This window comes from Mytilus trossulus, chromosome 12 (genome assembly GCF_036588685.1).
Source record: "Mytilus trossulus isolate FHL-02 chromosome 12, PNRI_Mtr1.1.1.hap1, whole genome shotgun sequence".
In the NCBI taxonomy this organism is placed as follows: Eukaryota; Metazoa; Mollusca; class Bivalvia; order Mytilida; family Mytilidae; genus Mytilus; species Mytilus trossulus.
Window position 1 is genome coordinate 44,073,380 of NC_086384.1, and position 64,363 is coordinate 44,137,742.

The window sequence follows — 64,363 nt, forward strand, 5'->3', positions numbered from 1 at the left end:
AATTTGGACCCTTTTGGTCCCTAATTACTAACCTGTTGGGACCAAAACTCCCAAAATAAATTCTAAACTTCCTTTATGGTCATAAACCTTGTGTTAAAATTTCATAGATTTCTATTTACTTATACTAAAGTTATGGTGCGAAAACCAAGAAAAATGCTTAATTGGCCCCTTTTTGGTCCCTAATTCCTAAACTTTTGGGACCAAAACTCCAAAAATCAATCCCAACCTTTCTTTTGTGTTCTTGAACATTGTGTTTGAATTTTATAAATTTCTATTCACTTATACTGAAGTAATTGTGTGTAAACCAAGAAAAATGTCTAAATGGGCCCTTTTTTGGCCCCTAATTCCTAAACTATAGGGACCAAAACTCTTAAAATCAATCCCAACCTTCTTTTTGAGGTAAATAACCGTGTGTTTAAATTTCATAGATTTCTATTAACTTACAATAAAGTAAAAGTGCGAAAACCATTGTTTTTTCGGACGACGAAACGCAATTAACTTTTCAAATATCTACTTGTATGCAACATTTGAAAAAATCAACTTACCCCCTCCCCCCTATTTCCAAGCACGCCCCCCCCCAACCCTAATGTTTTATGACATTACATTTATTGAACAATCTGAAGACAAAATCCCAGAAAAGACTGTGAGTGAAGCAAAGAATGAAGTCATATTCCAATTTGAACCCTTTATTTATCTATTTTTTTCACATAAATTTCTATTTATGCAGTTTTTTAGTGGATGTTGCTATGGATAATATGTCTGTTCGTGGTAACTATTGAACTCAACAACACTTAACGATTGTAGTTTAAAGTTTGCATTAGCTTTTATGTATTTTTCTTATCAGTTATGAAAAATTCAGGACATTTAAGCTCTTAAACTGCAATATTCTGCAAATGAAAACTCCGTTTCCAAGGAAAAAATCGGTTGCTATGGTGATAAAACTAAAAAAAATCCCACACATTTTTCTATTAAATTTGGTAAAGCAGTATCCAAACTTCATAACTACAGTGCTAACTATTCTGTACACATTTGCACTTTTCTGAAAAACACCAGAGAAAATGGGGTAATTCAGCAAAAATCCCAATTTCAGAAAAGTTGAAAAAATGCATTTTTTCACCAAGTTTTACAAAAAAAATACAAATTTGGTTGACATGCAATTTTCACTAAAATGAAGCTTAAAGCAAGTTCTATCAATGTTACATATGAAAATTAATGAAAAATGCATTGTTCTATTCATAATCAGGCTCTGAAATGTGGTGATTTACTTGATTTTTGAAAGATTTTACAACGCTTAACAACCAAAAAATTGTGTGTCCGTTACCATGGCAACCACTCATAATTTCCCACTCAAAATTATTTTTTGAGCATTTTTCATATATAGCTTCTACTAGGCCAATTATAGATAAAATCTGAAACCCCCCATGTATCACATGTATATGGCACACTGTCTGGTTCTTATAAAGAGCTGTACTTAATGTTTGAGCAATATGAATTACAAAATTACGCATAAAGCAGATGTTAACACTGAAAAGTAGATGGTGACATTATGTTATTCTACATTCTTATTTCTGTTCATGACATTGTTTTTTTTCTATTTTGAATTATAAGTATAACTTTTGACATTGCACATTCGAATTAAAAAAAAAATGAGGGAGAGAAAATTTCTAATTTTCAGCTTGTCATTAATTATCATCAGCTTTACATAAATAAAGGCAACAGTAGTATACCGCTGTTCAAAACTCACAAATCCATGGACAAAAAACAAAATCGGGGTAACAAACCAAAACCGAGTGAACTGTGTTCATTTTGACACTTCCCACTTCCAGTTTATATATATAACTGTGTTAATAAGAGTCTACCTTCTCGTCTCCCTTCAAACAAATCGTTCAATCTTGAAAATTCTACATTCAGCTTTACTTATTTGCATAACCCGCTGAATTTATTTGCCCCTGTCTTTCGTCAGGAATTTGATGTTCAGTGGTTGTCGTTTGTTTATGTGGTTAATAAGTGTTTCTCTTGTCTCTTTTTTTATATATAAAAATTAGACAGTTTGTGCTCCTGTTTGAATGATTTTTTCACAAGTCTTTTTTGGGGCAGTTTATAGCTTGCTGTTCGGTGTGAACCAATGGCTCCGTGTTGAAGACCGTACTTTGACCTTTAATGGTGTACCGTTACAAATTGTGACTTGGTTAGAGAGTTGTCCCATTGGCACTCATGCCGCATCTTCTTATTTCATTGTTCGATAATGATCAGGATTTTGTTTTGTTTTTTTGCTGTCGTGAACATTTAAAAGGTTTATCATTTTCAACAATAGGTTTAGGTTTATAGATTTATATTGTTTGATCTAACCTCGCAAATATATTGAGTGTTTGTGTATATTTTTATGATATGAATATCCACATGATCCAATAGATTATTTTTCCTGTTGGTGACATATGAATGTGTTCGTATATCAATAAAGGCACCAGTAGTATTCCGCTGTTCGAAAGTCATAATTCGATTGAGAGAAAACCAAATTCGGGTTACAAACTTAAACTGAGGGAAACGCATAAAATATAAGAGGATAACAACGAATCAACAGAAACAAAACATTGATATGTAAAACACGCAGAAACGAACTATAAAATATCAATGGCCATTTTCCTGACTTGGTACAGGACATTTTAAGAAAAAAATGGTGGGTTGAGCCTGGTTTTGTGGCATGCAAAACCTCCCGCTTAAAAATATTTTAAATTTAAATGTCCATATAAAACTCATCTAGAGATCATATCTGGAACCAGTATGTCAACATCAAATTATCTATGAAAATTATATATCTCCCCAAAAGAGGAACAGCTGTATTCATAAAGTGCATCCTTTAATGTTACATTGATTAGAACATTTTTGTTGCTTTGCATGTAATATAAAGTAAAAAAGATTTTAAAAAAAATCTTTTGTGTTTTTGTTATGCATGCCCTGATATTATTTCATGGATAGATATCAATGTCATACTTTTGCTCTTATGAGAGATTATGACATATTAAAAGTGGAATATTCCAAAGCACATGATTGCGAATCGGAGCCTGACCTATTCCGGTCTTTAGATAAAAAAAAAATGGCACACTATTTAAATATATATTTAATTATGTGTTTTGGAATGTATCTTCTTTTTATCTGTTATATTTTTTTTGTCCGCTGGGTTCAACTCACGACTCACGAAAGTCCAATTGGAGCTATGATGTGCTGGGCCCTGTTAATGTTAGTTTTCTGTTATATGAAAAGGGTTGCAAAAAATCGAATCTATTCTACATTTGAAAATTCCTGTACCAAGTCAGGAATATGACAGTTCTTGTCCTTTCGTTTTTTATGTGTTTTGTCATTTGATTTTGCCATGTGATTATGGACTTTCCGATTCGATTTTCCTCTGAGTTCAGTATTTTTGTGATTTTACTTTTTGCAGCTAATAGTTCTTAGAGATTGCGTACTACTTTTGTTTACCTATATATTTTACACGTAAGTTTGATATTATTTAAATTTGAATGTTTCTGTTAATTTGCTTTATTTGTATCTTATCTACTATTTGCAATCCGCATGAAGGCAAGCATATTGCTAAAGTTTAGTGTTGGCGTTTGTATAAACATACGTTAAGTTTGACGTCAATGTCTGCATTTGTAATTAATATTCTATTGGGGTGGTGGCTTAACGTCATTACAAAAATAGCATGGGTTTTTGTGCTTATTTAACATCATCTAGTTATTATATGAAGAATGAGAAGTGAGTGTAACTTTACGAAATATTTGCTTGTGTTGAAATTTGATGTTCTCTGTTGCATGTTTTGTTTAATTTATGACATGAGCGTCACTGATGAGTCTTATGTAGACGAAACGCGCGTCTGGCGTACTAAATTATAATCTTGGTACCTTTGATAACTATTATGACAATCTTGATACTGGTATTGTAAAATTGTATGTATAAACTCGAATATCTTATTGTTGAAGGCCGTATGGTTACCTATAGTTGTTGATTGCTTTGTCATATGGTCTCTTGTGGAGAGTTGTCTCACTGGCAATCATACTATATCTTCTTTTTTTATATCATGTTGCTAACCATATATTTTATATTTTCTAGGGTGGTTAAATTATATCTTATTGGTGCTTTCCTCAATCTATTATTCAATCAGAACAATTTATCAACACATTTATAGATATACATTTTAGAGGCTTTGTACGGGATACTCTTATGTGCATTACTCTCAACTTGTAGTACAATGAGCGTCTGGCGCAAATACAAAATTTCAATCATGCTATCTTTCAATAGCTCATTCATATCAAAATTTAGTTAAAAGATTGTTGTTTTTATATCGGAACGAAAATTGGAATTTCTTAATGTAAAAGAGGGACAAAAGATACCCCAGGGACCGTCAAACTCGTAGATCAAAAATAAACTGACAACCACATGACTAAAAAATAAAAAGACAAACGAGCAAATAATAGTACACAGGACACAACATAGAAAACTTATGCCTAAGCAACACGAACCCCACCAAAAACTGGGATGATCTCAGGTGCTCCGTCGTGTTGCTCAAAACGAAATCAGTCTTTACCAATGCAGTAGTGTTCAGACATTTCATTTGTAGTCAATATACACATGTGTAGTCATTATGCGAGTTTTAGATTTGTTATGCAGAGCTTTGGTGATTAACTGAAACCAACACTTTGACTATGACTGAAACAAATCGCAAACAAGATGTCTCGAAAAACGATGCAAATTCGTTAACATTCTGATAATTTCCAACGCTTTAAATGAAATACTTAACACGATGAAATTGTTTGAAACTATTCAAGGTAGGGACATTGTTTTCAACCGGTTATTTTAAGTTATATAATTAGCTGAGTATAGCCAGTTTTAATTACCTCTAAAGCATGAAATCCGGTTAGATCTTCAAAAATGGAACAACCAATATTTTTGGGGAATTAGACTCTAGATGCTGAAAATATCATTTTTTATATGAAAATGGTATGAGTTTTGCTTAATAATCTGAAAAGTATTACTTTTTCCTAACTTTGTCTCAACACTTTTAATTATTTAAAATTATTCCGGTGTTCCCTGAATTTGTGCCTTTACAGTCTGAACACAGTCTACATATAAACTAATCACATTCCAAAAAAAATAACAATCAATGGATTGGTCGCAACTGTAATATTCTTAACGCCTTCTGATATTGTCTTCCATCTTCAAAAGTCTTGTGAACTGTCTATATGAATTCTATAGTCTACAGATGGATTTGCGTTAATTCTTATTCTTTTTTTTAATCACAATAATACAATATCAAATGAAAACTAGTGAAATGGTAAAAATATGGAACTTGCATTTGTAAATAAAAGTTTACAATAAAAAAAAGCATCATTGACACTGCTTGCTATACTGTAGTGCAGTCAAATCTTTTTTGTATTGAATTTTCAATTACTAACTGTAAATAATATGCTCGTTTTGTTTCTATCTATTTCTGTGTGATTTTTCCAAAAACATATCTTTTTTGATATGATGCCTCTAAGTTTTTCACTCATAATTACATATATAATAAAATTAGAAGCACAGCCAATTACCATGCATATTTTTAAAACCTCCATTAAAAGTTTCAAATGTTCAAGGCTTATATTAAAATTTCCCCAGACGATGTTCAATAGATAGTTCATAGGTTCAGAGTAAGGAGTAGATCCAAGAATTAAAAAGGGTAGAATATTGAACAACAGAGGGAAAATACTATCGCCACAATACTCGTGTCTGCCTTCAAAATCTATGTAAATGTCAAAGATATCACCGTCATTTACTTCATTGCAATAAAGGGTAGTAAGAAATCTCCGAAATCTTTCACTAGAGCTGTCTTTCCTTGGTGCTTCAATCAACTGTCCCGCGTTGCTGATCAAATCTTCATACCTATTCTTGATCTTGTCTTCAATTTCTTGATTAATATTCCACATATAACCTGACCATTCCGCAGAGTATCCCACATACTCTTCAATTTCTTCCTGAATTTTAGAGCTGTTAGTTACTTGGAAACATGAAATTATCTCCCTTTTTATGTTCCATTCGGAAATGAATTCATCCTCGATTCTTTGATAACATGCCAACATTTCATATTCTATTTCTTTACCAACCTTATAGGATGCTATGTTATCATTGCTTGTATCATACATGAATGTTTTAAAAAGAGTTCCATAAATAACAAGTCTAGGTAGTTCTGACAATAGAAATATACTCATTACAGACAGAATTAACATGCAAGACTTCTTTTCACTGTTAGATATTTTGGCATGACCTCTGACATGCTTCCGGCTGCACAAAATAAATACAATGTAACAAGCAGATGAAATCATCACTGCGATAGCTAGTGTAAGCAAAATGGCGAACAAGATTGGATAAATGGTAAGAACATATCTTTCAATTGTTTTTGATGGTTTTGTCACAAAACATGTATCTTCAGTGTCGGATATTATACTTACTACAAACATTCTTGGGATATTTAAAGCCATCGCAAATAAAAAACAGGAACAACAAGTAATGACTGACTTACGATTTGTTATGTTTATTTTAGTCCATATTGGCAATGATAAAGCTAGTATTTTCTGTATTCCAAGTGAAGTTGTCAATAGAACAGATACGAGGTGAAAATTATCAGCTAAGTGGCTCAAACAGTAGTGCACAACGCAATACGGATATTTCAGGTCTACAAGATTCTGTGTTTCTTCAATTGAAATTTCCATTTCATATCCATGAGTATAAGAATAGGTAGTTACTACACTAGGGGAACCAGGTTCGCCGATGTTTTCGTAAAACAAATTAAAAATCGGTTCCATACCGTATGTACATAATGCGGTTATACCATCTGCAACAGCCAAACCTTGCATTAAAATTGTTGACGGTGTTCTTATTTTCTTATCAAACAAAGTCACAAAGACTAAAATGTTCATTACAGTTGAAATGTAACATAAACTTGGTCCGGCTACGATATTTAACCCAAATGGAACTCTTGCATACAAAGTGAATAACATGGTTAAAGACTCCCTCTAAACTAAAAACATAATATTTTCAATAAAATCGATATTTCCAATCAGTTCTTAAATATTGCGTGTCCGTGCAGTTTTTGTTTTCTTTTAATCTTCATGTTTGCTGTTTCGTTCATTTATAATACCTAAAACCATTAACCAAATTAAAAATGAAACACACATGATATTCGCTAAAGCATTTGACTTCATTTTCGTAAATAATTCAAAGCTTTTGATCTGAACTGGACAATTATTGCTCTCCCAGACGTACGAGGAAGTGGTGACTATTGATGTTTGTTTAGTGATTCCTTTGTTTACAATATTTCAGAAATTTTGACGTGCTGTTAATATGAAAATAATGTTGCTTTTTCATTTCTTTTTTGTCACGTTTTTTGTATTGATTAGTTAAAAATGTAAATCATTTAATTTAGAATGATGATAAATGCAGGCAACTGTTATATACCGCTGTTCAACAGTTATAATTCGATAACGCAAAATTGAATCTGGGTAACAAACTAAAACCGGGTTGGAAATAATTAACTATAAAAGGAAGACAACGGAACAACAGAAACACTGAACTACAGAAACACTGAACTTCAACAAAAGTAAACCCTAACGTACATAGAAAACGATGTCTGATAACAACTTTTCTGAAATGGTACAAAACAGTTTAGGAAAACTAGAGGGTTAACCATAGATGACACACACCTAGTCATACTATTTTAATTTGCCTTATGTCAGTATTCCAGACATGTCTTAGATAAATTAAAATCAGATGAATGGAGAGAAAGAAGATACTAAGGGACATACAACCCTAGATCAAGATTTCGAACATCAGAAAAAAAACATCATTACAAGTAATGATACCAGCCTTACCATTCAGAACCTCAAGCAGGAACTCCATTAAATGGGTATAAGAACCGAAATAGCACTATAATTCTTAAAAAAAAAAAGCCAAATCAATCTAAACTCGACTTGATTGAATTAGTTCTACTTCATGACAATTTTTTATTTCATTATTCATGTATGTGTGTCTGTTTGATATTTTGTAATTGTTTGTTATATTTCATTGTATTTCATGAGGGCCTCAGGGAAGATTAGCTTTATAGCTAACTGCGTAACCCTCTTTAAATAAAGAATTATTATTATTATTATTATTAGTTACTTGCAAATAGTTATCAAAAGTACCAGGATTATAATTTTATACGCCAGACGCGCGTTTCGTCTACATAAGACTCATCAGTGACGCTCAGATCAAAATAGTTAAAAAGCCAAACGTTAAGCTGGCATCCTTCGTAATGCTTATTGGAAGTAAAAATTCTGTCATTGAACTCATTCGGTGATATCCTATTTAGGCGATGATGTGATAATTGAAATAAGTGAAGTATTCCCTGGTCATCTGAGAAACAGATATAATGGTTTTACACTAGTAATTTTGGGGCCCTTTATAGCTTGTTGTTCGGTGTGAGCCAAGGCTCCGTGTTGAAGGCCGTACTTTAATCTATAATGGTTTACTTTTTAAATTGTTATTTGGATGGAGAGTTGTCTCATTGGCACTCACGCCACATCTTCCTATATATATGTATATATATAAAGGTCAAACAAATAATGACGGCGTCCGTAGAATGTTTGAAGTGATAAGTTACAACCGTACAACATCATAACCATTTGTTCAATAGATTCCTTCTAAGCATCAACTCTTCATCACAGAAAACAAAATAAAAAATGCAAACCCTGGAATATTGTTGGGAATGTGGAATCCGTATGAAGACGCTGCTGGAATGCTGCTTGACATTAATAAAAGTTTTAATATAGGATCAATTTTAGTCAGTTCAAAACACTATCCTATAGTATTAGTTAGGGCTCACAATTACTTAGAACAAAACTCAAATTGAGTTTAAATGCAGAAATACAAAACATTAATTCCGGTCTTGCATTAAATCATGAGTTATCGAATAGATGTGTATTCACAGTTATAAGAAGAGTTATTGATTAATGATTTATATTTAATCCACCGTGAATTTCACTTCTTTCTTTTATTTACTATAACTGTACATTTGACTGTATTTTATTAACACAATCGTCATGTCAAAATAAAGAATTGAAAACCTTTACTTGAATTACAAAGAACATAATTATTGCAGTAAATTTTAAATAAACACTATGTTCCACTTCCATTCGATACAGTCATAAATGGTTTGATATTAAAATGTCAGCTCTAAAGCGATATTACATCGCGAATTATGTCATTGTTCATCGTTTGAGCATTTCGATCTAGAAGTTGGGGATTTGGAAAAACACGGGGCTTCGTTATCTGAAATTGTTTTCCATCTTTCCAAACAGCAATAGGTATAATAACCTTCTTAATTCGTCTGATTTGAGATCTACCATCTTCCAGGTCATGGTCAACATCTATAATTTTCAAAACTGTGATGTCAGCTGATTTACCAGAAGTTAGACTTCCAATGACATTTTGCCATTTAATTGCACGTGCTGGCGTTAAGGTGGCTGCTTTTATTATTTCTGTTATAGGCATGCCAATGTGTAAAAACTTAGACATAATTGTTGGGAGATCATATACTGGACCTTCATGGTTTCCTGTGTGTAAATCACTCCCAATTATATCTGGCCAAAATCCTGATTTCGCACAAATTTCGGCAACAGGCCAACTAAAAGCTTTTTGACCATGACCGACGTCAAAAAGAACTCCTCTTTGTTTTGCTGCGATTACATCTGGATAAATGGATTTCGTGGAGGCATCTATAATAGTACTTTTGTGTCCAATAAATGTGTGCGTATAGATGTCACCAGGACGCAGATCACGCGGGCAGCACATTATGGATGAAGTTTCTGAATCAAATAAATAATAATGCAATTAACTATGGCATAATGAATGCACAACCAGAACATATTGCAGTTTGTATTGGTCGTACTGAATTTGATTTGATAAGTCTAGAAGGTATATAGTTACGATACTGTTATTAATGATTGCATATGTTGGCGTTAATATTGTTCACTTATAAGGTCTTTGCATCGGAACTAAACACAGTTTTTTTAAATAGTTGTTGGCATGACACGGTTTTTGTTCTTCTCATATACATGTATGTTATGATGGTATAATACTAAACCTCTAACCGGAAGGATGGTGTCTAATATTCATATGATGAAGACATAATCTTTGAATAAGTTTAATTGAAATCTGGAGCTGGCATGTCAGTTAAATGCTAGTAGTCTGTTGTTATTTATGTATTATTGTCATTTTGTTTTTTGTTTTCTTTGGTTACATCTTCTGCATCAGACTCGGACTTTTCTTGAACTGAATTTCAATATGCGTAATGTTATGCGTTTACTTTTCTACATTGGCTAGATGTATAGGGGAGGGTTAAGATCTCATAACCATGCTTAAGCCCGCCGCATTTTTGCGCTTGTCCCACGTCAGGAGCCTTTTGTCTTTGTTAGTCCTGTAATATTTTTAATTATAGTTTCTTGTGTACAATTTGGAGTTTAGTATGACGTTCATTATCACTGAACTAGTATTTTTATTTGTGTGGGGGCCAGTTGAAGGACGCTTCTGGGTGTGGGTTTTTCTCTCGCTGCATTGGAGACCTGTTGGTGACCTTCTGCTGTTGTTTGTTCTATGGTCGGGTTGTTGTCTCTTTGACACATTCCCCATTTCCATTCCCAATTCTATTTGAATTTGTCTTAACAGTATTGATGAGCACTTTAATATTTGAATGTGGACTACAATAACATTAAAAGAGGGACGAAAGATACCAAAGGGACAGTCAAACTCGTAAATCTTAAACAAACTGACAACGCCATGGCTAAAATGAAAAAGACAAACAGAAAAACAATAGTACACATGATACAACATAGAAAACTAAAGAATAAACAACACAAACCCCATAAAAAACTAGGGGTGATCTCAGGTGCTCCGGAAGGAACATTAAATATCGACGATATAAATGTGAATATTCTTAACTGTATAAATTTACCATGAGTGTGATGCTTTAAGACTTCTTGTCTGGATATATATTAACCGTTTTGCGAAGTTTGATTTTTAACTTAAGCCAAACAAAATTGTATGTGTGGTTCCAGTTACACTACCTACCCTAAATATATGTCTTAATAACAGCATACCCTTAAGATTATATTATCTTTTTTCACTGTTAAATATAAAAAAAAAAGATGTGGTATTATTGCAAATGAGACAACTATCCAGAAAAGACCAAAATGACACAAAGTCAGAGTGTGTTTCCCTTTGACTCAAAACATAAAAAAAAATAAAAAATATAAAAAAAAAATTCTAACTATCTACCGTATTATTTTTTTTAATGTAATTGCAACCACACATATTATTTTCTTTGACTTTATAGATTAACTGAAATATACCATCTGACTGTGTTGGTATTGTCGATATGGTATGGTGAACCATGAGTGGAAGTCTAACTCGTGTTGATGCTTCCAACGATCTCCTGAAACATATGTCATGATGAAGATATAATTTTAAATACCGAATAAAATGTCATTACATAGCAATCAATGAGTGTGTTACAGTCAAATGTTAATCATGTATACAGAATATAATGATTTGTTAGGAATGACATTCATGTTTACAAAACCAGACAACACTCCAATAAAGAAATCATAATTGAATAAAAGAAAACAGATCGAATTTAAAAAAAAAAATGGAAATGTTGGACGGATTGTCAAGTGTATTGGCGTTCTGTTCAGTTTTCGTGAGTTCAACTTCATTGGCTTTCGATACAGATCCTTATCGCGATTTGTAGGTTTAAGTTCAGTTTTAACCTTTAAAATAATGATATATTTCAATTTTGATGTTGTAGGATTTCAGATATGAAATTCACGCTTCAAGTTTTAAATCTACATCACAGAATTACCTGAATGCCTCTTCTTCATTTTGTCCACCATTAGATATAGTTTCAGAAAGTCGCACTTTTACACCAACTATCATGTCTCTGTTAGTTTCAATACATTTTACGCATGCGTCAACGTTAACTTGATTTAAAGAGTCGATTTCTCCGCCTGAAACTAAAAGAAGTCATATGGTTACTTGTATTTTGTCGACTACATAGTTAGACTAACAAGTAAAATCACAAAAAAACTAAACTCCGAGAACAATTCGAGATAAAAAATTCCCTAAACAAAATCACAAAAATCAAAGGCTAAAACACATCAAACAAATGGATTACAACTGTCATATTCCTGACTTAGTACAGGAATTTTCTTATTTTAAAAAATCAACAAAGTTAACCCGTGTCCTTGCTACATGCATGATAAACTATTACTTGCTAAATATTTCAAACAATGAACTCAACTATTACCTCCAGCAGCACACCCAGAAGAAGCTAAACCATGCTGAACTATGTGAAGAAAACATAACACTCGTGTGTGGCTTTTTTCTGCTATGAATTTTCTCAAACCAGGAAAAGTCGATTCTCCTAGAAAATAGACAAGGTTACGATAACGTATAACCTACAAATGGTTCTTTTAATGTAAAAAAAATATGTTATTTTGATAAGCTTTGACCTTTATCCAAAGACTGGATTTTTTTTAAAATATCTTTATTATCTAATAGTACGTTTTTGTCAGTTAAAACTATTTGAAATGATTCCAAGATTGATTTTACTGTCATTATCCAATCACCTTTGTGGTATTTAAATACCTATTGCCTGACCAGTATAAAAAGTGGTCAACACAATTTGGCCATTTAAATTGTACTATAGGTATTGTGAGAGCTCATCAACAGGTGGTCATTTAACTATCTAGTAAAAAATCTTCACTATTCCTAAAAGGTAAAATTTAAATAACTGATAACTAGCTTGCTTTCCTCATGTATCATGACCAATGTTCTGAATAGACTATTATATTTAGGTATGGGACATTTTAAGTCATTTTTAGTGTCTCTAACCAGTGAAGATGGAAATTTCAATCAGTGAATTTAGTTTATAAAAAAGTAGATATATGTTTGCCTCATGGTGGTTTTAATGTGGAATGTATTTTAAGTTTCTGATTCATGATATGGAATTAAAGTGTTTGTGAAATGGATTGTTTTGGATAGCCCATCTAATTGTTAACAATTCTATGAGATGAATTATGTGTGGCTTGGTGTTTTTTAATGGGATATATTTTCATGTTATATTACGATTCCTGAAATGGAATGGTTAATTGCTGCTAAGTTTCATTTAATATTCTGGATCTACTTCAATTGGAATATCTGTTAAAATTTTATTTTTGATATATCAAAAAAAAGTACAAATGCCTAAGTGAATAGAAATTTAAGCGCTATTTTCTTCATGATGAAAGTGGGATTTACCAGCAATGATTTATTTGTGATTGTAAGCAAAATAAATAAATTTACAATAAATAGAACAAACTGTGTATAAATGAAAATGTTCCATATCTAAATAGAATAGTCTGTTCAGGATATTGGTCATAAGGAAAGCATGCTAGCTATCATTCATTTAAATTAGCTTTGTCAAAAACAAACCAGGTAAATCTACAGGTAGTTAAATGACCGGTTGAAAATAGCTCTCACAATACCTATTTTACAATTTAAATTGACAAATTGTATTGACAATTTATAAACTGGTCAGGCAATAGATAATTTGCTACCACAAAGGTTATTGAATAAGCACAGAAAAAGAGCCAGATATTGTTTATATCGTTTAATAAATTTTGCATTGTTTTTTTCATATTTGCTTAATCGATATTTAAATTATCTAATTTCTGACTCCAAATCGTTTAATTTTGAGAATGCCTGTTCCCCAGTGAAGATAAATCAAGGAAAGAGTTCAATACGCCTCAAACGTTTCTTTATAGTTGATCATCAGTCATATGGGTCCGGTCCAGTCTTACTTCGATATGAGTTAATAATATATATCTATTGGTTGAAAGGGAAGATGAAAAACACATACCAGAACTTCCTGCATCTACAACCGTAGTCACTCCTCTTGACAGACATGATTTATCCGGGTTAATCCCGAGAGGAGTCGCATGTTCGTAGCAATGGACGTGACAGTCGATTAATCCAGGGGTTATTAAACAATCCGTTGCGTCAAATTCGTTTATGGCTTGTATATTATTAAGATCTGCTCCCACAGCTTGAATTACACCGTTCGAAACTGCTACGCTTCCAGTAAAGTCTAATCCATTGGCCGGATCAATAATTCGTCCATTTCTAATCAAAATATCAGCATGTGTCATTTTGATTGATAAAATTTTTACTGTGTTGGCTTCGTATTTCAAAACGTTATCTATTCTTCAATATTTACAATGGTCACATATAGGTCAGATTGATATATTGTGCCTTATTTTTCGAGTTATACAGATAACAACATGTCAGCAGGTTTTAATGGTGAACATGAAATATTCAAAATGAAGGTTTTAATGTACAAGACGCAATTTCCGATATAAGACTGATGAATACGAAACTCAAATAAGAATGTGGAGCTATTTGTTTTATTATATCAAATTTCCATTTACTAAACCTTCCATTACAATTTTGCGCGATTTCATGTTGTTTTATATGATTGGTTTCTTAAAAGATATTCATATAAACATTATTGTTTTTTTTTCAAAAAAGCTTTTTAATTTGGTACACAACGCGCATCGTTCATCTACTTAATGCTCACCAGTGCTCGAATTACAACAAGTAGAGACAATATCAATGATGAGGTTGACGTATATTGAAAAACAAAACTTTAATAAAGCTGTTCTACGTCTGGGGTTGGGGACGTTTTGGTTTCAAATAATAAAAATATTGAATGACCAGTAAGTTTCATTTTTCGTATTTGATATTAATATTGTGTCGATGTTACTTATAATTCGTAAGTAAAAGATACCTGGTGTTTTTATATGAGGTAATTTGAACATAAGCAGTACATTCAGGTCACGAAGCATTTAACAGATGACGAATTAAGATTTTCGTCAATTTATGTGTGTATGTCGCAACATGTATAAATATGAAACGTGTCTTGTTGATATTATAATTTCCTTCCTAAATATTTGAAGTAGTCTTTTTTGTGAAGTACAACTCTTGAACCATACATTTTATTAATTTTGCGATAAACGGTCTTTAATTCAATTTGAAAATAAGGTCATGAACAGGGATCGATTTAGGGTTCTACGTTCCTTACGTCGTAACTACAACCCCTTCCCTTTCATAAATGTGACCTACTGATTTAGACTATTTAACGGATTTGATAACACATAAGCAACACGACGGGTGCTACTTGTGGAGCATGATCTGCTTATCCTTCCGGAGCACCTGATATCACCCCCAGTTTTGGGTGGGGTTCGTGTTGTTTATTCTTTGGTTTTCTATGTTGTGTCATGTGTACTATTGTTTGTCTGTTTGTCTTTATTTCATTTTTAGCCATGGCGTTTTCAGTTTGTTTCAGATTTATGAGTTTGACTGTCCATTCGGTATCTTTCGTCCCTCTTTTCTAACTTTGCATGTAATTGCTTTTCGACTGTAACCGTAGAGATAAAAAAAAAAGAACATATAAATGTTTAAAAGGTAATAGTTAAAGACTTCATCAACATGAGTTCGAATCTGATGACATGGCAAGTCTAGATAGATGCATGATTGGTATAAGTTTCGTGCTAGTTCATGATAGATCAAAGTCTTTGTAATGGGTCGGTAGACAGTTGATATTGAAAGAAGTCCACCAGAAACGACCCTGTGAAAACCCAAACGGATTTATTCCACGTATGTAATTGACAAAAGAAATCATATATCTTTGAAAGCAATGTAACAAAACCTGTTATGTAACACCGAAAGTGATATTGTATAAACTGGACTTGATCAATTATAATCCTGGTACCTTTGATAACTATATATCCCAATTTCACAAGTTTCGCCTCTATTAGTTGTCTGTTGAATGTTGATACATTGCCATTATTTCGTGAGGTTGTCGAGGGATTTTAAAGTAGCATGGTGCTATATAATCATCAAGTGTAAATGAATCTTGTTCGATGAAATAAAAAGAACAAAGTAATGAATCAGTTTTGAAATTGGCGATTCCATATGAGAAATCAACTTTATTTGTAATGACATAGGCAACACGACGGGTGCCGCATGTGGAGCAGGATCTGCTTTCCCTTCCGAAGCACCTGAGATCACCCCTAGTTTTTGGTGGGGTTCGTGTTGTTTATTCTTTAGTTTTCTATGTTGTGTCATGTGTACTATTGTTTTTCTGTTTGTCTTTTTCATTTTTAGCCATGGCGTTGTCAGTTTGTTTGAGATTTATGAGTTTGGCTGTCCCTTTGGTATCTTTCGTCCCTCTTTTAAGTAGCGTCTTCTAAATTTCATATTAACATTACTTTCATTCGAGATATTTCAATTCCTATTAGTATGGTATGGATTTAAAGACCATGAGTTTATCTATAGAAGTAAACAATCGCACTTATAAAAAAAATATCATGTATACTGAATATAGATAAAAGCAAATGAGATAGAAACCCAACGAACAACGACACATCAGGTAACAGACAGAGCTTTGATGAGGGAAGGGGAGAATACCCGCTATGGAAACAACTGCTATTTAATGTTCAGAGTACATGCACAATCGAAAAATCTATGTGTTGAACTAGTGATTCTACTATTTAGCATTACAGACATTCAAGCTGTATGAAAAGTTATAAACAATAGTAAATTTTACATGTGCGAACATAGAGTATTACTTTTAACATACAAACTTTACAGCCGATTTTGTTAGATCACAATAGTAAACTAGACCGATAAAATGACGGAGACACGGCAAATCAGAAACGGTATTTTGATAGTTGCATTTATTTAAATTGCGTATAAAGACGATGTACAGTAATTAAGATGTTGTTTTAAATTGTATATATGTTTTGTGATGTGTTTTATTTTATAGTTTTAATAAATATATGACGAGAAGAACTCTAAAGTGCGATGGGGAAGCTAAAGTACGATGGTCATGCTAAAGTCCGATGGTCTACGCTAAAGTCCGATGCTTCCATACGCTAAAGTGCTATTGTCTGCGAAAGTATAGACGTACGAAATGTAGTTGGATTTTGACGTTCACAGTCGTTTATAATACAAACCAAAAATAAACATGCCGGAAAATGAAATTAATATTGGAAGCAAACATATGCATAATAATGTTTACGTTATCGTTAAAACGTTGTATATTTTATTGAAGAGTATAAACGTCGGTAAAATAAACTAAAAGGTACACTTTTTCAAGCGTAAATCATAAATTGTCCATTAAAACATCAGTGTGTACATTGTAGTAAAATATAACATGTATTAATACTCGCTACAAAAAAGGGGAAAGCTCGAACAACAACCCCTTTTTCTCGCATTTAAATTAAAGCTAGTACAGATAAATTTTATTTATTCCGACAATGACCCTAATTTTGTATTTATAACTGACATCTTTAAGGGGATGTATTTACATAAAAAGGCTGTGTAAACGGCAAGCTACATCAATTATCCAAAACTGCCCTTGTACTGAACATGCATGAAATATTTGCAACTGGACGTGAAACAACCAACAATCAATCCAATACAACCGAATCGTTAAAAATGCATTTTAAGGAAATATAGTATTGTGTGACACCTAAATAACATTTTGAGCAATTATTACTAGGTCAGTCTTCTAAATTTAAAAAAAGTTACATATGACTACCGTTAGAGTAAAAGCAAAGCTATCGCATTATATGTAATATCATAGCAAACTAGATTTTGAAAAAGACTTGTTTTTAACATTAGTGCCCTTGAACCTTTCTCTTTTGCTCCAACGCACTTAGCGTGCAATACCATAGCACTTTAGCAAACAAACAACCATCGTATTTTTAAGGAATAATAAAAATGTAAAAGGAATTAATATAAAGTTAGATGGGAAAAGTCATAGTATCAAGATTTCACAATTAGCAGACGACACAACACTATTTTGCAAGGATAAACACGATGTGGTAGGTGCAATGAACGAAATAGAAATTTTTGGTTCTTTTTCATGTTTACTACTAAATAGAAATAAAACAGAGGGATTATGGATTGGGAAATGGAAATCTTGTAAAGATAAAATTGTCGGGATTAAGTAGGGAGATAAACCTATTAAAGCTTTAGGGGTGTTTTTCGGACATGACAAAGAAGAATGCATAAATTTAAACTGGAATGGTAAAATAGAAAAAATGAATAAATTATTTATGATATGGAAAAAACGAAATCTTTCAATTTTAGGAAAAATCCTTATTATAAAGACTTTAATATTGCCTTTGTTTACTTTTTTGGGAAGCTTCTGTCTAACTCCCGAAAATTATCTAGAGGAAATAGAAAACAGTAGCTATAAATATATTTGGGATCGGAAACCAGACAAGGTTAAAAGAAACATGATGATTGGTCCATATGAGAAGGGGGGTCTTAAAATGGTAGACCTTAAAAGTTATTTTGTGGCTTTAAAAGCATCATGGGTAAACAGATTGGTAAATGGTAAACTTGAGACTTGGGAGCTTATACCATTTAAATACTTAAATGTCTCAAACAATATTTTGTCAATCTTTAATATGAATTTCAGTGATATTAAATCTTTAAAATACCTTAAAGATATTCCTGCGTTTTTATTTACATAAATGATGTCTTAGATGATAAAATGTCATTATCGGAAAGCTACATTCTAAACAAATTAAAGTTCAAAATAAACTGGATCGCCGAATTTCAAAAATTAAAAAAATCTATACCAACAGAATGGATTCAAGTTGTTCAAAAAGAGAATTCTGTCAAAACTACAATTAATATTCAGAGAAATAAAATCATATGGAAAAATAATTTAATTGAGACTACATTATTAACAAATAAAATGTTATACAACTCTTTGATAAATATAAAACTAGAGTCGTCAATAGGGATAAACAGATGGCTTAGAATCCTACCAAAACAAGAAACTCTTAATTTGAATTCATTGTACAAATTTATTTTTGAATATATGACTGAAAATAAATTAAAAATATTTAGATGGAAATGATTACATTATATTGTTCCAACTAAAAAATTGTTATTGCAGTGGAAAGTAACTAAGACAGATAGGTGTAATTTTTGTAAGCAAGAAGAAGATTATGCTCACTATTTTCTGAACTGTAGATATTTTAATAAATTTTGGCAAAAACTCTATGAACTCTTTAAAAGAAGTAAAATAGATTTTGATATTAAATTGCAACATCTGGTATTTGGATATAAAATCACAGATAGTAATTATTATTTTTGAATTATTTACTAACAGTATTAAGATTTTCTATATATAAGTCATACTATGTATCCGAGCAGAGAACAAAAACTGTTGATGTCTTTAGTATTTTAGAAAATGAATTTAATAAAAGAATAGATGCATATAAACCAAGATGTCCAATGTTATTGTCAATTAGAAAGAATTTTTAGCATTGATAAATCTCTGCATAAGACAACTTATACAACCATTATATTATCTTTTATAAGTTAATAAGTTGGGTCAGCTGTTTATTTCCCTGGATAATCAGTGGAGTGTAACAGGGTAAATCAAGAGAAGCTTGGACTCTTGGTGAAAATTGTAACAAGCAAGATTAGATGAATAAATATTATTATGTTGTTAAAAAAAACAAAAGAAACATCGTACTTTAGCGTAAACTCCATCGTACCTTAGTGTACATCGCACTTTAGTGTGACCATCGCACTTTAGTGTGACCATCGCACTTTAGAGTCCTACATATATGACGAGAAGAAAAAATAAAACAGTATTGTGTAAATAACAAAATTAGTTTTTTAACAGTGTTGGTTCATCGTTGTTTTTTTAACCATAAAAATTGTTTTAAGGTGTTAATCAATGACACTTGATGGAAATAAAATTAAAAAAAAGAGAACTCACATGGCTCGTTTTTTAGCAGTACATTCAGGTCATGAAGCAATTCCAGTTGACGAACAAATATTTTTGTCAATTTATGTTTAAAAGGCGCAAAATGTATTTATATATGAAACATGTGTTGTTGATATTATAGTTTCCCTTCCTGTATATTTAAAGTATGCAGTTTTTGGTAGTTAAACTCTTGAACCATTCATTCTAATAACCTTGCGATAAATGGCTTTAACTTGAAAAGAAGGTCATGGTCAGAGATCGAAATTAGGGTTCTACTTTTTGAACTTTGCATGTTTTAAAAAAAAAAACAATGAACTGTTTAAAAAGTTATAGTTTAAATATATGAATTATAAGTATAAGTTTCATGCTAGTTCATGATCAATCAAAGTGTTTGAAAGGGGTCGGTAGACAGTTGATCTTGACAAAAAGTCCACCAGGAGCGACCCTGTGTAAATGATTAATTTCACGTATGTAATTCACAAAAGAAATCATGTATCTTTGGAATCAGTGTAACAAAACCTGTTATGTGACACACAATGTGATTTTGTATTAACTGAACTTGACCAATTATATCACAATTTTACAAGTTTCGCCTCTATGAGTTTTCTAGTAAATGATAATGTATAGTTATCGTTTCGTGCGATTTGAGATTCACATGGTGCTAAACATTCATCAAGCGTTAATGAATCATATGCGATTAAATAAACAACAATACTATAATGAATCAGTTTAGAAATTTGCGATTCCATATGAGAAATCAATTTTAAATAACGTCTTCATTTCATATTTACATTACTTTCATCCGAGAAATTGCAATTCCTACAAGCTTTCTGGTGTGGATTTAAAGACCATGGGTTAATCTGTAGTAAATAACAATCGAACTGATAAGAACATCATGTAAACTTGATAATGATAAAAGCAAATTAGATATAAACCCAACTTACAAACTCGACAAGTCAGAGAAAAACAGTTTAACACAATATGTATATAAAATACAATAGTACAAATAGCCTAGTCGACAAAAGTTGTGAATGATTCATTAGAGTTTTTGTGTGGGTTTTTTTTTGGGGGGGGGGGTATCAACAATGTGTAGTGGAATCAACTGATATTCAATACCCAATGTTCAGAGTACAGGCACATTCGAATAAACGTTATGGGTTAAACTAGGGATTCTACCATTCCATGACAAACATCCAAGTTGTATACCATCTAGTTTATGTTGACTTATTTGTACTGTGTATAAAAAGGTATTTTAAACAAAAGTACATTTAGAAAGTTCAAAACACCTGAATATTATTCAAACGCTGCGTTGGTAAAAGTTCTCACGTTTGTCGCAATAGGAATACTTTCTTGAGAAGAAAAAAGAAATGTTTTTTTTTTTACTTAAATAATCATTTATCTAACAGTTTTTGGTGTCTGATTAATCATTTTTTTATAACCATAAAAATAAAAATAGAAAATAGAAAAAAAACAGAATACACTTAACACTTTTTTTCAACCTTCTTAGTGCGTAGATAAATTTTAAAACATTGTCCAGAAACGGGTCAATTTCATTAAAAATACCAAAAACAGTAAATTGTTATTCAGTCTTGTATAACAGCATGTTAACTCAGATAATTGAAGAATTATGAAAAATAAAGTACAGATGTTTATTTTTTTTCAATCAACGTAATTTATATGACATGACGTAACGTCATAATGATGATCACGTCACGTTCCAAGGAAGTTTTGCGCTATTCAATAAGTCAAAGCACTTTGCAGCGTTTTGAAGGAAACTTTCAGTTTTTACAAAACAGCCTTATACTTGACAAAATTTCAAGTCAGATTTACTTATTTTCGGTTGGTCATCTTAGAATAGATAAAATCAAATATTTCATTGGATAAAGCACACATTAAAAAAAAAGATGGCATTGCGTATTTTAAGTGTACTTCAACGAACATGACATATACAACATGACAAATAATGTTAATAAAACATAAAGCAAAATAAGAGAAAATTTATTATATGCTGTATCTATAACTATAACTCTATTGTTTGTATAGTATTTCATTTATTTATGGTACTGACACTAAGCATTGTTTTGAACTTTGTGGTTTTCTCATTGTGAATTTAATGAATGTACGGTTGCCTGTAATAACAATGTACTTATATCCACTTCATTTGTTGTATCAGCTTCTGCAAACCAAAAACATAATACCAGATTTTCATCCTCAAATAATTTTATTATTCCAAAACCAAATACACAGTTGTATAAGTCTAGTTTCTCATACACTGGACCAAAAGTGTGGAATGCTCTTCCTAATTCAATAAAGAAATCAAATACAGTATCCGAATTTAAACATAAATACAAATCTATGTACTTTTAACATTTATACCATCATATTTGTACTGTAATGCCATATCATAATTGCTTATTGTATTTTAAATTGTATATAATCTTTATTTATCATTATTATTGATGCATTGTTTATTATTAATGTAATTATTTTTGTATTAAGAGAGCCTTATTGAAAATTGGTGTAATTCAAATGAGTTACTCTCTCTAAATAAAGATATTATTATTATTATTATTATTTGAACTTTGGTGGATAGTTGTCTCATTGCCAATCATACCACCTCTGACATCTCATTTTTTATATTTAAATGCTTGTCTCATATATTTACAAATTTGGTTGGTATGAACTATTTTATTTTGATAAATTAAATATGAAACTGATTTGATAACATTAACTTTAACCAATTTTTGAAAACTTAAACATAAATTCTCCCGATGGTGTTTATATTGGGGACATTATACAAGGAAATGCGCACAATATTCTGCGTTATCTCCGTAAAATATACAGAAACTTTCAGTTGCTAGTGCTTTATGTAAACTGTGTATCACCCCGTTTCAATAGCAAGTTAGTGTACACTTATTTTTGATTCGTAAGAAGAAAGCTCTCATATTTTCGAATAACATTGCATAGGTAAGCTTTTTAAAAGTCGATTAAACAAGTTATATAAACCTATCTGAGTTAAATAGTGCTGCATTAGGTTAACTATGCTCAAGTTGATATAATGTTATAATGGATGTATGTGCCCCAACATAAATATCGCCACATCTAAAAACAAACAATTGTATTGGCTTAACTATGACGCAATCCATTTTCAGTCTTAATTTCTTAAGAAAGACACATTTAAGATTAATGGTGTTTACACATGCACACTTTACATCCTTTGTTTAATATAAATGTTTAAAGATGCCAAAAATATGTCAATGCTGTGAAATGTTTTGCTATGTATACTGTAAAATGGAGCTGTCTCCATAAATATTTTCAATCGGTGATACACCCCCTGTAATCGTCTTGTTCCCTTTTCTGTGTAGAAGATGGCTGTACCTACGCTAGTGTCATCACTTGAAACATTTCTTGGGTTTAGTACTGTTATTCTTTATTTAAGTTATACTGATGTTCAGTAGTTGTCGTTTGTTGGTGTGGTTCATAAGTGTTTCTCGTTTCTCCGATTTTAAGTAGACTAGACCGTTGGTTTTTCCGTGTTATTTTTACACTATAATTGTTTGGGGTCCTTTATAGCTTACTGTTCGGTGCTGCATGTTGAATCGTGTACTTTGACCTATCATGGTTTACTTTTATAAATTGTGCCTCGGATGAAGAGTTGTCTCATTGTCACTCAAACCACCTCTTTTTATATCTATTCATATCATATTTCATTAGTACTATTCATTATCATATCACATTGATGCTTGATCAATCCAAATCAAACACACATTTTTACCTGCATGCTTACTTTTTACCACTATGAAATCCCTTCTTAACTGTAATATCTTTGCATAGCTGTTTTTTTATTCAGGTGTTGGAATCTGTGGATGGTGTGCGCTATTAGTTACAATTTTACATATTTGATTTTTCTGTTTCTTATGTTTTAGTTTCGGTTCTAATAGTTTCGTTAATAACTGTTTTATTTCTTTGTTTACTATTGTTCAGTGGTATATTTATACTATTTGTAAACATCAATATGTATAAATTTATAGGATAAATAATTAGAGGGCCCTTCCAAATTTATATGCGTACTTCAATGTAATATTTACACATATTTAGAAAAGATATTTTATTAAATATACATCTTTCGATTTTTTTCAACACCCTCCCCCCCCCCCCCAATCCACCCTCAACTTATATAGCACGTGAAGTATACTAAGGAAAACATAGTTTTTTTGTTTAAAGCACCGTATTCAGTATCAGCATGATAGATCATTATATGAGTTTTAAAAATGTTTACTGGTTTCAAATTTAAACATCGTATGGTGTTACTTCATTGAATAAAATATGTAAAAGAATTTCAAAACTTGCCGTTAAAAATGTGAAACTCTGATCCTCTATTGGTATAAATACAGTTCCAATGTGGTGTAACTTCGAGTCATCACAATTTACGGGTTATAAAATTATATATATAATAAGAACATTTGTTCTGAAAGGTTGATAGGCAGGATACAAAAAACTATAACACAAAATAGATTAAGTTAGACATAAGTTTTCAGCAGCAAATATTTCAAATTCATAGTTTAGCCAATAAAATGGTTTTGTTTTCAGGTGTGGCGATGTTTATGTCGGGCACATACATCCTTGATAAAAATATATCAACTTGAGCATAGTTAACCTTATAACAAAGCACTATAATTTACTCAGATTGGTTTGTATAATTTGCTTAATAATCGTTTGACTTTTAAAAAAATTACCTATGCTTTGTTATACCAAAATATAAGAGCTTACTTCTTACGAATCAAAAATAAGTGCACAATCACTTGCTATTAAAACGGGGTGATACACAATTTACATAAATCACTAGCAACTAAAAGTTTCTGTAAATTTTACAGAGATAACGCAAACTATTGTGCGCATTTGCTTTTATAATGTTCCCAATATAAAAAACTTCGGGAGAATTAATGTTTAAGTTTTCAAAAATTGGTTAAAGTTAATGTTATCAAATCAGTATCATATTTAATTAATCAAAATAAAATGGCTGATGCCAACCAAATTTGTAAATATATGAGACAAGCATTTGAATATAAAAAAGGAGATGTCAGATGTGGTATACGGATTGGCAATAAGACAACTATCCACTAAAGTTCAAATGAAGTGGATATAAGTACATTGTTATTACATGCAACCGTACAGTCATTAAAATAACAATGAAAAAACCACAATTAAAAGTTCAAAACAATGCTTAGTATCAGTTAGTATATCGTAAATAAATGTCTAAATGAGGAACTTTACAAAAATCAAACTTGTAGTTATAGATACAGCACATAATAAATGTTCTCTTATTTTACATTATGTTAATTTTTTCTATTATTTGTCATGTTGTTTATGTCATGTTTGTTGAAGTACACATGGAATACGCAATGCCATCTTTTTTTTAATATGTGCTTTATTCAATGAAATACTTGATTTGATCTATTCTAAGATGACCCACCGAAAATAAGTAAATCTGACTTGAAATTTTGTAAAGTATAGTGCTGTTTTGCAAAAACTGAAAGTTTTCTTCAAAACACTGCAAAGTGCTTGACTAATTGAATAGCGCAAAACATCCGTAGGACGTGACGTGATCATCATTATGACGTTACGTCATGTCATATAAGTAACGTTATTTAAAAAAAAAATAAACATCGATACTTGATGTTTCATAATTCTTCAATTATTCGAGTTAACATGCTGTTATAAAATACTAAATAACAATTTACTGTTTTTGGTATTTTTTACTGAAATTGACCCGTTTCTGGACAATGTTTTAAAATTTAGCTACGCACTAAGAGGGTTACTGATTTTTTTTTTTTTAATTCTGCAAAGGTTAAGAACTGCATATTCAATGACAATACCTAAATGGTGAAAGTAGTGATACGAAAACCTTAAAAAAACAGTTATTTAAGTACTATCAAAAAAGAAATCTTAAGAGTTAAGTCTAATATTTGTGTGAATAAAAGTCGTGTATTTTGAGGAACAAGACACTGCGGTCGTCTTCTAAAAAAAACCCATATAACTAAGAAATAATTCATGGGGGCTTCAATATATCGTAATTTTACCACCGGTTGCCCTTTATGACAAGTATGTTTTCCTGAGCGATTGGGAAAGGTAAAATATCGACATAAAGGAACAACCCGTGGTAAAATCACGATATATAGTCAAGCCTCCATGAAATATTTCGATTCTAATAGGACACATACGGCAATTATTTTGGATCGAAGCGATCTAGGTGAAAGCACATATTTGCCGTTCCCATGAATAAACGCAATATTAAATTGGCGTAAAAGAATGAAGAAAACACAATAAGTGACATGCTTTTTACAATAACGTATTTAGACAGTTTTGAATGAATTTAAATGGTAATTTAAAGATATGTCTTATATGTATGTGAAAACAATTGTTTACACCACATTCTAGCATGGTTTGTTAACATTTCCTTGTTGTGATGATTTTCGGATTCACAAGCGTGTATTTTCCCGTAAAATGCCTATATTCTAACGTCATCGTTTTATGACGTCGAGTACCTCATTCATAAGAAAAAAAGCTTATGACGTGAGAGTGCGATCGGAACAGCCCTGGCGATATATTCATATTTTACCACGGGCTTGTACTCAAAGCTTTGAAGGACGTCATGTTAGAATGAGAAATATATATTTTTCAAATTATAGAATTCAACTGACGAACTAGGGATATATTCTATTGTGACGAAAGAGCTCAGTGATGTGAAAATTATTGTCCAAAACGTTGAATGAGTGAAAACATCATTTTATCAATAAAATAAACAATTTGAAATAAAAGTCGATTATCAAAAACTGCAAGGTCAAGTTCACACTTTTTGGATATATTTTTTTTTCTAATTGATAGAATTTGTCTCATTGAGAAACATGGACAACATGAACAATTCACAAGTAAGTCGGCTTTGTTGCATGTTGTAACAAATAATTTACAACAACAAGAAGCTACCACATAACAGAAGTATACAGCTGTTCAAAATTCATAAATCGATTGAGTGAAAACAAACATAAACCAAGGGAAACGCATCAACTGTGAGAAGAAAACAACGAAGCAACAAAAGCAAACGCCAACATACATAGAACATGTTTATAAGATAACAACTGCCATCATCCTGACACCAGGTATAAGACATTTTAAAAACAGTAGGGTTTTTTATGCTAGCTAAACCTCCCGCTGAAATTATAAAGGTACCTTGTGGAGAGTTTTCTCATTGGCATTCATACCACATCTTCTTCCTTTTTTATGAATAGCAATACTACGTGCCCGCAATATAGCACATACAGTCGCAAAAACACCAAGCATAGAGAAACGCATAATCAAATGATATTATACTACATTAGTAACATGTAAATCGCAAAATTGAATTTTGAGACAGGCCCAAAGTGAAGGTAGGAGGAGTACAGAATTTTAGGTTTCGGGCATAGCAAATATTGAAAACATGCCACACAGCCATATATTTTGACCTTTCAATAAAAGAGTTGTGCCTATCAACTTTCCGTTACATGATACAACTACCATCTACTTTAGGTTGACTTATTTGAACTTTGTATAAAAATGTATTAACAAAAGTAAATTTAGAAAGTTTAAAACACCTGACTATTATTCAAACGCTGCATTGGTAAAAGTTCTCACGTTAGTCACAATAGGAATACTTTCTTGAGATTACTAATGCCATAATACAAGTCCAATTAACGACAAAACTAATCAACTTGTTTTTATTCGAGCGTCATTGGTGATTCTTTTATAGACGAAACACTCGTATGGCGCAAATGAAAAATTTCAATCCTGGTATATATGATTAGTTTCTGTACATATATGTACGTAACTATACCCGTGATCAAGGAAAAAACACAATCAATTTTTGATATATAGAAAGGGCACAGTTTTGATAAAGTTACCGAGGCACGGCATAAAAAAAACGGTATTTGGATAATTGCATTTATTCAAAATCGCATAGAAGAGGATGAACAATAATTCAGATGCTGTTGTAAATTGTATATCTGATCTGTGATATTTTGTATATAGCTTCATAAAATAAATATCGAGAAGAAAAAAAGAAATGGTTTTGTGTACTTAAAGAATCATTTATATAACAGTTTTTGGTGTCTGTTTTTATAACCATAAAAATGTGTTTAGATGTTAATTAATTACACTTGATGAAAATAGAAAATAGAAAAAACAGTATTCACTTAACACTTTTTTTAAGGCTGATATTTTTTTTTAAATTCTGCAAAGGTTGAGAAGTGCAAAGAGTTGAGTCTAATTGTTTTTGTACGCCAGACGCGAGTTCGTGAAAAAATTACTCATCCGTCATGCTCGAACAGAATAAAAGTCGTGTATTTTGAGGAACAAGACACTGCGGTCGTCTTATAACAAAACAATATAATTAAGAAATAATTCATAGGGGCTTGAATATATCGTTATTTTACCACCGGTTGGCCCTTTATGACAAATATTTTATCCTGAGCGATAGGGAGAGATAAAATATCGGGATAAAGGAATAGTAGTATAAAGCGTAGAACAATCAATGGTCTTAATGTTGCTAAAGAAAATTGCAGAGATTGAGATCTAAGACTAAGCAGAGGATCTTTAGAGTTTTTGAAAATCCACATCTGATTTACACCACTCAGCCTTGTTGAACTTTTCTTATCACTATATTTTGGAGTTATCACTGATGAGTCTTATGAAGACGTAACACGAGTCTGGCGAACTAAATTATAATCCTGGTACCTTTGATAACTATTTGCTGTAAGAGTATAGTAGACAGCACTTCCGAAAGATGTGTATTAAAACATCCTGATGATCCAATTATGCAACGTTCGTTATACGGATTTTTTAGAAGTTTTGTTATCAAGTTCTAGTTTAATGACGGGAGATTTTCTTCGTTTTCTTTAATGAAAGTACATAAACAAATCAGATCAGAGTATGCAGGATTACCAGTTTTGTGAGACATTGCAAATAATTGTTTTTACATACGAAATCAATATTATTAGAGACTGTATCCCCTGGAACAACGACATATTTGTCATGCAAAGAGGATAAAGCATCCAAAACATCTGAGCTCTATGTTGCGTCATGTGAACTATTGTTTGTCTGGTTTATTTTTCATTTTTAGCCATGGCGTTGTAAGTTTATTATCGAATTATGAGTTTGACTGTCCCTCTGGTATCTTTCGTTCCTCTTTCTTGTATAAGTTAGAAACTCTTGTGTTCTTAGTGCGTCGCAGTTTTTAAATGCACGTCCGAATGCATGAATGAATAGCTATTATTCATCCAGATAAAGTGTACAGTTCTGGTTCGCAAAATAACAGTAACACGGGTATTCCGTAAATCATATTGAAATTAACCATGGATAATAATTTGAAAAAAGCATAATAAAAAATACGCAAAGTCACACTTGACCCTCATTTTCTCACCAGAATCAATTTTCTTTAACTTGTGTTCTTATATTTCCAGTCATGCATTATGATGCATGATTTACAGTTGTTAATTTGTTGGGTTTTTTTCCTCCTCAATCAGTCCTTTTTATCATCATCAAATTCATGAATTGAGGGAAGGGCTTATTTCAGATTCAATCATAGAACCTGATATCCCTTGGTGTTTCTTACTTTTATTAAATTAGATAGAATGCAAACATTTCTTATAGAATAATGCATGTATGTATCATAGAACACATTAATTCGGTTGAAAATATTATGGAAATCTGTCAGACGATGCTTTTCCCAAATAAAGAATATGAAATTTGTTTTTCATTCGTTTTGATGGTTGTTATAGTCGAGCGTTTGATTTTGTCACGTAAAGTGGACTCCACCTTTCTGATTTGCTATAAGTAAAGGCAACAGTAGTATATAGCCATATAAGTCATTGTTTTTAAAAATATGTGTTCATAATTCAAATGCATGACAATAGCTAAGCCTTGGTGTTGAATAACAGCTAACGGCATAAATAAGTTTCGTAACACTTTAAGATTGTTGTGGTGACGAAATCGCCATATTTCGCAGGTGCAATGTAAGTAAGTAAAGACGACACTAGTTTACGTGATACGTATATTCAAATCACGTAATTCGATTAACAAAAGAAAAATCAAGGTAACAAACATATCAAGCGGGAATCACATTAATTAAAAAAAAAGTGAGACCGAGTGTGTCGGAAGTGTACCACGCTTTATTGTAGATTGTTGTGGTGACGAAATCGTCACCTTACGTAGGTGCAATATTCGTAAATAAAGGCGACCCTTGTTGACCAATATCCAAATCACGTAAATCGATTAACAAAAGAAAAATCAAGGTAACAAACATATCAAGCGGGAATCACATTAAATCTTAAATAGATGAGACCGGGGGTTGAAGTCATAAGACTTTGCTCAGTGCTCGGAGCACAAAAGTCATGCTCGAAGCATGAAATCCAGCGTTTTTATTGGTTGCCTTTGGAGTAGTACATCAAACTGACTCAAAAGTTTTATATCTTCAAGGCCTGGCAAATTCACATTTTATTCCGCATTCAAGAGTACTTTCCACGATCGAAATACAATAATCAATATTAGCCAATTTTATATTTTACATTTTAATGATAACGATGTACAGTTAATTTCGTCTTTTTAATGTTTTCTAAAAATACATAAAAAAGGTAGTATATCGCTGTTCAAAAACTCAGAAATCCATGGATAAAAAAAAATCGGAGTAAATATTTCAAAATATGTAAGGAAATTTAAAAGTCATTTGAAAGATTTATTACCCTTAGTTGATAGTGTACATACGTATATTATATTTGAGCTACACACAAATACAGTAGTATACCGCTGTTTAAAAGTCAAACATCGATGTGAAAATGACAAAACAACTTCCTAAAATATGCTAATTTACAATTTACCAAGAAATAAGGACACATCAATGCCTTATCAAATCTTCATCTTACATTAGTTATCTTGATGAAAAACAAGTATCGAAATCCGGATAAATAAAGATGAAATCAGGGAATTCCTGTAAAATATCACTGTTATTTACCATACTCCAGATATTTTCAAACCGGAAAGTACCTAATCAAATAGAACAATCAAAAGCTCAGACACATCAAACCAGTTGATAACAACTGTCATATTCTTGACTTGGTACAGAAATTTGCATATGTACATATAGGACCGGACTGTGATTTAAAAAGTATACTTAAAAATTAGTCAAATGTAAAAGAAGACATTTTATACTAGCAAATTGACATATACATGTATATTTTTGCAATTGAAATTCACACAGGTGGAATTTCTACAAGATCACAAGATGGTATAAGTTCATTCGGCGGTATTTCATCTCTTATTACTAGTTTATGCCACTCCGGTGCATTGTTAGCTCGAGCATAAAGATTTGGAAAGTGTTTGGGATTTGTAATATCAAAGCGTCTTCCTGCTTTCCAAACAGCTACAGGTTTAATAAGTTTTGATATTTTTCTTAATTGAGATTGAGAATCTTCAAGGTCAATGTCAACTGCGACTATTTTCAACACGGTAATATCAGCTGTCTTCCCAACTGTCAGAGAACCAATCGAATTTGACCATTTAATTGCACGTGCTGGGGTATAGGTGGTTGCCTTGACTATGTCGACCAAAGGCATTCCAGTATGCAAGAACTTCGACATAACTAATGGTAGATCGTATACCGGACCATCGTTGTTTCCTGTATGCAGATCAGTCCCAATAATGTCAGGCCAAAAGTTCGCTTTTGCACAAATTTCGACGACCTTCCAACTAAAAGATCCTTGTCCGTGGCCAACATCAAACAAAACACCTCTTTTACTAGCATCCAATACATCCGGATATATTGTATCAGTCTTTTCGTCCAAAATAGTGCCTTCATGAGCATGGAATGTGTGAGTATAAATGTCACCTGTGCGCATGTCTTTTGGGCAACATAACGTCGACGACTTTCCTGAAATATCATAATAAAATTAAATTAATAAATGATAAGATAGATTAGTGTCTCCTTTTTCTAAAATATGTACAAATTACATAAAGTTACTGTTGCCTATAGTTGCTTGCCTCCACAGTTGAACTTTGGTGGTAAGTTGTCTAATTTGTAATCATACACCATACCCTTATTTTCATATTCAATGAAAACTACGATTTTCGTTTATCTAACTTCATTTGTTACTTTTGTGGTAATAACTGAACACATTGCACAAGATCATGTTTTCTCTGACTGTTTATGACGTCTTTATACTAAATCCATTGGATGTTATATGTGTACTGATTGATAATTTAGTCTTAGATGCATGATTTCTTTTAGTAGTTGTAAATGGCTTTGAACTAGCTGTCAGTAACTGCGAGGTATCTCAGATCTGTGTCTTTTTGTTGTTGGGATGTACAAGTACTCGTCTAAGTCCCTTTGTATTTGTAGTATTTGTATTTGTATCCATCTAATGAGTTAAGCCTTTTTCAACTCATTTATATAGTTCGTTCTTATGTTGTACTGTTACATCACTGTCCCAGGTTAGGGGAGAAACGGGATCCCGCTAACATGTATAACCCCGCCACATTCTCTATATATGTGCCCGTCCCAAGTCAGGAGCCTGTAATTCAGTGGTTTTCGTTTGTTTATATGCGACATATTTGTTCATCGTTCATTGTTTGTACAAAAATTATGCCGTTAGTTTTCTCGTTTGAAATGTTTGGCATTGTCAGTTTGGGGCCTTTTATAACTGACTATGCAGTATGGGCTTTGTGCATTGTTGAAAGCCGTACGGTGACCGTTGGTTGTTAATTTCTGTTAATTTCCGTGTCATTTTTTTTCTCTTGTGTAAAGTTGTCTCATTGGCAATCACACCACATCTTTTTTTATGTTTATTTGATACCTGATATGAATGATATATATTAACCCTTGCATTGTACTGGTATTTAGACTTGTACCTACCATCTGACTGTGTAGGTACAGTAGATAATGAATGATGAACCATTAGTGGTACTCCCGCTTGTTTTGATGCCTCAAGAGATCTCCTGAAATATGTATTCTATGTTTTATTTCTGACACGTAGTGATGTCGTTTTAGCAATATTTGTTTAACCTTGTCATGAAGCGGGAAGTTTTGGCTAGCCTTAAAATGGGGTTGAACCCACATTTTTATCTTAAATGTCATATACCAATTTGAAATGTGGCAGTTATTATCAAATAGTTTGTCTTTATGTATGTTAGCGTTTGTTGCAATTAAGTGTGCCTGTTGTTATTTTGTTTCTTCTGAAAAATGATATGTTTCCCTCGGTTTTAGTTTGTAGCCCTGATTTGTTTTCTTTCAATAGATTTGACTGTTTAACACTGGTATACTACTGTTGCCTTTATTTATTAAGGAGAAAAAGCTTTCATACCATTTGTCAGCAATCTGTTTATGACATTATAACGTAAGAAAAAACGCCGCCAGAAAAGAAATTATGATTGCTACTGCCAGCACTTATGCAAGCGGAAAACATTTCCGATTATTATGTAGAGAAAACTAACTGTTTGATATATAAAAACTCCTTGCAAAAATGTATGTTTGAAAAAAAAGGGCAATCTCTAAATGCATTGCAAAACCCTAAATATCGCATGGATTGGAGTTTTAATGTTTGTTCGATAAATCTTAAAAACAAAACAAACCGCTAAATATATAAATATATATACAAATATTTGTGGGAAGAAAAGGTGTTTATTTCTGAATACATTGGAAACAGCTTATTTTCGCATGAAGTGGAAATATCTTGGTGTCATTGATATCTATCCAAATTTCATCAACACAGCATCAGATTATCAAGCACTTAATACATATGAATTAAGTTATCGTGCAAGGGATGAAGAGGTGAGCACGTGCTTGCTTATGCAATGAACTTAAATAGTCTTCAAACAAAAGAAAAATAGTATAGAAATTTATAAATTTTTATAACGGCAATGTTCGCTTTCAACATTTTAATCATCATATCGTACTGTGTATGTGTGGTTATATAGTCAAATCATATAAAAAATCGGAGATCCCATCTTGCACGTTCAATGGCTAACAATACAAAACAGATATTACTTTATAAACTCATTTTGTCTAAAAGCAGAGGATTTCTACTGTAGTTATATTATAAAAACAACATTTTTGTTATTACTATCAGTTAATATCGAATGTCACTTTAAGACTTCATACATAAAGATTTGAAGGTAAAATACCAAAAATAACTGCAAGGAAAATTCAAAATGGAGATTCCTCAATCAAATGAAATCAACAAAAACCTTTAAGACATCAAACGAATGGTAAAACAACTGTCATATTCGGTCATTTTCTTATGTAGAAAATGGAGGATTGAACCTGGTGTTATAGCTAGCTAAACCTCTCACTTGTATGACAGTCGCATCAAGTCGTTTTAAGACATCAAACGAATGGGAAAACAACTGTCATATTCGGTCATTTTCTTATGTAGAAAGTGGAGGATTGAACCTGGTGTTATAGCTAGCTAAACCTCTCACTTGTATGACAGTCGCATCAAGTCGTTTTAAGACATCAAACGAATGGGAAAACAACTGTCATATTCGGTCATTTTCTTATGTAGAAAATGGAGGATTGAACCTGGTGTTATAGCTAGCTAAACATCTATGATTAAAGGAATAGGACCAAAAATATCAAACTCCGATTTATAAAACAGAAATAGCTTCAACATACGATAAAACAAAAAACTTAAAACACATAAAACGATTGATAACTGTCATTCCTATGTTTTTCCTAATGCAGAAAATAGTGGATTGGACCTGGTTATATTGCTAGCTTAACCTGTCACATTAGAATGTAAAAAAAAAACATGCCAAACTACAATGAATTTTAAACGAAAAATGTTTAAGTAATGACAAAACCAAAAGCTAAAACACAACAAACGAATGGATAAACTGTCATTTTCATACATTTCATTATGTAGAACCTGATTTTATATCTAGCTAAACCTCTCACTTGTGTGACAGTCGAACATAATTCCATTGAATTGACACCACATATGTTTTTACTGACAATAACGGATCTCGGCGATTTTGCTATCGCTTCCTGGTATGTATTTAAGATATACATTAAAAAGTTACCTATAGGCTTCTTCTTCATTTTTCCCTCCATTAGCTATTGTTTCAGAAAGTCGAACTTTGACACCAACTATCATATCCCTGTTAGCTTCAATACACTTAACACATGCTTCAACACTCACTTGATTTAATGAATCGAGTTCACCACCTGGAGCTGTAAGAAGTAAAAAATAACTTGAACGTGTGACTCAAACATTAAGTACCTCTAATGAGTTTTTAATATGTATTCAGATATATGAAAAATTTATTTTCATGTTTCTTTGCAACCTATGTAATTCATCTTTTGCCCTTTTTAGCATTTTTTTTATTCGAGCGTCATTGGTGAGTCTATAGTAGACGAAACGCGCGTCTGGCGAAAATTTAAAATTTTAGTCCTGGTATCTATGATGGCTTTATTTACAACTACTAGGTCGATGCCACTGCTGGTGAAGATTCATTTCCCCGAGGGTATCACAAGCCCAGAGGATATCACAAGCCCAGAGGGTATCGTAAGCCCAGAGGGTATCATAAGCCCAGTAGTCAGCACTTTTGTGTTGACCAGACTTATCATTGATATGTTTATGAATAAAAACTAACTGTTAACAAAACTTTTAATTTTTTAAATACTAAGGCTTTTCTAACTCAGGAATAGATTACCTTATCTGTATTTGGCAAAACTTTTAGGAATTTTTGGTCCTCAATGCTCTTTACTCTTTATACCTTATGTGTTTTGTAGGAATTTGTTTGTTTTGAATTGGGTTTCGTATTGTCGCATAAGTTTGCTTTATGGTCTTTCTCTATAATTAAACAAACATACATTTATAATCTACCTTTCCATAAATTTTACCAAACAATCATTTACACTTGCCATCTTCTGTAAATGTACGCAGATGAAGCTGTATTTGCTACAGTATCTTCTCAAAGACCAACAAAAATGTGTTTTGCAAAGACAGACAAAGAATGTGCGATATACATGGCAAGAAAGAAGAACCTTATCAACTTGTGCAGGATTTCGTCGATCAAAAATAACTAACGTTAACTAACCAGGAAACAAATGTCTATTCAACTTTTGAAGCAAGATTTTTATAAATAAAAACTAACTGTTAACAAAACTTTTAATTTTTGAAATACTAAGGCTTTTCTACCTCAGGAATAGATTACCTTAGGTGTATTTGGCAAAAATTTTCGGAATGTTTGGTTCTCAATGCTCTTTAACTTCATATTTTATTTGGCCTTTTAAATATTTTTTTATTCGAGTGTCACTGATGAGTCTTTAGTAGACGAAACGCTCGTCTGGCGTAAATATCAAATTTTAATCCTGGAATCTATGATGAGTTCATTAAAACATAAGAATTATTTTTTAGAAGAAATAATTCATTGAGTTTTGAAACATACCTCCAGAGGCACACCCAGAAGAGGCTAACCCATGTTGAACAATGTGGAGAAAGCATAACACTCTTGTATTACTTTTTTCTGCAATAAATTTCCTCAAGCCTGGAAAAGTTGATTCGCCTAGAAGATAAATAAAGCTGAAGTAATATAAACATTTAGAAAAGATAAAGTTTAGACATATCGACAACATGGTTTGATAATAATTTTCATTTTTTTTCTTTCTGTTTAACAATAACGATTTTGAATTTAAACAAGTATGATGTGTATAAGCAGCTTACTTTGATTACTTTGATAATACAATTCAAATAATAATTTAAATTTGCGTTCAAGGAGTCTTCATTCTAAAATTGAATGAAGGTTCATGTACGAATGTCAGTAATCGACTTTTAAATGTTAAGAACTATTTAGAACACTTTCAGCAGAGGATTCAGCACTTGTCGGAAAACAGTGACGAACTTTTTATACCCATAAAAATGAAATACGAAGTAAAAGATGTTTATCAAAATATCATGTTTCGTTAACAATCTATATACATATGCTACTTACTTACTCCTCAATCAAATATCTTAATACATTGTACATTTAAAGACTCAAATGATAATAATCAAAACCAAAATATACTTCAGAAGTACATACCAGAACTTCCAGCATCTACAACTGTCGTCACTCCTCTGGATAGACAGCTTTCGTCCGGATTAATCCCGAGAGGTGTCGCATGCTCGTAGCAATGCACGTGACAGTCGATTAGACCAGGTGTTATAATGCAGCCCGTTGCGTCAAACTCCCTTGCAGCTTGAATATTCAAATCTGTTCCTACAGACTGTATTGTGCCGTTCAAAACTGCCACGCTTCCGGTAAAGTCAATATTATTTGCAGGATCAATAATTCGTCCATTCTTAATGATAAGATCTGCTTGTGTCATACTGATAGAAATGATAGACGGCTGTCTTCTAGATTTTCTTTCGTTTTTCTATACGAACTTGAACGATATCTGTAGATTGAAACGCTATCTATGTCTTACATGTACACACATTTTAAACTAAACGATCAGGTAAATTTATCTCGACCTATTTAAATATCGTTACAGCGTATTACATAATCGGGAATGTTTCCGATTTAACATGACCGATATGATATTTGTGTTACTCTAAGTACATGATTTTCTTTTCATAAATATGAAATAATCTAGGTTTTCTTAATGTGCAAACACGTCTTTTACTGAATTTTGAACTAATAGATTAGCATGTCTATTATGATGAGTTATTGTTCATCACAATTCAATTTTAGGAAGCTTGTTAAAGGGAAATCACACTATTGTTTATACGCATCGCTCTCGGCGCCGCCATAGTGTCGTAACTGTATTATGACGTCGCCGTTTTCGAATCCGCCGTAAAGGTTGCTAATTTATGAAAAAGCGAACGCTCGAAGGCATGTTCCACTAAACTTTCGACAGGAGACATGATAATGGACATATATATCATATTTTTTACAACTGATATGTTGTACTAGCGAGTTTCTAGATTGTATTGGGGTTTACCTGCGGAAAACAAAATAATGGGCAAATACTGCAGAATAAAAGAAAAAAAAAGATTGAATGATGAGGTGCTAACATATAAAGAATAAAAAAATATTGGAAACACGAAATAAACATTAATAAATGAATGACCCACTATCCAGACAAATATGATAAGAAGGATCTACCAATACAAAACACATAAATATCATGCATAATCAGAACTAAGAACGTTGGAATTTCATAGCATATTCAATGTAACTTATATTACCTCTCCGACCATTTTCTCGATAACGAAGTCGGTGGCATATAATTTTTTTTTATATTTTCTGATGTATATGTTCAATATCTAATTGAATTGTAAATTTCCAAAAATATTATGGACTCAGCTTGATCTTATGTGCAAAAATGAAAATGACTCGAAATGGACAAAATGTATGGCAAAAAATAGCCGAAAGTGGTCAAGAAATGGCACAACTTTGGCAGCGTATCGCCGCGATGCGGTATGTAGGGTTCAGCGTATATTTTCGGCGGGGGGGGGGGGGGGAGGTACATATAGACCAAGAGTACCAGCATGTTAGCGTATAGCAATCGGAATTTTTCAACTTTCAGTTTTCTTATATCACATGCATGCAACGTCATAACTATTATAGTCTTATATACTACATGTATAAATAATTCATCAATCATTTCATTTCATTTAAGTATTTATCCGGCTCAGCATGTCGGGTTTTTATAAAGCAGAGTCAAAATGAAATTCATATGTTCTAGTTCTGAATATGCATTAAACTTGCCACTGGACGTAAATGTGTGAAGTCCTATTTGAAATCGTTATTTATTTCACATGTAACGACATAAATGATCTAAGTGTCGTCCATCTTTCCCAAATGTTCCTTTGATATCTAAGGCCTCTAAACCCTGAACAGTTGGGGCAAGTTTGGATACAATATTTGAGTTTGATACGGTCTAAATTTGGATTGTGATACAATTTTTGACATAATATATGTTTCTGACACAAAATAAATGTGGTCAAAGGTATAAAAAATCTATTGTGCAATACTGTGCATTTGGAGATTTCTTTTCGAGATATTTCAACAAATTTGCAAAAAAATAAAATAAACGCCACCCCCTCCCCTTTTGGAGTAATTACCACCAAACTCAATCCCAGCCTTCCCTGTGAGGTGTGGAACCTTGTAGTACAATTTTAGTTAGATCCATGACACAAGTTATTGTAAAATTATTAATAGTAATTTCAGTAAAATGCTTGTTTGTGGCCTCTAATTCCTGAACGTTTTGCGCAATAACATGTACCCCTTAAATCAATTTCAGCCTTTCATTTGTGATATGAAACCTTGTGGTCAATTTCAGAAAGATTCATTACTTCTTAATGTCATATTAGAAATTTGTGAAAATCATACGTCGTAACCGGGCGTATAATAATTCAACACGTTCTATACATTTGACTTTACCAGTCACCAACAAGAGAAATATTTAACACTCTTACACACACACAAACACATGTCTTTATGTAGAGATATCCACATGTCTCACAGAGTATTGCTAAACTGTAACAAACACATTAATGGTCCGTCTGGTGAAAGAATATTCCACTCATATAGACAAATGTTTGGTGCTGATGCCCATGTAATATTTGCCACTGAAATTTTTGAAAAAATCAGAAAATGCAGAAAACAATGGTAAAAAAAAATAATTAAAACATGTAGTAATAAAAGTTCAGATGTAGGTTCGAGTTTAGATCACTCAATGTGATCACTCTCGACAGTGATAAAGGTATATTGTCGGAGACCGTGACTGAAAACTACATCCAGTTTTTTTACTCTTTATTGTTTGGTTCTTTAAACAAAAATAGCCAACATGATATATCAGAGAGTGCTTAAATATTGGCACACAAATTCAATTAATTATTTTCAAATTAACTATTATTAATGAGGGATGGGGCAGAGCGGTCCTGATCCCGAAGTCCCGAGCTCAAAAACATGAAATCCCGAGGTCCAGAATTAAAAAAAAAAATCCTGACAACCCGAACATCGAAAAAAGAAATAACAGATTCCGAAAGGGTCAATTCCGAAATCCCGAGCTTAAAAACACCTGATCCCCACGTCCCGAAAAATAAAGGTCCTGTCCCCCTCAATAATCAGTATTGGCAAACATATGTGCATTTACCACGATGACAATGAAAGATAAATGTGATAAAAGAATATACATTCAAACAAAAGGAGGTACACCAACAGAAAATAGAAACCACATTCTTACTCTTAAATAAATTTCATCGGATCTCAAAATTTAAACTCTCAACAGAATTTTTACTCTATCTAACAGTATAACTCAAGAAGTTTCTAAGTGTAACTCGAGCTTAAACTAGAAATCTTACTGGAAAAAATATTCGAAATCAAAATAAAACTGAAAACTCGAACTTAATTTGTGTCGATTCTGGAGCGTTGTGTTATAACAGAAATGTTAGCCAATTTTAAATTTCTTCCGTAAACGGTGTCATTGAGAGCTTTTTTTTAAGTGCCGAGTTTGTGGCTTTTTAAACACGGCAATTCTGGTTTTATCTTCCCCACGGTGCAATGGACAAGTTAGTGAATTTATTCTGTTTGTAGTCTAAATGGAACGTGTTACTTTTCAGCCTAGATACCCTCAATCTTCCGAAGTAGAAGATTCTAAATCTGCAAGCCGTAAATTAATTTTTTAATACAGCATGAGGCACACATTAGTTTTTCCTAAACAAAAAATGCAATTAAAAATTATAGATGACTCTAACTTTGACACTTACTTTTTAATAAACGGTTTCTGAATGTTTAATAATGAATAATCAAAATACCGTAAAAAAATATTGTAATATACAAAAATATATGAAATTTTAACCCAATAGTTCAAAGCATTGCAAGAAATGCTGCTATGCTAGCAACGTCGTTCCATAACGTAAGGAGAAAAGGTTATAATTCCCGCCAAAAATTGACAATAAGATTATTTCCACTGTAGCGGATTTAAATTATCGGTGACCCCCCTTTTTTAGTAATGCTTTTAAAATCTCCCCTGAGGCTGCAACTAATGCAGAAGTTTGAAGGAAAAAACATTAGTAGATTTTTTTTATTTCAAGAAAAATCTATAATAAACGGCAATTAAAAATGGCGGGAAATGTAAAAAGGCCTTAAAAAATAAGGAAAGTGAGAAAAATAAATGTGTATAAGATAAAATTTCCAATTGACTGTTTTAGTTAAACCAGTTAAACATCGTTTTTTTAATAATTTTGCCTTCTTTTAGCATTTTTGAGCGCTATTTCTATATTACAGTATAACGCAATTTTTTACTTTTTGATGACGTCATATCTCGAAAACAACATCGGTGACCCCAATTTTTTTTTCGCCTAAAATATTAAAATAATTATGATCTGTCTAAATTCGAAATTTCAATGGATTATTATTAATAGTTTAAATAGTGTGATTTCCCTTTAAAACGTTAAATGGATATGCAAATATAATGTAAAATTTATGATTTGTAAATACGAATGATATTGAAAAAAATCTTAAATGATTGACAGAAGTATAGCATATGAACCGATTGTTGTGTCAAATATTGGATAAAACTACATTTCTAGTTATGCCAATTTTTTCACTAATTTGGATTCCTTTCGGCAGCTTTTTAAAATAAGTGTTAGTTGTATGAAATGAAAAAAAGAATGACAGATGTATATTTATATGAAATAATTGTTTGAGACGAAATATTGATGGAAGTATGTTAGTCGGGTAGTTGTCTCTTTGGCAGATTCCCCATTTCTATTCTTATTTATAAGTTTTTTTTATTTATTACAGTACTCATTAACGGTAGAGCAATGAAATATAGTGTTTCTTAAAATATATTTTCCGTTGGTCTTTTTAAATTCCGGTATTGGCTATGATCTTTTTTCCTATTTTTCGAGACAAAAAAAAACATCAAAGATACTAGGCTATTAGCGCGTTGCATTCATATTAGAATCAATGATGCCATATTTGCCTGGGGTAAAAAAAAATAACATTCGATTTTCATATCGCCGGGTCGTCAAAAAGTTCGACTAAAACACTATACATAGTTAATAACGTATTGTTTTCTGTATTAACAAATGGCATTCAGAAATATTGTAGTGAAGTATTTTCAACCAGCGCTGTCAAGCAGATGTGAAATTCGAAAGGTCTACATCAAAATCTTCATTCACGATCGTTACTATTTTGCAGTAATTTCAAACCTGTGGTCTGATTTTCTACACTTCACACTACCATTGGTCATGCTACATCGACTACATCTCCTGATCAAACAAAGCTTTTTTCTGCAAAATGGCAATAGTAGATACAAATTCCTAAAAAAAAATACAGGTAATACAAAATCTTACCTATGTCAAGGAATTTGTATCTTTTTTTGTTGTTATTTCCAAAACCTGTAAAATTTCTTCACATTCTGATTTGTTTTAAGAGGAATCTTTATACCTTATGTGTTTTGTATGAATTTGTTTGTTTTGTATTGGGTTTCTTATTGTCGCATAAGTTTGCTTTATGGTCTTGACTTTTTCTCTTTAATTAACCTAACATACATTTATAATCTACCTTTCCATAAATTATGGTTAATTCTACCAAACAATCATTTACACTTGCCATCTTCTGCAAATGTACGCAGACGAAGCTGAATTTGTTACAGTATCTTCAAAAGATCAACAAAAATTTGTTTTGCAAAGACAGCCAATGAATGTGCGATATTCATGGCAAGAATGAAGAACCTTATCAACTTGTGCAGAATTTCGTCGATCAAAAATAACTAACGTTAACTAAACAGAAAACATGTATCTATTCAACTTTTGAAACAAGATATTCGCTCTCAGAAAATTCTCCAAGTAACGTGTTTAACGACCGTGATTCTAGTCATACTGACAGTGCATTGCTGGGTTTATGACCTTCGGTTCTCTTATAAGTACCATATTGTCGAGATTTATCTTTTGAACAAGATGTTTAAAACAAATTAATTCCTGTGACTAGTTACATTTTCAACAGATAAAAATTTTCTTTATTGTAAACATAAGCGTTGGTAAATGGAAAGAGATTGTGTGTAAACATCAGAACAATTAGAACCAGGTGAATTCTCAGTTAATGGTGCAGTATCACTGAGGGATAAAATCGGGCACAGATTCGTCTCCGGTTTCATATGCTCAAACAGATCATGCAGAACAACAAGTAGAAAACAAAACATGCTATAAATTTCCTTATCCACCGAACTTAGTTTCTGCTGAAAAAATGGGAAAAGACAACCAACTTGTTCAATGCGAGGTAACTCTTGTATCTAATTAGATGGGAAGCAACTCTGATTACCTTGTAAGATTTAAAGTTAGGTAACTCTAGTTTGATATTGTCTACTTGATGGGAACTTACTCGTGTTGTCTTAGAAAATATATAAATTGAAAAAGTAGTTATATGCTTAGTTAACGTAGGAGATGACCATTGTAAATAATTGTTTAGCAGAATAAACCATAATTAATGGTAAGGCAGATAATACATTTGTGTTCGCTCATTTATAGAGAGCAAGTTAAGACCATAAAGGCAAGCTTATGTGACAATAAGAAAACCAATACAAAACAAACGAACCTTCAAAACAAATAAGGTATAAAGATACCTCTTAACCCGAATCAAAATGTGAAGAGATGTTATAGGTTTTGGAAATAACAACCACAAAAAGCTATATCAAACTAACAACTATGATATAAATAGATACAAAAGAATATCGTATGAGTACTGTTTCTTAGCGAATATGTAAGACAGCTTAAAATAAACCAACTGTTATTTTCTGTGCTTTAAAATTTACTAAAAGTAGTATTAACGAAATCAGTTTGACGTGGCGGTCATTCATTCTAAAACAAGATGGCTACCAATAGAAATAATGTCTACCATATGTCTATACTGCAGATGAATTAATACAAAGAATAACTATCTGAAAAACAACAAAAGCAAAACTATAATCGACCATTTTAATATAGTATTAAACGCTGGTAGCAACTCATGTCCTACTGAACTATCTTTGAACTAAGAGTTAATTAACATACAAGTAAGGAGCTTATGTTATTGAAAACCACGAGGTAGATGTACAAGTGCTAGATAATGGATATTAGACAATGGACATCAATTGCAAATGAAAAGGTTTTATGTTAACATCGAACAATGGGTATATAAAGACCGAACATAATTTAATTGAACAAAGTTGACTTCATCAGTGTGAAGCCTGTTTATTCATTATAGATACACCCAGTAAAGCAAACATAGAACAGTGTGGGAAGACAGACTTGAGAAAATAAATCTAAATACATAGAAGCACTAAAATATATCTTGCTCCAAAAATACCACATCTCATTATTATATACCGATGGGTAAGGCTGGTTGCAACAAGACACAAACATAGAAATATAATACAAATAAACAATAAAAAAAATGAACTAGGTACGATCAAAAAGCAAAAGTAAGAAACAGAAATCATGGGCTATGATATGTAAAACCAGATGTAAACACACATTGGAGAAATACATATAACAGTGATGATAAAATCAACTACACTGTGTCTAAACCACACCGGCAGAATTTGATCGGACTCGATGGTATCTAACGTCCGGCACAATGACGGAACATCAATAGACAGAAGAAAGATAGGTTTCTCCTCATTTTCTTATTTTTTTAATGATATCGAAGAATATATATACATATACAACTATTTTCTATTGTGAGATGCAATATTTTCTACAACCGTTCTATATTAACAGAGAAATAAGTCAAAATGCATGTCAAAATGACGAATTGAGTGAACCTTGCCTCGAAATTGTTTAATTTCTCTTTAAATTGTTCACATTGTACGGAAAGAAAGGTACGAGAAGATAGATACTGACACGGAGATTGCAAAACTAGTCATTATGAGCATCTCAATACTTGTATTTATGTGTATGGAACGAAAGAAATGGGTCATGTCAAATAAAAATACACCGGTTTCGTCATTGTTGTTTACTACACAACACCCGGTTTCGTCTATATATATCACCCGGTTTTTTATATTTTTTTAAAACCAACGATTTATGAAAAGCAACGTTAACACGGATCTGAACATTGTCTTTCGAAAGAATTTAAATATATATGTATTATAAAGTAAACTTGGCGTGTTTACATTTATTTACATAGGTAATTATAGTACTACACATTTTCCTAATGAAAGTCGTATCCGTTATTTCACTGATCTTCAAACTAATTTTAAATGGAATATAAATACTCAATAGCAAATACTGATATCTAATTATTTTTTTAACATTAACATTATGATATTTTTTTTATATAGGTTTTGAGATACATCGCAGTATGTGACCCCCCCCCCTTTTTTTTTTTACAAAGAAAACCTAATTAACGCTTAAAAAACAAAATTTAAAACATCACCTTAAAGTATGCAGAAGTTAAGATTTATATTACTAAGAAGTGTGTAAAGTTTGATGCAATAATGATTAACCATTTTGAGATATGGCGCGACATGTTAAAAAAAACCCACTCCTGTTTTACTTACAAAGTTCTGTAACTCAAACAGATTTAATTTGATTTTCACTAAAAGGTTTACAAATCGTTTGACCATTTCAAGAAATAACTTTATTAAGTTTCATGAAAACTAGATAAGCTGTTCTCAAGTTACGGTGCGACATGTTTACGCTGGACAGAAAGATAGACGGATAGCTAGACGGACGGACGGACCGAATGACTGATAGATGAAGGAACGGACGGATGGAAGGACGGATGGACAGACGGGTGTATACAATAATACGTCCTGTCAAAATTGGGATGGGCGTGTAAAAACGCAAAGAAATGAAAAAAAATCGTAATTAAAGGTCAATAAGTTTTATTAGGATATCGGCCAAGTCGATTTATTTGTATATTTGTCTGCCTTATCATTTTCCTATATAACTTTTATATATATTTAAGAAAATGGAAGGAAATCGATAAAAAGAACTTGATATACGGCATTTATTATAATAAACATAATCCAACTCACATAATCCGATTTCCCGGGTGTCCCTGTTTTCTCATTTCTTACAATATTTTAATTCGTTATACACTTTATAAGATAAGTGGCGAATCTAGATGACGTATAGGTTGCACGCCCCGACCCCACCTTCGGTTGCCAAAATATTGATTCCTGTATTTAACGATTTTGTAAAGCAAAAAATAATCAAAATATTGTTCGACTCGCTACGCTCGGCGGTATGTACAAGTTGTTCGAAATACGCCCACTTTGAAATAAACTGAATCCGTCTGTCCGTATATATTGTCAAAATATATTGACCAACGTCAGTGTACGATCATCATAACACAATGGCGACAGTACAGATTCGTTTTTTTTAATAATGTTAACAAAATGAATAAATTACTATTGAATTTTATCGATGACCTGAGACTATTATACTAATTTGTTCATAGCAATATAGTTACAATTAGTGATAAATAAATTTTATTTTAATGCATGGTAGTTGTAATCCTACATTCTATGTCGATTATGCATGCAGATACATTTGTCTTATCATCAACGTTTATCCTTATGCCCGCGTCACACTGTCCCGATATTTACGCCGATGGCAACACGATTATGGAAATTTTCAAAATCGGGACTGATCGTATCAAGATCGGGCTATTCGTAGTGCCATCTTTAACCATCATAGAACCATCGGCCACTTTTTCTAGCATTCGGGGACAACTTCGGGAAGGGTTCTAAATTTTTTAACATGTTAAAAAATCCCCGAAGGTGCGTCCGATGCCGAGGGTTCGTATTGAGTTCGTATCACCATCCTCACCATCGTAATGCCACCGGGAATGCATCTTTGAACATCGTATTGCATTCGTGTTTCCATCGTTTCCATCGGGCAGTTTTGACATTACGATGTCTACACGAATGAATCACGAAGCTACCCAAAGGTCTTACGATGGCAACACGACTTCGTGAAGACCTCGTAATCCCGTCTTGTTGCCATCGGATAAAAGTACAATGGCGACAAGATGGAACTACGAAGACAATAAATCCAGCTAAATGTAGGTTAATTTTCTAGCTTTAATAAATATAAAGTGCCATGCGCGATATGCTCTGGTCAGTGTTAAGTGTTATACGACAGTTAAGAAAGACGTTAACTAAACATGGAGCTCATATCATATGATTCTATGAGAACAACAAAGGCTACAGCGTTGTTTTTATTAATTCAAATGGAACAATAAGAGCAGCTATTACAGGCTCAAGATTTACTTTAACAAGTAAAACAATATTTTTTGTCAATTTTTTATATCAAGTAACATAATGAAAATCATAAACGCGCCTCGTACACCAACACTGCAGATGCACGTATATAGGGAAACCAACTTTTTCTTCATTATTCTGATTTTTTATGTTTACTCGATAACCATTTTGTTTTCTATATGTTATATTTTGCTGCATTCGTTGCTTTCCCCACATTTTTTCCTTTTGTCTATATTATTATGATATTCTCCTGGAAAGAGCTCCTTCTGAATAAAAGGGATCAACGAACCCATTGCCTTACCTTTTAAAAGATAGATCAGTAAACATGGGCATAATTATGGGTGATTATTCAGACTAGTGCACACATTCTACAGTTCAAACAAGGCAATGCCGAGCGTGGCATCCCCTCATATGTAACGTATTGGGACAAATATGGACACTATATTTGTATATGACAATGCAGAAAATGGTAAATTGAATATGCATATTTGATACATAAACTTTTTTTTAGAAATCAACCAAAACATTCAGTAACTGGAAATACCTTTAATATTGTCTTTGGAACCAGCAAGTAAAAAAAATAGCAACCAATTTCCTGTGTATTATGCTATTTCAAGGAGAAAAACAAGTCCATCTGCATGGCCTTGACCTTTGGCCTTGAACGTAAAACATCTCACATCATTACATGGAGGAACAATATACCAAATGTGGTTAAAATCTTTTGAAGCATATTGGTTTTAGAGTGTCCACAAGGGTGATAATGCCTTGTATTACAACTGCCACTGTGACCTTGACCTTTGAACTTTAAAGTCAAAAGTGCTTAAGATATTCTTAACGAGTTACACCATACCAAGGCTTGAGAATTTTGGTTCTAGATTGTCCATAACAATTTTATCTACACGCAACTTACATGTAGAAGGCGAGGGGATAATAAACTAAATTTTTACAAGAATTAGAGAAAAAGGTCGATTTCCCGCCATGCATGGCAGACTTGTACAGAGACGATATGTTGTCGAAATTCAGTTCGTTTAATAAAAAAGTTCACAACAGGTAGAACGCATTTTTAGATCGTTTGTATACTTGTACAATGTATTATGTACATACATGTATTTTACCTTTATCTAGCTTGTTTATTTTCTAGAGAAGATGGGACCATATAATTTAAATGCATCGTAAGCTGTACACGACGTCTTTTAGACATCGCATGGCCATCGCGCCATCATTTTAATCCCTCGTGTAGCCTTCGTGATCCACCGTGTAGGCTTCGGCTGAGATATGAAGCTTAAAAACCCGCCTTCGGTTAACCTTCGTATGTCCATCTTTTGCTATAGTATATAATTTCGGCACCATCGTATGGACTTCGTTATTCATCGTACTTGCTTCGGTCACTTATTGGTATTTTAACGAGATCGGGACCAACTTCGTACGAACTTACAATTTTCGCATTCGGGTGTCCATCGTATATAAATATCGGGACAGTGTGACACGGGCATTAAGAAGATTTATTTTTAACGATGGTAGAAAAGATTACATACATGGAATGATTAGATTATTTATAAAGGTGTCCATTCTTTTGTGCGAGAAAATCACATATCAATTGTGTGTTTCGATTTTTAAGACCGTAAACTTTAATTTCAAGTTTAAACATGTTCAACATATTTTCCCATAACTCATATAGAAAACGCATATTTAAAGAGCTTTAATCTCAATATGCTGTTAAAAAAGTTCGGAATGCAAATCAAAATTAAAATATTTGAGTTCTATAAGAGTAGGAATTTGCTTATTATTTATTTGAATCTGAGACTCATATAAATAATAAGCCGCTGTCCGGTGAACGAACTTGTCTTCGAACGACCCACAAAACTCCTTTTGAACTCTGAAATTAAATAATCAATTGTAATGTAATGCGATTATGATTTTTTTTATTTGACCAAACCGGGTTATGCATTTTGAAATCTATGACGAAACCGGGTTGTATACATTGACGAAACCGGCCAGTTCCATTTTGACATGACCCATTTCTTTCGTTCCATACACATAAATACAAGTATTGAGATGCTCATAATGACTAGTTTTGCAATCTCCGTGTCAGTATCTATCTTCCCGTACCTTTCTTTCCGTACAATGTGAACAATTTAAAGAGAAATTAAACAATTTCGAGGCAAGGTTCACTCAATTCGTCATTTTGACATGCATTTTGACTTATTTCTCCGTTAATATAGAACGGTTGTAGAAAATATTGCATCTCACAATAGAAAATAGTTGTATATGTATATATATTCTTCGATATCATTAAAAAAATAAGAAAATAAGGAGAAACCTATCTTTCTTCTGTCTATTGATGTTCCGTCATTGTGCCGGACGTTAGATACCATCGAGTCCGATCAAATTCTGCCGGTGTGGTTTAGACACAGTGAACTAGGAACAACCATAAAGTAATGTAAAAATAGTTCCGATAGGTAAAAACATGTTTTATGACCCGAAAGATATAACCTGTGAGTTATCAAACAATCCTCAAATAAACAAAAAATCAATGGGCATTTAAATTTATCTTCTGTTATTTATATAAATGCCATGTTTACACAAATAAGCCACTGTTGTAAATTCTACCAATGTATTTTAAATGAGGTTCTTTGGAGGGTTAAATAACAGCTTTTAGAAAGTTTTGTATTTGGATTTTGGAGTATATTCGCTTGTTTAATCCATAAGATCCCTTTCGTTTGAAATTTTATCGTAATAGATGTGTCCCACAACAGTATTCGCTCCTCTAATTAGACTTTTTTCATCCAGATTACTCCCAAGCATGATTTGTACATGACAATCGATTAGACCGGGCGTTACTAAGCAACCTGTTGCATTGAATTCCGTTATTGCTTCAACTTTTAAATCAATCCCTACTGTTTGGATAATACCGTCGTTAATGACTATGTCTCCGTTGAAATCGACATTATTTGCAGGATCAATAATTCTTCCATTTCGGATCACAAGATCATGGCGTGTCATTAGAACTGAATCGATTTTCGCTGTTTTAGAATCTGAACACTGGTCTTGGTCATTGACAGGTGTAGGCAAACTTACAAATAGAAAATTGAATAAAAGACAGATATCGATCTGTTGGCAAGAGTTAAACTTGTATTACGTGTTGGTATAAGGATAAAATATACATAAGCAGATTGTATCGTGACCTGAATATTAAATAGCCTCCATGATAGAAGATCTTATCTGTCCTTGGGGGGAAATACTCGTCGTTACAAATGTTGTCAAAACAACTAAATTATTCAGGATGCTTTCCCTTAAGTGTTATTTTCAACCGAGAGATTCAAATTCGAGTTATGCGGTTATCGAAAGATCTCACGCAATTAATAAGTATATTTTTGGTTCGAATGACTAGTTTCGTTTTATGTAAATCGTTTATGTATATTTTCCTGTCAAGTACCTTTAATAGTGGAGTATATGTCTCTAATACATATTCTAATTGTGTCCTGCATACTGTGTTCTCAATACGTGTTTTGATAAAAGTTTACCCCCATCCGAAGCATGGTGACGGGAAAAAAAACACGTTACATGTTGCATATGAAAAGGTTGAATATTTTTTTAGATATCTTGTTCAACCAGATGATTAACAAATTTCACACAAAAAGGACAGGAATTCGTGATGGGTTATTCTAAGCTTGAAACCTTTCAGAGATAATCGAAAAACTGCTCATTAGGGGACAACCATTCGAATATGTAAGTAGGCAGGAGGATTTTGAAGTGAATAACTCGAATTGGAAGGAATTGAAACTAAGTACGTTTGCACAGGACAATATGAAAATGAATTATCTCTCAAATACAATGCAGGAAAAAAGTGCGTAAAAAAATGAAATAAATGACCAATCTGGAAAAATTCTTGACCAACCCTACCCAGAATATCATATTGTCCTAAGCTTGGATTTATTAGCTTTATTAAGTATAAGTTATGTTCTAGTCATAAAGTAAATCAAATCTTATGAAAAATAATTTGAATATTCCAAATAAAAAAGGTATTGACCACTTTCAGGGTTTAAATGAGAATAATACCATTTATTGTGTTTCCTATAATCTTGTTTCAAAGGAAATAGTCCTTTAATTCTTGATTTAACCTGGATTATCGTTATTAAAACCAAGTTTGCATTCATTTTCTATATAGTCTAGTTATACATTGATTCAAATTAACTTAGTTTCTAAATTCGTCACCGAATAATCACATGTTGGTAATCTTCTTTCAAAACAAACCACAAATTATTCCATACACGCCCGCATTGTCATATTCTATACATGTTGAAATGATATCATTTTGATATAGTACTATTGTATGCTTTGGTTACGTTTATACTTCTGGGTATTTGGTTTTGACTTTGCTCATTAATATATATAAGGAAGTCTTGGAGCTTGTTGAGTCATGAGCAATTTGCACAAATTTAATCGATGCCGTATGATGATTTAATAAAATAAAATACATTTGAATGGCCATAGCTAACATTTCAATTAACAAATTAGCATATTCACTTTATCTGCTTTGAATTCAATACAAGCATTCATTTTAAAGCATTTCTTCGGGTTGTACAATAATCAATAGTTAAGTACCGTCGCTGGTATCAATTTCTGAACTACTTCTGTTAAAAAAGGTAATATGGACGGTTTAAAGGTAATGCATTTTCCGTATTCAGCTCCCATTTGATGTTGTAAGCAATCCTTCATCTTCTTCTTATAACTCGTCCACATTTGGTATATCTCGTGTTGAAAGATGAACAACAAATCATAAGGTTCTACATATGTTTTGTGTTTTTATTCAATTTATTCAAATAATGCATCAACAAAACTTTTATTTTTCCTAAATCCAGCACCTGCAACAACTGTAACCAAGTTGGGTGTGGTGCCTATTGCTTTGGTGTATATGCTAATTTAATTTTTTTCATTTTATACTACTCTTGCAATATTTGATAAAATAAGTTTCTCCTTCAACCAGTTGTTCATTTTTATCATCATCGACATGTATTGTCGCAACGTCAACAAATTTCTATTATCAGACGACACCTTTGTGTGATATCAAAAGAAACCAGGTCGCCTAAATTCATATAAAATTATCTAAAACTGCTTTTGTTGTAGAAACAAAAGCGCATTGGCTATTAGCAGAAATAGGTTAGTTATTGGAATGGTTCAAGTATAATAATTGTTTGTTCGTCGTTATAATTATCTAACTGCTAAAATCAATAGATTCCTTTCATGATGTTCATAATTACTGTTGCTATTGACACAAATATGAGTACAATTCGTCCACATCGAGTTTCATTTCACTGATTTCCAATATCGAGTACAACGCGTTTTCATCGAATTTCAAATTACTGATTTTCAAAAACGAGTACATCGATGTTGAACGTGAGAAAATTAAAACAAATTGGATCCCATTTGTGATATGAGTCTTAGAAAATCGCATTTGCATTTTTAACGTATAAGTTTTTATATGTTTAGTTTAATCTGTGCGATAATGCCTAATGTGTAAAACCAGTTAATGGTACATTCTTGTGGACCAAAAAAGACTTGCAAAATGAAAATCAGACTCATCGCTGGGTTTGGTGTTCTCATTGTTACTGGACGCTGACACTTGGAGCCGATATTTAGAAATTATGTTTGTGTTCCTGATTTGGTGCATAGTTTTAACGGCAACAAAATTCAAATCTTTAATCTTCTCAGTTTACCATTTTGCGATTGATGATTATCTTTATATTGAAATTCTTCTCTTATATAGATATCCAAAATACCTGACTTAAATTTTATTATGTCGACGTTAAGGATATCAAAACATTTTTAGCCTGACTTTTTCGACATTATTAAACCTAAATTTTGCTTTGTGTTTGTTGGCATTCAAATGGATGTTGTGACGTTCCAATGGCGTACTCTTATCTTAACTTTTGATTTTGACAGTCAGGTTTTATGGACTTCCCACTTTTTGAAATCAGTTTGGAGTTCGTTGATTTGTTGCATTGATACTAAATTTTTTTTACTGGAATTCCTGTAGAATAAATAGATTCTCGCAAATAAGCAATACATGCTAACAAAATCATATATGTTTCCTGAGATATTCAAGTTTAATTTCGCAATTACTGGTGTCTTAATATGTATATGTGAAGTGATGTCCATCATTACTGATAATAATCATTGTTAATATTGATTCGCCTATCAGAAACTGAATATTGCGTTGCGTGGCTTTTTGATCTGTTTGTTTTATAGCAGTAAATTTGACATTCGTCTATTGATTTGTTAAATACATGAGGTATTTTGTTCCATTATGCTTACTATGTTGTTGAGATGAATTGCTTGGCTATCTAATCAGCTTTCACGGTTTAGAGGACTCTTTGTGGGTATTGTTAATTCCATTTAGATAAATTGCATATAACAGAGTTTTGGTCGATATGACAATTGATCATACGAGTTTCCATTTGGATGTCATACTTTTTGTCATTCAATTTGATGTTATTTTATTACTTAGAAAACAACAACTCTAATTGGATCACACAAAAAAAGTATTATTTGGATTTCCAACACAAAAACAAATCATGAAACTAATCATTATTCACAATAAGTTTAACTGCACTCGCCTGGTGCCATCTCATATTTTGTCATTTTAGTTGACGTTTAAACAATTGTTGAACGAAACTTCAATTTGACAGTAAGATTAGGAATAAAGTAAAGCGAAATTAATGAATCTTTTCAAATATATCTTTTCGATCGATGTTCATACAAACAAATTTAAGGATAGTTAGTATATCCTATATCTCGGAAGATCGTCATGCTGCCTTGCGTGTACATCCATCTTTTTAAGTTGCCACTAGGAATTGTACATGTTTTACAACAAAACTTACCATGTACCTCTATCTATCATTGATCAGCATTAATCATCATTTGGTTCCAATTGTATTTAAGAACGTATGATTGGGAGTATAAGTATCCTTACCTTAACCTTAATTCTCTCCGCGCCAGAAGTCGTATAAGGCCTCCGCGCTGCTTTTCTATATGTTGCCGCTGTTTTGGCTACGTTCCAACTTGTCCATCCTTGTTGGTTCCTTTCTCTCTCTGTTGTTCTTCTCCATGTAGTTGTTGGCCTTTCTCTAGTTTTCCCCTTCAGGTGCCCATTGTAGAGCTACATAGCTGTTGTATTCTCTTTCACGCCTTAATATGTGTCCGATACATGTCCACCGTGTCCTTCTGATTTCAAAAGCGATGTTTCTGGTGTTAGCAATTTCGTTTACTGTTTTGTTCAATGTTTTACTTTGCCATCTTATTTTTATGATTTTTCTTATGCATTGGTGTTCTACAGTATTTAGTTTCTTTTCTTCAATGTTTGTTAGTTTCCATGTTTCGCATCCAAACAATGATTGGATGTATAAATCTACTTTATTTAAATTTGACAACCCTAAAGTACTTTTTCTGATGAGTGTTTTTTTTTTCCTGATTGTTTGTTATTTGTAACTATAAGAATCTTGTTCTAACTTATGGTGATATTCTTCAATGTTAATTCCAGCAACGTTTTATATGTTCTTGATCATTTGGAAAGTTCTGTATATGCACAATCATAATTCATGTTATCCATTATCTCCAAAATAGTCTCACTCGCCACTGTACTTTCTATTTTTATTCTGTTTTATAACATTATAATATAAATTATTCACCATAACCCTCCAGGGACGATGTTTTTATCTTCTCCCTATATCGGTAAAGTAAAGCTATATTTAGTTCTAGCTCTCTGTCTTAATGTTGTTTCTGTTTATAATCGACCATTATCAATAAATCATTTTTTTCAATATCAGTTTGGTATTTTGAGTATTGACTGGTCACGTTAGACCGACATTGTCTGTTTTTTTCTCTCCCACGCTGTTTTACAAAAGTGTATTCGATCACGTATTCGATATGTTATCATTTGTCCTACCATTTCGGTGGTAGTGTGAGCCCCAACAATGCAAGAGGACTTTTGGGTGATGTTCGATCGGAATAAAAGAAACAGCTTAATATGTTATTAAATGTTTCGTGTTCGTGTATGACGACATATATATTCCAACAGTCGTAACCACAACCTCGTCTTCCCCGAATTTGACCTATCGAATTCGACTAAAGACCGAATATTTTCTGACTTATACTCAACACGACGTATTTCACATGTGCATAGAGCAGGCTATGCTTACCCTTGCAGAGGAAATGAAGTCATTCTGGCTTATATTGGGATTCGTGTTGTTCAGTTTAGTTGTCTGTTGTGTTTTGTATACTGTTGTTTTCTTTTGGTTCTTTTCTTATTTGCCATGACGTTGTATCTAAGATATGTTGTTTATTTTCGAATCATGAGTTTAAGGAAGCTGGCCGGTCATGTTTTGGAATTTTTGTCAAATTTTCGGAATCCTCTGGTTTTGTCCATTTGAATGCATTAACAAATATTGCCCAGTGACCTTCATTTTCCTTTTCATAATTCTTATACATGTATAATGATAAGCTGTCTGTTAAAGTCTTTTAAAATTTTAATTACTTTTTGATAGTTTTTGAGGACTTTAACTTGTCAATGATAAAGCTATGAAAAGTCGAGAGAGAACATTTTCCCTCCAAAATTTCAATGGCTTATATATTGAAAACAAGCACGGTGACCTATATATTTTTTTTACTCTTTAGATTCCTTTATTTATCCCTATTAATATAAATTAGTGTTTTGAAAAGTTAATTACTTTAAAACTGAGAAGCGAACTCCCTTAAATGTCCCTTTGGTATCTTTCGCCGCTCAGTTATGTTTTCGAAAAGAGCAGATCCTTATTAGCTTCGAGTCATGATAATCTGCTTGGAGGCTCGCATGACAAATATGTGACTCAGGTTGTCACTCTTGTTCAATGCAAGTTAGATTTATCTAAATTATCGTGTGTTTTCCATGAATATACATGCAATGTTTGTATCCCTCCTATTGCTCCCTTGGTACTTATTTTAATATTAAAGTATAAATTCGTCATCAGCTGTCGTCATGATCAAGTGTCCATGCATATGAGATTGGCATAAAGACATGATAATGAAATCTGCTTATTTTATAACAAAATTAGAAAAAATTGTAATGTTTTAAAGTTTCACTTTCTAATGAGTCTCTGTGAATATTTCAGCCAAACTGCGGAGTGGTAGAATATATTATTTTTTGTTTGTTTGACATCATACAGTCATATGTATATTAAATATGAATGAATATCATGCCAGCTAGGTTTTGATTTTCATTAAATATAAATTCTTCAATTGATTCGTTCTTATTCAAAGATATCTAAATCATCTTAAAATTTAACACTCCTACATCAGATTCTATTAATGTTTCATAAAAGATTTCCAATAAATGAGATCATCAAATTTCTTCTATTTAAATCTGCTTACTTGGTAGGTTGTGGTTTTAAACATCGAATCGATAAACTACTGCAGTCGATATCTGTGTATTTCTCAAATGCTAGAATTGACGTCTTCAAAATATGTCTGTCATAAGAAAATCTTTAGTATTCTGAAAAATTCATACGTTTGTAAACAGGAAATTTAAAAAATGACCATTAATAAATTGATATTCATGTCAACACCGAAGTGTTGACTACTGGGATGGTGATACTGTTGGGGACGAAACTTACACCAGCAGTGCAATCGACCCAGTGATGTAAAAAGTTATCAAAGGTACCAGGTTCATAATTTAATACGCCAGACGCTCGTTGACGCGTGTTTCGTCTACGCAAAGTCATGAACAAACTTATCGAAGAAATCAACGTTTACCACGTTTAGAAGGATAAATCAATAGCAAAGGTGTATGGGATCGGAAGTAAAAGGAAAAAGCCAAAAGATTGATCTCCTATATATTAGAGGCAACATTAGTAAACATATAAAGTATATAAAACACATAAATCCTTTAAAAAGATATAAATCAAGGTGAAAATATAAAGATCGCATCCGCTCAAAAATGATAGACGGGTTAGCGTCGCCTGAAACGCATGCATTCACCACCATGGAAATCCACAATCAGTCAAAATATATGAATATCCTTATCGTGTAAATATATTATGAAGACTGTTGATGACGTCTTTATACTAAATCCCCTTAAAGTGTCCTGAATGATACTTTTCATGTAGAATAAATTATGACTGCTTAGTTGTTATTGGCTTTGAACTTGCCTTTAGTAACAGTGGATACTGCGTGTATGTTGTCTTTATGTTAGACGGTTCTTGGGTTGTTTATTTTTAGCGTCATGCTATAGTCTTTGGTCATCCATTTCCAACTGATGTCTACAATTTGTTTCATGTTGGCATGTTGCATTACTGTCCTAGCTTAGAGGAGGGTTGTGCATTAACAAACATCTATAACCCCGCCACATTATATATGTGCATACCCCGCCACATTGTATAACTGTATGTGCCTGTCCAAGTTAAGATATGCCCTGTAATGAAAAGCAATATACTGCTTTGTATATATGCTACATCTGTCATTTTATCCAGTGCAATCAAAGCAAATAATAATGTAATGGTTTTCGTTGGTTGATGGCCGCCATACTTATTTTTCGTTGAACATTTGGCAAATTATTGGACCAATTAGGGGTCCAAGTTGTAAAGTTGAAGTAATCGATTCAGTCATTTCACAAATGTTTGTATGAGTTGGTTGACTATTATGGTGACTCTGTGTCACAGGTGACCTCGGATATGACCCAATTTCTTGAAACACCACTCATTTTCTAGTAACCATGAGCAACATGACACGTGACACTAGTCGAACAAGTGTTGATTTATGCTTCAGTTTTACAGATTATTTATTGTCCTTTCGTTATATATACCCTAGCCCTAGTCTAGCCCTCTGTAATTTGATCATAGTTGCCTAGACTCCACAATTAATTTGACAAACTTCAATTATCCTCGTCCTTATTTTCAATATGCTCTGTTGTATTGGTCCGTTGGTTGAAACTGAGCTGTTTCGAGTATTTTCTAAAACTGACAAATGATAAAAATTAATATTATAGCACTATATACTAAAGGAACGACCATTTAATGTGTTATGGTTTTTTCCTAACATATTTTTTTTATCCCCAAATTGATGACAAAAACCATAACCTCCCACTGAAGTTAAATGCTTGCTCCCTAAAGCAGTACTAAAAGAACAAAACAGTATTCGAATCATCCAATGCATTGTTAATCGTTGTTAAATATTTTGTATACATCAAGTTTTATACTGTGTTCATAGGGTGTGCTGCTAATTAATTGTCACAGGCTAGGAGAAGGGTTGGGCACCCTTTGACATGCTTAACCCAGCCACGTTTCATTCTGTAAGTGTGTGTCCCATGTCAGGAGTCTCTTTTAAATGTGTGTATTCCTATTTCATAAATTCAGCAGCATAATTTGTTTTAATATGACAAGCAGACTCGGACTTCTCTTGAACTGAATTTTAATGTGTGTATTGTTATGCGTTTACTTTTCTGCATTGGCTAGAGGTATGGGGGGAGGGTTGAGATCTCACAAACATGTTTTACCCCGCAGCATTTTTGCGCCTGTCCCAAGTCAGGAGCCTCTGGCCTTTGTTAGTCTTGTATTATTTTAACTTTTAGTTTCTTGTGTACAATTTGGAGTTTGGTATGGCGTTCATTATCACTGAACTAGTATATATATTTGTTTAGGGGCCAGCTGAAGGACGTCTCCGGGTGCGGGAATTTCTCTCTGCATTGAAGACCTGTTGGAGACCTTCTGTTGTTGTCCTCTCTATGGTCGGGTTTGTTGTCTCTTTGACACATTCCCCATTTCCATTCTCAATTTTATACACATTTTGGTTCCTGTTTGTGTCTTTTTTTGCGAAGGGATGAATATTTAGTTCTCATAGACGTGAAATATGTTGGTGATCGTTGGTATCTGAAGAAAAATTATGTAACTGATTTTATTACGCAACTAATATGGGGTATCAAATATGGAAATATCAGGTATAATTTTCATCGGTAAATATCGAATTTTAGCTTAAGTTGTTATTTTTATTTACAAGTGAGCCTAACATTGGTATCTTATTGTGAAATATGTTGATTGTAATGTAAATGTACAAAGAGCCAGTTGTGTTAAACTGTGCAACCGGACATAGAGGATCCAAGAAGACAATACATATACAGGAAAACAATCGCACAAGACATGTGTGCGACCAAGCTAAGATAGACATATGATACACACACTGAACTCTTTTAAGGTACATGACAATTTGAACTTCAACCGAAAGCGAGGTTGGTGTTATGTGCTCTGAAATGAAAAGCTTCGTTTACATGCTGCATCAGTCAATTCACACTGTGTAATCCGTGACATTTCGTGGACACAAAAAAAAACGGCAAAGAAACAAAAACCAAGGAACAAATTAACACCACACATAAAACAGGCTCTTTATAAGGAAAATCGAAAGCATACCAAATCTATCCATTGTTCAATCTAATATAAAGTAAGTGTTCATTCATTCAATATTTAAAGTACTTTAATAAAGGACAAGGTACGATAAGGGCCGTTTCAGTGCCCCTTTTTCCAGAATTTTTAAACTTTGAAGTTGATACCCACCAAGCCTGTGTAATGAACTGCACTATCTGCTCGTCCTTGTAGAACCTTATTTTTAGGCGTTATGTACTCAAATATGTTCAAACTTAAACAAAGAGACAACAACTCGACCTTAGAGCAGACAACAACCGAAGGCCACCAATGGGTCTTCAATGCAGCGAGAAACTATCGCACCCTGAGGCAGAAACCATTTGCCTGATTTTCGGGGGAGGGGGGGGGGGGGCTATGTTGGTTTTTTTTTGAAAAAAAGTTTGTTTCCAGTTTTTGGTGGAAAAAAAGAACCCCGAGAAAAAAAAATTGTTTGTTTCACCCTCAGTTGCCACTATATGTAATGCTAAAATTGAAAGAAAAAAATTGTTTTCGGTTTGTAGCTAAAACAAAATAGATTGTTTTTCGCCGAAGGCGAAAAACAACTTTGTACAGAAAAAAAACATAGCCCCCCCCCCCCCCCAGAAAATCAAATGGTTGCTGTCTTAGGCATCTTTCAGCAGGCCCCTTAACAAATATGTATACATGTTCGGTAATAATGGATGTCATACTAAACTCCGAATTATACACAAGAAACTGCAACTTAAAATCAAAGGTCAGTGAATTATTCGAATGTACCTTATATCCTAATATACACGAGGGTCTATATGGGAGCCCTCCTTTCTGTGTTCTTATTTATGCCACTATTCTCTATTTCTTGTTTCATCTGCCCCTTTTTATTTTGTCTACCTTTTTTGCCCGTTATTCACTACTTTTCATACGAGCATATAATTGTTCACTATTCTTCATGTTTTAGTCCAATCATTCTCTAATCAGTTAACCCACATATAAGGACCCTCATATATCAATGAAAATTCAAATGAACAAGTCAATGTCATATCAAATTGTATATGGTTTGTAGTATAGACAGTGCCGGGAGAAGTGCAGATGATTTTACCTAGCACTTGATAACATGCCCTTATTTTTGTGTTTTTACTAAGTTGCTTATGCATGCGCGGATCCGGGAGTTGGAACCCCTCTTGTTTGGACGATCAATATATTTTAATGGGGACATGTAGTTGGACCTCCTCTTTGTCCTTGGTTAGGACCCCCCTTTTTTAAATGGCTGGATCCGCCCCTGTAATGATTGTTGTTCCTAAAGAAAGTTTACTCAAAATGTGTATGCATTCATGATTTATAGCTAATTTCCTCGTACATGTGGAGCAAGACTTTGGTTAGCTTGCATGCTTTGTTTATAAAAAAAAAAGACGATGTGGTATGATTGCCAATTAGACAACTCTCCACAAGCGACCAAAATGACACAGCTTTTATCAACTATATGTCATCGTACGGTCTTCAACAATGGGCAAAGCCCATACCGCATAATCAGCTATAAAAGGCCACGAAATGACAATGTAAACAATTAAAACGAGAAAACTAACGGCCTCATTTATGTACAATTGTAATTGGGATAACGTCCAATCAAATTTAAATATGAAATACAGGTCTAACTATGCCTATTTATATTGTTTAAAGATATCAATCTTAACTATTAAGCTCGCATACACGTTTATATACTTTATCATGACAAACAAAGCAAGCAAGCGAACAAAAGTTTTACTCTTCACGCTTTAGAAATAAGCTCTAAAACATAAAAGAGATATGATTTGATTGGTTAGAAATATATGTCACTGTACCGACTTGAACAATGAGAAAAGTCTATACCATACCGTAAACAGTCAGCAGCGCCTATATACTCCTAATCTCCTAATTGATACATATTCCCGGGCTTGTTTTTTTTTTCTATTATGATTTCCTCGATAGAGGGTTAAGCTATTAAACCAAGAGTTCAAAATGGTGAAGTTGAAATCATCCCCTCGTGAATTCTACAGACGCCATCGCACGAGTTTGTTAATTGTTACGGAATATTCGTTTGTAATAATATGAGCAACACGACAGGTGCCACATGTGGAACCGGGTTTGTAATAATATGAGCAACACGGCAGGTGCCACATGTGGAGGATGATCTGCTCACCCTTCTGTATCACATCAGATCACCTCCAGTTTTGAGTGGGGTTCGTGTTGCTTATTCTTTAGTTTTCTATGTTGTGTCTTGTGTACTATTATTTGTCTTTATTTTTTTAGACATGGCGTTGTCAGCTTGTTTTCAATTACGAGTTTGGATATCTTTCGCCCATCTTCTATTAACAAAAGTCCAAATGAAATGGGTGTGATACATAATAAACAATCGTACGACGACCTTAACACCATGAGAAAACCCCATATACCGTATAGTCGGCTACGAAATTCCAAGAAAATTAAAAAAAAAAAAAGATGAGAAAACGAACGGTGATCTATCTCTGTAGTAAGGCACTGCATGGCCCTCAAGGCATGACCATTCATCTTTTTATTACATGAATTGACTGATGTTTAACCTCTGTCTCCACTGGAGATGAATGTTCTTATGGTGTTTTCTTACATAAAAAAGTGTAAAGCGCTAATAAGATTTCAAAAGGGTATCTCATAGCGCTAATAAGATTTCAAAAGGGTATCTCATACATTCTACAGGGGCGGATCCAGGATTTTCAGTTAGGGGGGGCGCAAATGTTATTTTCGCCGAGTGGAGCGAGGCGAAAAAATTTTGGAGGTTGTTTTAGGTAAAACTATTGACATATTCTTCTAAAGGGGTGAAATGTAGATATCTCGAACTATTGTGTGGTAAAATTAGCGATAAATGAATGTTTCAAGCTGAAACCGCCTTAATCCACACCCAACAACAATCTACAGATAGACGGGAGGACAGACGGACGCAAAGTGAGACGAAACAGATCATAATTGCTCACCTGACCAATATATTTTTACTATCGATTTTTAAATGTCTTTTCATACTGTGTTCGCCATAAACTAAAATAAGTAAAGAATGGGATGCATTTACGCAGTTATATTTATTTTCTTGGGATCACAAGCATACAGTAATACGGTATAGAATTCGGCTAAATATTTAGGTTGCAAGTGAGAAATAAATATAGACACAGAGATACAAATTAATAAACTAACCTTTCGCTTAAAACAGTATGTCTATCTTTCATTACAGTACCGATATTATAAAAAAAAAATCTCGCTGCTTTCTTGATGAAATTGTGAAAGTGAGTAAGGGATGTTTTGGAACTTCGATTTTCAAACAAATTGATTATAAAAACCGCAAATACAATGTATTTTTTTTTCTTTTAACTTCTAAAAACCTATTATAATTGTCAGCAAACGCAGCTCCGCGTTTGACACCTTCCTTCCTTTGAAATTATCTATAGAACTTTAATAAAGCGTAGGTCAGTTGATTAATAATCACGTTGATTCTGTTAAACTGACTGTTTTATATACTTCAATTTGTCACGTTAAAAAAGATTGAATGGTCTCTTCTGATACTTAAATATGTTGAAGTCAACCTATGCTTTGCAAATTTTAGGGGGGGCGCACGCCCGCCACGCCCCCGCCTAAATCCGCCCCTGTTCTACATTAGCTATATGTTAGTTAATACAAATGTCAGTTCAGGAAATTATTGGGGGCCCTCATTATTGTGTATTAATATCTGTATTTACTTTCCTGGGACGGTCTAAATGTCACATTTTAATATGCCATACATACATCCAAGGTCCTATTTCAATAATTCGAAGATTCACGATAACTTGGAAATCCCACTTCCTAAGATGACTGTCTACAAAGAAATGTATAATTTCGCGGTTAAATCTGACCTTCATTTAGATAATATAAACTTTGAGATAGTCCCTACTTGTCGTGTTTGTTGTCATAATTTATGGGTTATTATATTATACCTGTACAACAGTGTTGGTTGGAAACGAACATTCAAATTTAATCATTGTGATTTAGAACAGGCGAGATTAAAATAATTTAATGGTATAATGTCGCCACGTCCCTCTCAAATATACACTGTATATAGATTAAACAAGTAAACACGATGAATTTATAGATTTATCTATCGGTCCCAGATCTTCACCAACGAAATTTGATATTTCAGTCAATAAGTAAATTTAGATAAAGACGCAATTGTTTAGTTTATTTGATTTTTTTTGCAGGGACTTTAAGTTAGCTAGGTTGTTCTCAAGAAAGGATTATGTAACCCTGTGATGAAGTAATTCTTTGTGTGGGACAATAGCAAGGGTTTAAATAAAGTTCTGCAGTTTTGAATAAATCAGATAAATAATAATATTAAGAATAGTACTCTTTCAGACTAATGACAATCAAAATACTCGACCTGCGATAAAGAATAACCCTGACTGCACAATGTTAAAGAGGGACGAAAGATACCAAAGGGACAGTCAAACTCATAAATCTAAAACAAACTGACAACGCCATGGCTAAAAATGAAAAAGACAAACAGACAAACAATAGTACACATGATACAACATAGAAACCAAAGAATAAACAACGTAACCGGTGGTCTGGTTTAAAGAGAGAAAGAAACTTATTAGAGAAATGTGTTGAGATTGAGAGTTGTTTGAAAGGACATGTTTCAGATAAATTTCCCTCGACAATTCATACATATAATGTCCGATGAGCCACTTCAATTCTTTGTGGTAGGGTTGGTCATCTGTTACATGTAGTACCCAACCCTTTTCATGTAGTTATTTTAAATAGTTA

At 32.7% G+C, this 64,363-nt stretch overlaps 2 protein-coding genes across 2 annotated transcripts; both read right to left on the reverse strand.

Moving 5' to 3' along the window:
- Positions 1 to 9,077: 9,077 nt before the first annotated feature.
- On the reverse strand, positions 9,078 to 14,273 carry LOC134693462 (deacetylase Oant_2987-like). Its single transcript, XM_063554294.1, has 5 exons — positions 13,964 to 14,273; positions 12,371 to 12,487; positions 11,927 to 12,077; positions 11,418 to 11,500; positions 9,078 to 9,875 (listed from the first exon to the last, which is right to left on the reverse strand). Exons 1-5 carry the CDS (start codon positions 14,250 to 14,252, stop codon positions 9,244 to 9,246), a joined length of 1,272 nt encoding a protein of 423 aa, XP_063410364.1. The 5' UTR covers positions 14,253 to 14,273; the 3' UTR covers positions 9,078 to 9,243.
- A 16,312-nt stretch (positions 14,274 to 30,585) lies between these two features.
- Positions 30,586 to 37,438, reverse strand: LOC134692167 (deacetylase Oant_2987-like). Its single transcript, XM_063552614.1, has 5 exons — positions 37,007 to 37,438; positions 36,374 to 36,490; positions 35,003 to 35,153; positions 32,838 to 32,920; positions 30,586 to 31,856 (listed from the first exon to the last, which is right to left on the reverse strand). Exons 1-5 carry the CDS (start codon positions 37,290 to 37,292, stop codon positions 31,180 to 31,182), a joined length of 1,314 nt encoding a protein of 437 aa, XP_063408684.1. The 5' UTR covers positions 37,293 to 37,438; the 3' UTR covers positions 30,586 to 31,179.
- Between the last annotated feature and the right edge of the window lie 26,925 nt (positions 37,439 to 64,363).

Excerpts from the sequence above, each read along its gene's own strand:
- LOC134692167 (XM_063552614.1), bottom strand. The coding sequence starts at position 37,292 with ATGACACAAGCAGATCTTATCATTAAGAATGGACGAATTATTGATCCT. Across the intron at positions 35,154-36,373 it reads TTCTGGGTGTGCCTCTGGAG|CTCCAGGTGGTGAACTCGAT; the intron begins GTATGTTTCAAA and ends TACTTCTTACAG. Across the intron at positions 31,857-32,837 it reads TGTACCTACACAGTCAGATG|GAAAGTCGTCGACGTTATGT; the intron begins GTAGGTACAAGT and ends ATGATATTTCAG.
- LOC134693462 (XM_063554294.1), bottom strand. The coding sequence starts at position 14,252 with ATGACACATGCTGATATTTTGATTAGAAATGGACGAATTATTGATCCG. Across the intron at positions 11,501-11,926 it reads AATGAAGAAGAGGCATTCAG|GAGATCGTTGGAAGCATCAA; the intron begins GTAATTCTGTGA and ends CATATGTTTCAG. Across the intron at positions 9,876-11,417 it reads AATACCAACACAGTCAGATG|AAACTTCATCCATAATGTGC; the intron begins GTATATTTCAGT and ends TATTTGATTCAG.